At 31.6% G+C, this 72,089-nt stretch overlaps 1 protein-coding gene across 2 annotated transcripts; it reads left to right on the forward strand.

Moving 5' to 3' along the window:
* Positions 1-19,040: 19,040 nt before the first annotated feature.
* LOC132737260 (organic cation transporter protein-like) lies at positions 19,041-28,827 on the forward strand. Of its 2 annotated transcripts, XM_060724518.1 has the most exons (11): positions 19,042-19,358; positions 20,367-20,525; positions 20,874-20,961; positions 23,215-23,318; positions 23,704-23,858; positions 24,591-24,759; positions 25,171-25,389; positions 26,535-26,761; positions 27,282-27,454; positions 28,003-28,142; positions 28,335-28,827. In XM_060724518.1, the coding sequence occupies exons 1-11, from the start codon at positions 19,159-19,161 to the stop codon at positions 28,408-28,410; spliced, it is 1,710 nt and encodes a 569-aa protein (XP_060580501.1). In that variant the 5' UTR covers positions 19,042-19,158; the 3' UTR covers positions 28,411-28,827. The 2 variants fall into 2 exon arrangements, with proteins under 2 accessions (XP_060580502.1, XP_060580501.1); XM_060724519.1 differs by lacking the exon at positions 28,335-28,827 and having other exon boundaries at positions 19,041-19,358; positions 27,974-28,142.
* Positions 28,828-72,089: the final 43,262 nt, after the last annotated feature.

Here is a 72,089-nt window from a genome sequence, read left to right on the forward strand (position 1 = left end):
TACAATCCCAAATAAAATAGAGACTTTGAGAAGTTTTTGCAGGACTCTTCCCATTCGAAATTGTTATGACCACACAACTTTTAAGCCTTCTTAAGTTCACCTTAATTCGACTGCATTTTTCTGACGTTTAGAATTTATTGAATGAGATTTATTTTCATTTTTGCATTATATTGGAACGGTATTAGATCTGGAATATGACTTTGATAATGTCTCCTTACCAGTATGACAATGTCAAATAACCCAAAAAGTTTTATGACTTTTACATCTCAGATGAGTTTCCAATCTTCTTTGTAAAATGGTCTCCTGTTATTTTTTTTAATGAATTTGACAAAACTTATTTATGTCTGGAAAACCAATGTGTTGGGAGAAGTTGAACACTTAGATTGTTTATTAACAACCCAAGGCGAAAAAGAAGTTAGTAATAAATCTATGTACATTCATATGTTCACTAACTAGTTCCACGGCGGTTTGTTCATACATACATTCATTTAATACTTTACGGTGTGATCAAAAGTCAAATTGACGGGCGATCTAACTGTTAACTTATTTCTTATTAATCTAAATGCTGAAAACAAAAAAGATTGGACTACATGGAAGCTATTAAGAAATTCAATTACCAATTGAAATACAGATTCGATTAATTTGAGACTTGTGCTTGAATTTAAGGATGATAAAATAGTGCAAACATTCACTAATAACGACCGACGTTGTGATACCCAGCTGTACATTGTTACAAATTTATTTTTAAATATCTCATATTATTCTATGCTTCAAACTAGTGCGTATCTCCCTTCGTAATACTAATTTTTTTATAACTTGTTGAGCTAACGTGGTTCATTTTACGATAATTTAATAAAAGAGTATAATAATACAAATCTCCGCCAGAAATTCGACTCTATGCACGCTGAATCCAAGCGAATATTTGGTTTTGGTTAGGGCTTTTGGGCTTTTAAATGTTGTAGGAATAAAATACTCTAACTTGTAACAATAATCTTAATTCTGCAATGAATTACAGATCAAATTGGTGTTATTTAAAAAGTGTTGGCCAAAGAAAGGTTGTCTGGCTTTATTCGATCTTTTTTGTATTACAGTTAGAACAATTCGCGGCCCAGAAAGCACAATGCATCTCCTCCATGAAGAAAGATCTAACAGACATATTTGATTGCGATTATGTGCTTTCTCTTTTTAATTGTATAAAGACACCTTTAAACTTGTACAAAATTCAATATTCAAAAGAATCAGAAAAAATGATGTTAAAACGGTTGGCTCGAGAAAACGATACTTTTTACGATAATATATTTACAGAAAGAACAAATCGCCGTCCCAGGAAATGACCATGCCACGCGGAAATCTCACGAACATATTGATTGAATTACGGCTTTAAAGTTTGGAGGGTCTTTCCTTCACATTATAAAGCCTAAAGCCCTAACCCAATATATACGTCCGTGAGATTTCTGAGTGGCATGGTCGTTTTTGGACCGCGATTTGTTCTTTCTGTTTATAAATTTTATTCAAAGGCACCATTTTCTCGAGCCAACCGTTTTAAAACCATTTGTCTGATTCTTTTGAAAATGTTTAACCTAATCAACATGCCCGGAAGATTTCCGTTTGGCAAATTCGTTATATGGTCCTGCGATTTCTTTCTGTATATAAATTATACTAAAAAGCACCATTTTCTTAACAGTTTTATTCTAATGTCTATGGTGTAAGGTCTTCTTCAGCCACAAAACATTGTAACAGTTAAATAAAAAAATATGAACACAATTTACATAAATCATCGTATGTTGATTATTTATTTACTTATAGCGTGTTTTCTCTAAATTTAAAATACGTGTTATTTTGGTTCGAACCTTGTAAGTGACTTGGAACGTTAATAAACATTACCAATTGCCTGATCATGTAATATTACAACATGGTTCATTAAAAACCTTTGAATTTTTTTATGAACTTTATTTATTTCTTCGTAATATTGCTATGAATTATAAAACTACAATAGAACATTGCCCTTTGATTGCAGTTATATGACGCCGCGATAGGAAACATGATTTTGGCTTACCTCGGATGTTACAAACTTAAAGCAAAACGAGGGGTCAAAATCACCTCTACTGCTGGAGCGAAGAGATACACAAAATCTAGTAATTAGAACCCGTTTTACGATTACTCAGGGTTAAAACGGTGGCTGCAATTATGTTCCCTAAACAAGGCAACCCCTCAGCACAAGTTTTGGTTTTATTAACGTTTTGTGCATTAGTATCCTAATGATTATGACAATTAATTTATATAATAACATGAAATTTGTCGTACATGTTTTTATTGCAAAGCTTTTTGTTGCTGCGAAAAAAAAGACGAATACTGCAGATACCCAAATTCTTAGATGGATTTTTACGTACCAATCCTAACATTTATCATTGGCAATCTCTAAGGAGCCGATGGTTGTTCAATCTACCGTAATTGTATTAAAGTCAGAACTGAATTACCATTGATAAAACATTATTGCAAAACAAGCATGAATTTATGACTTCGCTGCTGTGTTAGAAGAGTTTTATTGTTAATTTGCTTATTTTCCCGCTGCGGGTTTTATAAAGTCGTCATCCAAGGCACTTTGCAGACCACTACCAGAAAGTATTATGCGTATTCCAGACTTTTATAGTTCGGTTGCGATGACTTAAAGTGCTTACTCCTCCAATAATTATTAACCATTCGTCATATTGGGGAACAGAAAAACCCAGTAAAGAAGGGTTAACACATGAATCTGATCTTTAAATTTCAAATCGAATATCCTTGCATACACATAGTTTTGAAAAGTATACTCCAAAAATTTCGCAGTATTCGAATCAAATGACGATAATTGATTCAGAAAACATTTATATAATTTAATTCCTACACTTTTTTCAAAAATCTTTTGCGGAAATTTTCACTAATTTGGGATACTATAAAAAATATTCATTTAATGAAATATTTATTTTATGTGGCATAATTGCAAAAATAGTTACCAGATAGTTAACTAACCTTTGAAGGACACGGAATGAAATACGCATGCTACCATGATAGATTATACACATTCAGGGACTGTGACAGATATATAAATCCGCATTTCAATTTAATTTTGACACCAGGAAGCTCACTGTTTCATTCATTAATATAGCAAATCATCATTCCTTTGAATACATGTACTACAATCATTTTGCGAAAAAAGTAAACCTCTTAATAATCTTTTTTTTATATTACTTTTTTAAAAAATATGTAACCTCAAAGAACATACAGATATGGCCCATATTCTGGAACAAATTCTATATATCAATAATTTATCTCACATGTTCTAATCAATAGTGCTGTTCACGATTAGGAGGGAATTCACAAGAAGTGCATGTTATAATTTTACTAATTGTATGATTCAATTAAATAACATAAAAATCCATCACTGTCTCTTAACATCAATGATATGATACATGTAGCATGTGAGGAAAATACCATTGTGTTTTCAAATGTTATGAATTTTATCTTTACATAGTATGATAACTTTTACCACGCTTTAATATCTTCAATGGTTTTGTCCACCGTTCAATTCATTACTTTTTAGGGAAAATTTTCAAAATATTTAGTGACCTAATAAACTTCTCCGAACAGTGTTCTCCCACCAATGCATTGAGTCGCGGAAAGGGGTGTGGTGGCGATATTGAATCTCCCAAATGCCTTCTTTTGGTATATGTTCATATTTTAAAATATTTGTCGCTAGTTTTTGGCATGTAAATTTGTCTAAATATCATGTATCATATTATTGACATCTTTATTTCTTTGTAAAACATTTTAAACATAAAAAACTCTAAAACTTAACTGAATCTTTGTCTTTAGGCTATTCTCATTAATTTCTACTATATAAAATTACATCTCACTGTATTGAACGAGAAATAAGTGTAACTTACAATCCCAATGTTTACAAATGTCAAAAAAAAACTTATCAAGGGTGAAACATTTTAATTCAGCTACGCCAAAAAAGCTATGTCTGTTTTATTCTAATGTCCATAGCCACAACACATTAATCATAATTATGTTTACAATATTGCTAGCTCATATTCAATTGAAATTTTGGTCAGTGACTTGATAAACATAAATCATGTGCTTTTCTTTGTAAATACAATTTATGCTATCCCCATTATTGAAAGCGTAAATCAAGGGTATAAACGCTTTTAATACATATACGCCATAAAAGCGATTTCACTAAATGTATCATCTGATTGGTAGGACAAACATTTGAAATCTTGATTTATCTTAATAAAACAGCAAGTTTTTTAAACAATATCGCCTAACAATTATTTATACAGTAATAACAGAAAAACTGAATCTGCGTTTATACGAAAACTTATTGTTATTATTTCAATTTTATTCTGAAAGCATTGACAGGCAGAATGTTGACAAAAATTGTTTCTGAATAACCGATACGTTATCTTAAATTGAACGGTCAACGTTACCATTTTCAGTCATAGAATATATAATTATTAAGTATTCCCTTAATAATGTTTTTACTGTTATATATATTTTAAATGAGATATTCCATGATACGTTTTAACAAAGTTTTGTATGTCTCCGAATATTTTTTCTATGTTTGATAATGACTTTATGCTCGACAATGACATTTTTTGCTTGTGGCTTATTTTAACCTTTATCATCAGCAGACATACTCAGTAAACATTCCCGGACCCGTTAAGTTTCCCATGTCAAAAAGTCCAATATATCGTTTATGCCCTAAAGTTAGCTTTTTATTAATGTTGATATATTTCAGTAAAGAAAAAATAATGCCATTGTCTCAGAAACTTTCTTTAATATAAGTCTTAAATTTAATTCATATAACATCGCGAATAGAAAATATAACGACAGCCTCCACTTTTCCTATTTTTGTAACTAATGTCCTTATTTGTGAATACTAAATGTGTTTCACATTATCAATGATATATTGATACGAGTTTTTTTTAATTATTATTAAGCGGAACCCGGCGTTATCATAAGAAATAGGCAATTTTATGATTAGTGATTATCTTACGCTCTTATTTCGTTTCAATGAAATATACAGAAATTTTGAAAATTCGAGAATCGGTGCTTATTTAAAACCAAATATTCTTGTTTAATCAAATATTCTCTCCTCCATAATTGTTAAAATATATACTTTCAAGATAAGTTCTAATGCAATTAAGAGAACATAAAAAAAATGTGAGTAAATGTTTCTTTTTCGCAATTTTAAGAACTAATGGTAGAAAACAAGTTAACGGGTGTTTTTTTTTTTTTTTTTGACATTGATATCGTTTGTGATAGATCTTCTATATTTCTCAGCCTTTTGGCGGCAGCCGATTCCTCTAATTAGCAGTCAGAGTAATGCGGGAGATTGATTGTGTGTTGCGTCGGAGGCTGGGCGTTATTGGAGGATATCTGGTCGTCTGCTTGACACTGTGTAGACATTTTAACAGGCCTTTGCTGGATGTACCTACTATTGTCCAGTTGTGTGGTCAGCAAAATATTAAAACTGTAAACGGATAAGTAATGGAAAATAAACAAGCAAACTATACTTATGCTGATTCCTTTCTAATCACAATAACATGTCCATTGCTATATTATGTCTATGCTTCATAACTGCCTATCATAACAAATGATTAAAATATATTAATATTGAATTGCTGAACGGAGTAGTGGGCAAAAAACATTATAATTGAATTAAATATAATTTAAGAAGAGTACTTTCCTCCCGGTTAATCGTTTATATTCAGATGTGTTTAATATAAATATTATTTTATATATATCATCAATAACTTTATATAGTTTTATATCTCTACCATTGTTGAATTCAAAATTCTGATATTAAAACTACAGCTAATACTGGGATTTCAAGAAATATAGGTGCCTATATTTGTTGTTTAGCTGCATATTGACCTCATATCTAATAACTATTGTCTGCACACAGTATGTTTTCTCCAAGACCGCGCGTCGCTCCCAGTCATAAGTAATAATTCGATTCTATAAACTATTTTGCCGTACTCTAATTGTGCAGCCATAAAGTCACCTATAAAGGATTAAGCTTTTCAATTATAACAAGTAAATTTTAGGTAATCTGAGCGGAGCACTTTATGACGATATTGAATCCTTGTTGCATCCTTGCTATACATGTTGTCTATATACTTTTACTAAATTGTACTAGATGAACGGAGATACCATAGTAATTATCATTACAATCATAAAGAAAGGTCCACGATTGTTTTTTAATCACATGCCTTAAGGGATCGGTCATTGCGTAGAAATTATTTCACCGATACTCACCGTGTTTGAACAGATATCTTTATTTATTGATTTCCCCACATCCCAATAATATTTTGCTAAATTAAATTGTTATAAATATTTTTTTAATTTCTCTTGAAATATTGAAGTTCGAACATGATACAATGCGATCATTAGTATCTAGATTATACAAATCAAATGGTCTTCGCTCATTTAATGCCCAAGGATGATTAGACTAAAGAAGACATATTGAAAGAACTTACATAATAATTCCTTTTGTAATATTTAACAGTATTTTAAACATTGTATTAAGATATGTGTTAAGAAATTAAACTAAGTTACCTTAAATTATGACACTATACATTTGACTTATAAAATATTGAAAACCACCATTTATAACATTCATTGCTCAATTTCACAATTATGTATTCAACGTACTTAAGGTAGGACAGATCTTATTTTGATAAGGAACAGCAAAAAAGGCTGGCATGTCACAAAATATATCTAACTTACTTGTTAGCTTATCGATTACATCAAACGATTCATATAGAACAAGCCAAAAATATCTCGAGAATTTAAATCCAATTTTCTTTGAAAATGCATTGCTATTCTATCGTGTATGTATTGGGCGAGTTCATAACACTTCATAGTGATCGGAAATTTTATGGGTCTTTGGACCACTGTAAAAGTCTATCCACATTTTTCCTTTTGTTTTGTCTATCTGTATATTCCTGGCACTCTTTGGTTCAGAAAGCGATAGCGCTTATTTTGATCGCGTTTAGACAACCTTCTCCTGTCATTTTGACCTTCATTAAAGGTGTTGAGGACGAACGTATTTTTTCTTCTCTTATTTTCATAAATCGGTTCCGTTTAATTTCTATGCAATTGAAAATGCTTAATTATTCAACTTGACAAAAAAGTTTTATCATCATATCATATGTTTGCTATCGTTTATAAGTAAATCAAGTCTTCCAAAAAATTGCTGCGTTTGCCTTCTACTAGCTCATATATTCAAACAGAATGAACTTTAGTTCTAAAAACAGATTCTTACTAACTTAAAGTCAGAAAATGAAGCAAGAATAGTTTTTTATCCGAATTTCACAATAATACAATTAATTTGCTGGCGAACACTACGATCTCGATATTTTTCCTCATTTATTGTATTATATTTATATAGGTCTTCCAATCTTTGGTTCCATCTTCATTTCAAAGTGTTTGACCAGAATGTTAAATGTCCCGAACATTAACACCTCCCGTCCGTGGGCGTAATATATTTTGTCAACTATACTCATAAAATCTCTATTGACCAAGACAATTCAATTAAACTGACGCCGCGATCATGCTACATCCTTTGAGAGCATTCGATCTCGGATCACCTCGATTCTTTTTATTTTTCTAACTTTAAAATACCCAATGTTTAAAGACTTTTTATTAGCTATCTAATTTTAATATATATTTTGTGTGAAATTTCTATATTTTATTGTTCGTTCTTTATCGTCTTTTAACGAATCATTTTGTACAAACAGGAAAAAATTTGTCAACACAAAGAGTGCAGGCTTCTTTGCTTTGTGATTAGGTTTTCTTTATGATTAAGCACGAATCAGGATTGGCTGTCTATTATTTGAACCAACCCTGTTGTTTCAAATTACATACAGTACGCCATTATGTAAACACGTAAACAAAAAACCTTAAAAATATAATGAATAAATTGTTTCAACAATTAGTTTTTCAATTATCGGTCTTGACATTTGTTTTATTAACAATCTTAACATTAGTTTTATACTTGTTATACACTTGGTTTTATAGTTACACGTTACATTCTAAAAAAATTTCATCAACGTCTGAGACAAGTGTTGGTTTTATTCACATTTTGTGCATTTATATATTATTTTATCTGAAATAATATGCCATCACAAGTTTGATAATCAAAATCTACTCCTTTTTGGAGATTTTAATTCACGTGTTGGTGAAAAAAAAGATTTTATCATATGTGACGAGTTTATTTTACACCAAAATGGAAATGATGATCTTATATATGACAGTAATTCTGTTTTGAACAAATTAAATGAGTGTAATGTTCCTTTAGAAAGGAAAACAGCTGATAAAACCGTAAATGAATATGGTAATATAATGATTGATTTTTGTGCTAGCAATAACCTTTTTATCATAAATGGAAGAGTTGGAACTGATTATTTAAATACATGTACCACATGTAAAGGATGTAGTACGGTAGACTATTTTGTGTGTACAGTAAAGCTTTTTGAAATTATTAAGAATATACATGTAGAGACTTTTTCTGATCTCTACTCAGATGTCCATAATCCAGTTGTCTTAACCTTTAGTCTTAGACAAAATGTGATTGATAAAACCAATACAGAATGTACAAAATCAAATGACAGCTTTGTCAAACTATGGGATACTAATGTAAATACAGATGACTTTAATAAAAATATAGATCAAAATAAAATACAAAACATAATTGATAATCTTAATTCAATAAATGACTCAAAAATGGTCACTCAGAAAAATATAGATGTAGTTGTACAGGACATTAACTCCCTATTTTTGAACACATGTAAACTCACATTTGGATCACAGAAAATTTATAAGAAAAAGAATAAAAAGGGGAATGTTTTCAAGCCTTGGTTTAACCAGGAATGTTTCAGGTGTAGGAACCAATACCATATTGCACGCAAATTGTATAATAGAAATAAAACAGAAAGAAATAAATCCATACTACGGAATGTAAGCAAGCAGTATAAATATAGAATAAATGCAACATATAAATCATTCAGAAATAACAAAATTGAACATTTAAGAAATATAAAGGGAAATAATCCAAAAGAATTTTGGAATACAATAAACAATATCAATAAAAAAGATAATCAACAACAAGAAAAAAATGGAAGATCTTTACCAATATTTTAAGAAATATAAATTGTCATGAAATTAATGAAGAAAATGATACCAGAGATGAAGAATTAAATAGGATAAATGAAATAAATGAAGATATAAATATCGCAATTACTGAAGAGGAAATACTTAAAACTGTAAAAACATTAAGGAATAACAAGAGCCCTGGGGTTGACAATGTTCTTTATGAGCATATTAAATGCAGCATAAATACTATGCTACCTGTTTATGTAAGGCTATTCAATTTGATTCTTGACAATGGTATAATACCTGAATGCTGGACTGAAGGTTATATCATACCAATATATAAAAATAAAGGAGATGTAAAATCACCAGAAAATTATAGACCTATTACCCTACTAAGCTGCTTTGGAAAACTATTTACTTCAATAATCAATAATCGCTTAAATAAATTCTCAGATGAAAATGACCTGATAGGAAACTGCCAAGCTGGATTCAGAAAAAATCACTCTACAACTGATAATTTGTTTATTCTAAACTGCCTTATAGATTTACTATCTGAACAGAAAAAGAAATTATTTTGTGTATTCATAGACTTTAAGCAAGCATTTGATACCGTGTGGAGGCAGGGACTTTGGCAAAAATTATTGAAATATAATATTAATGGAAAATGTTTTACTGTTATCAAGAATATGTATCATAATATCAAATCAAGAATCAAATCAAATAATGAATATTCAGATTTTTTCCCTGCATGAATGGAGTGAGGCAAGGAGAAAATCTCTCACCTTTATTGTTTGCAATTTATTTAAATGATCTTGAAAATTATCTCTGCAGTGAAAATGTAAAAGGTATTGAATGTAAAATAAGCCACAAAGAGTTTGGGATGTACTTTAAATTGTTTATTATTTTGTATGCTGATGACACTGTTCTACTGAGTGAAACTAGTGAAAATTTACAAGAAAATTTAAACATATTTGATAAATACTGTAAAGAATGGAAACTTCAAGTAAATACTCAAAAAACTAAAGTACTCATATTTGGCTCAAGAAGCAAAAAATATAACAACTATTTTAAATTCAATGAAACCATATTAGAAACAACAAATGAGTATAAATATCTAGGTCTCTATCTTTCACGGACTAAAAGTTTTAAAAAAACTAAACAACATATAGCTGATCAAGCAAATAAAGCTATGTTTTCATTACAAAAAAAGATTAGGTCTCTTAACTTGACCATTGATTTACAAGTCGACCTCTTCAATAAAGCTATTAAACCCATCTTGTTGTATGGCTGTGAGATATGGGGATTTTCAGGCAGTAAAGAACTTGAAAAAATACAACTAAATTCTTTAAAATGATACTCAATCTTAAAAAGACAACACCTTCATACATGATATATGGTGAATTAGGAGTAAAACCTCTTCAAATAGACATTAATAGTAGAATTATTAATTTTTGGTGTAAATTGACTGATATAACAAGCAACAAATTATCTAACAATATGTATTTAACTCTATATGGATTACATGATCAGGGTAAATTAAAATCAAAGTGGTTAATGCATATAAAAGACTTAGTTACAAAAAATGGATTTGGAAATATATGGCAGCAACAAATTCAAATGAATAGAAAATGGTTCCCTCTTGCCTTTAAACAAAAGATTAATGACCAGTACTTACAAGAATGGAATGATTTATTTACCAAATCAACATGCAGTATTAATTATAAATTATTTAAAAATGAATTTGGCACAAATAAGTATCTTAATTTTCTTCCTAATTATTTTTGTAAAATTATCACAAGTTTTAGGACAAGAAATCATAGGCTCCCAGTGGAAGTAGGAAGATGGACAGGAGTACCATATACAGAAAGAAAATGTACATTATGTAATTTAAATGAAGTAGGGGATGAATTTCATTACATTTTCAATTGCAAATTCTTATGTGAAGAAAAAATTTTTTATTAAACCATATTATTACAGGAATCCAAATATTTTAAAATTCTCCCAACTCTTAAACATTGAAAACAAACAGGAATTAATAAGATTAGGCAAATTTATGGACTGTATCATGAAATTGTTTAGAAATTAATTGATAAATTTGTATATGTGTATATATGTTCACCATGTTAAATATATTTGTAGATATATGCCTGTATGCTTGATCTTTAAACTATTTTTGACTGGTATGTACCATGTTTTTGTGTTTGTTATTTAATATATTTCATATTACATTACCTACTTCTTCTTATGATGCACATTATTATTTTTAAAATTTAATGTCAAAATGTCAATATATTGTTAAAAGCTCCCACCCACCCCCTTTTTTTTTGGGGGGGGGGTGGACATTTACAAGGCAAAGCAACCAAGCACTTATATCTTTTGATTAGGTTACACTTATTAATGCCTTTAGTGAGAATGAAATATCAATTATGTTCCAATAAAGATTAAAATATATCTATAAATAAATTAATTAAAAAAAAATAATAAAAAGCAATATATCAAATGCTCTTTTGATAATTTCGTTTCGCAAAAAAAAGAGCTCTGACATATAATGTATCCCTTTTATTATTTCCATTCATTATGCTTTTACAAAGTAATAAGTAAAAGCATGTGTCTACACATGGAAATAGATCTGTATATATATATATATGGTCACTAAAGGCAATACAAAGCAAATGTACTAAAACCAAATCAAAGATATTTTACCAGGATATATCTATATCCATGAACAGTGATGAAAAAAACAAAAAACTACTCTCTACAATAGGCCTACAACACTGCTTAAATCACAAAAGTAATTAAAAAAAAAACACTTACATTGCAGGTTCAAAAGGTCACGCACCCATGTAAATCCACAAACAGAATAATATCACTTCTGTTCAATATAAATAAGTCAGATATCAAACTGACAAACACTTAAACACCAACTGAATGACACACTCTTGCTTTTTTCCATCTTAATTAAATTCCAACATTGAAACTCATAGATTTTTGGCATTTTATATTGTTAAACATCCAACATAAATCAATAAAATAAATATTTTTTTCTTAACGACAACGGCACACTTCTATTGTTACTTCACGTGCCGTCCACACCTGTCCGAACCTAATGACCCGATTTAATCATGCGACAAATCTATTTATAGGCATTCTCAGTTACGTAATTACTAGGGTACTGTTGCACTGAATTAAAATGTAGGTAAAAAAAGGGCAAAAAAAACCAAAACATTATTTTTTCTATACTGCAGTATGTGTCTGAATTGTTTAATTTTCGTTAATAATTCTTATGAATGAACTGTATTAGAACTTTGTGTTGCTCTCTGCTATGCATGTGACTATTTGTATGTAAAATAATTGACATGTATTATCTCTTGTATTTGTATATATGCAAACAGAGAATATGTAAATAAAACTTGAAACTTGAAACTTGAACAGAAAAGTTCGACATGAATAATTGTACAGCTATTTTGTCTGCGAGTTCAAGTGATTCTGCTGATATTTCAATGGATTTTACGTACGTACAATCCTAAATTATCTATATAGTAGTCTCTAAGGAGCCATGGTTGTTCAATCTACGTAATGTACTTTAGAACATTAGAACATAATGTACACTGAAGGTTCACATATATTGTACAACAAGATGAATCAATGGCATACGTTTTTAATTTTGTTTTGCCTTTTCTGGTGCGATTGAAGTCACACATACTATTTAAAGTTCATATGGTGAACTAACAGCTAGATTGGTGGGTGAAGACCTCAGATGCACCTGACTGGATAAGAAAATTCGTCCGAAAGAGTTAAACTAAAGTAAAACCAGTTATCTATTTAATTTTTTAGTATCTACTTGATATATATCTTTATTGTTTTGATATGGATAAAAATACAACATGAAAACAAATACAAAGGTCAAACACTTTAGCATTAAGGGAGTTTAACTATAAATAATCGTATTGCTTCACCCGTTGCAAATAAGCCCTTCTGTTGGGTAAGATGCACTTCTTTACAGCAATCTTAAAAGCTCTTACCGTTTGTGAATGCTGCGAGGGACCCGCGTCATTATTTACATCGGCGATTTGTTCTTTCTGTAACTTATATGAAGTCTAATCTTTTTCGTAAATAGGCATCATTTTTCTTGAGCCAGCCGATAAAACATCATTTCACTGATTCCATTGCGGTAAATCCCTTGTGCTAATTTTGCGATTTATCTTTTCAGCAATATGAGTTTCAAAACTCTTACCATGGGTAACTGGATGCGATAGGCCCACTTTGCTTTGTCATTTGCTTCCGTAATTAAAGGTTAAGAGTTTTCGTAAATATGTACCTTTTTCTGGAGTGAACCGTTAAAAACACTGTTTGTTTGATTACGTTGCGGATAAGCCGATATGTATGTTTATTAAGAAGTTTTCTTTATAATATTGGGCCAACAGCTATAAAATGAAATAACATGAAAATGGACGAGACATGTTTAATTCTTGATGTTTGAACAGTTGGCTCAAGAAAAATGGTGTTTTGTAAATCAAAACTTAGATTTTATATTTAGAAAAAAAAAAAACAACCGCCGGCCTCCTTTGCAATACGGACCTCTTGTGACCATTTACATTGGTTAAGAGCCTTATACCTTATATTGTTATAAAGATATACCTCCAAAAAAAGGGCTAATCAGACAAATGGTTCTAATGGTTGGCCCCAAAAATTAGCCTTAGATGAATTTTGTTGTTACATATTAATATCACGTACCATTTGAATTGTTACAATACACAATACTAAGCTTGTAAAGAAGCACCCTACTTGTTGTCATAAAATTTAATGTGTAACATGGTATACTGTTTGGTTTATTAACCTAGAAACAACTATGAAACTATAAAATGGAAATTTTATTATACGTTTTATGAAACATAATTCAACAATTTGTATTTTTTATTTAAAAGTAGTCTACCTTTACTTTTTGACATATGATTTTAAGTTGTGAAAATATTTAATGACAAATTTAATCTTAGAGACATTTGAAATAAACAAGCAAATCTTGTCCTTCATTTCAATAGCGGCTGCTCTCATAGCTACCTTTGGTTTAAAGTTTTGTAATTTACTATTTACATCACTTACAAATTTAAAAAACTATTTTAATACAGCTACGTCGAAAAACAATAAAGTCTAGAAAATGTTCATTTTAATGTGCAAACTTAAAACTATTTTATTATTTTCCTTAATAAATGGCAACAATTATTTTATACAATATAGTCTGTCCCTCAATATAGGGTTTAGGTTTACATTATTGTTAATGTTCTTCAATAGACGTATATATCTCCGCTGTCCGATTGATCTTCAAGAAAATATTTTCACCTAGTAAGGAAATCTGAGGTCAGGAGAAAAATGATTATTATGAATTAAGGAACAATCTTAGAAATAACAGTATCAAGTTCGCAGTTTTTGTAATCAAAATGGAAATGATATCTTTCAAAAGTTTACATTCAGAATTTATGAAAACTTCAATCAAAAAATGTTAAAATGATAATTATTTTTACCTTTAACAATAAATCAGAAAGAAAAGAAAGTATTACAAAAAGCACCACTACGATTTACATTATTACTAAACCTCGCCGATAACCACTTATCATTTGCAAATGAAACGTTTTAAACGTAGTGAAAATACATTACAGAAAAACATTATTATTGGACGTCAAAAAGATGCAATTAGGCAGCATCTCAGTATGCATTTATACCTGGTCTCACTGTAAAATATCTTCATTTATAAGTAACGTAGATTAAAAATGAACTGGCTTGGCAGTTTCAGTGTAAAACCATCAATAGATGTTAAATAATGTAGGTGGCGCTATGCTTTGACTGCGTTGAAGTTAAAACAAATGGAAATTATAAATTGGATTTTGGAGTTTAGATTTTGCACGTTAAAGATGCTCAATTTTTTATTAGGAAATATTGATAATTGCTACAAATCACTTTGTAAAAATAAAATAAACATGTTTGACTTCAAACGAAGTAGGTTTGTTATGTTTAAAATTCTACACACTATAGGTGGTTACAATAGGAATAAATAATGTCCTAATGTCTACTTTATTTCTCTAGCTTAAAATATTACTGTAATAAATCTAATACGTTTTTAAGAATCGTACAACTGAGAATTGAAAATTATGACTAATTGGTAATCAACATGACAATCTTGAATATTACTCAGGGTATGATATATAAGCTAAAAAATAAAAAGAGAAAAGCATGTTTTGTGATTTTAAACCTTTGATATCATATAAATTTTTAAATCACATTACATGCAATATAATTCTCTATTTGTTTAATTGAATGATAATGATAACAATTTCAATTCTGTTAATATATGTTTTATTGAAGTCCACGTTTAATATTATTATGTATGTTAACCTTATATTAAAAAAAACTTATTCAAAATGTTAAACTAATTATTTTACATTTTTATATTTCTTATGAACAAATGAGAACGAGATTATACACGTTAAGTCATAGCTACACTGTTTCTATCTATCTATGCGAGTAGAAATGTTTACACCTGTTAAACATTTGAAACTATGTTCATAAGAAAACTAAAAAACTAAAGAGAAGAAAGCATGTTTTGTGATATAACACCTTTGAGGAACAGCGTGTCTGTTTGATGAAGAAAAATGTATCATAGAGGTTGTAAATCTATCAAAATACAACAAGTAAATATAAAACAGATACATTTTGTAGTAAAAACAATTAAACATTTGTCTTTTAGACTATGTACACCTCTCAAACACACTCTTAATTATTATAAACATATCAATTATAATGATTTGATGTGTTTAGAAACATAGACAAGTACAAAACATATTTTAAAAAAAATCAAATACAATTGAAACACGTACTGATGATATCAATACTGCAATGCTATGCACCAAAGTGGTAAAAACGACCTTCAGCTTTTCTAAAAGTAAAATGTTATTTTTAGATGATTCGTTTCATATAATAGTCAAATCAAAAGCATTAAGGTGGAAAATGAAATTTGCCGACAATACATAAACAATAAGGAAACCTCTAATCTACCGGTCCTTCGCATTATAAATAGATCTCAGCACACTGTCTTGAAGATGACTTAACAGTGGTAGGGTGGCATTGCACTTTTCCAAGATAAAACTACTGAAATACTAGGTTTGAAACACCATAGATTTATGTATCAAATAAAGAAAATAAAAGGTGAATTTAAGCCGCTCGAATGTGTTTTATTCTCATTTTTTTATTTTTTGACGCTGATTTTTGTTTGCATTGCTATGCCCAAAATTTTGTAAGCCATTGTGTGCGTGAAGTCCTTACTTATATTATTCTTTCCTGCCAGTTATACATATTTCTCATTCTTTACGCAATGCATCTTTAAGAGCATTATATCTCAGACAAATTGGCTGTTTTATTGTTTCTGAACACTCAGTTGCAGACATGTAGGGAATACACTGACAAACGATTAAAACATTTTCAGATAAATATGTCTGTACTAAGATATGAGATATATCCATTTCTATTTACTTTGCGTTAATTCTAAGGAGAGTTAAACAGTTGGGACAATAAGAAAATTTACAAACCCGGATTGTGCATGTCTTGATCAACAAGATCAACAAGGAAAACCGGCGTTCAATGAATGAACCCCCACACGACCCAGCAACAAGTACCAGTGGCAAGGAGCGCAGGAGGATCCCAAACAAAAAGAGGACAGGGCGCAAGGGAGGCACGGACTGGCTTACTGAATTTGAAGACGTGGAGTGTACCCGAAGAGGTGAAAGGAATTGTGTATATGTCATATTGAACTTATTCATTATTATTGGTAGAAATAAAATGATTCTGTGTACAGTGGGGCACTAATAGAAAAACTTGTTTTCCGCATCTGATTTTTTGACATTCTGTCAGCGCTTGAAAATCTTCTTAGATAATATAATTTAAATGTCAATGCCATAATGTCAAGCAATGGTTATTGCATAACTAATTATTATTTCAAAGAAAAACAAAAAAATGTGCAATTTTGTCATGGAAACATCACGTCTTAAGAAATCATACAATCAGTATAAAAAGAAGCACGTGAAATTCGTGTAACTCAATAAATTCAACATAATTAATATGAAAATATTATTCAAAACGCTTGCGCACTTTACTGAAAAGCAAGTACGCACACGTGCCCAGAGACGATCGGGTGCTAGCTATAGGTTGTGCTATTAACATTTTTAAGTGTAAAGAAACATCATGATCCTAAAACAAATATGCCACAATGAGGTAACTGTAATGTTCATTAAATAAAATGAACTGTGTAGTTTTATAATATATTTGATTAAAAGATTTGGATGATTATCCTGATATGTTGACTACTTATCGATTGAAAGCTTACACAATTGAGACAATGCCGTTTTTAATAAACTTCACGTGATAAACCCATCTCTTGATGTGTCCTGTCAAACCGCCGTGATCAAACAGTTCTTCTTCGATGCCGAATTGGACACACTAAAATTACCCACTCTTATCTCCTAACAAAAGACCATGCCCCTTACCAAGCATTTTCTTCTTGAATGCCATGATTTTTCACAGGCCCGTAGATTTTATTTGACACTAACTTAACCGACGATTAATATTGTCACACTTTTCAATCACGAGACTACTTTTTAAAGATTCTTTCCTATTTGGTACCTCAATTTAATTTTTGCTGACAGTTCTGACATTGTAAGGGCTGTTGAGAGATAAGCAAAGCAGAAATTAACAAATAACTTTGATTTCAAAAAGAATGAAAGGAAAAAAACATTACTCAATTCAATCAAATTACCATTCACAAAATATCGTCTCTATTTTGTTTGTTTCATTTTTACAGTCTGAAAAATACTCTTCTGCCCACATGCAAAACTGCTCTTGATGACATTCAGGCATATTTAGTATGCTACGAGCAATAACTGCCTAATGCAATATGAAAACTTGAAAAGCAATGACAGTCGGAAGAATAAGTAAACAACCAAGCGTTCGTAAGACAGCCTTCAAAAATTCCAGGTTTTCCTAATTCCTAGCCGCTTTTTGAATGTTTACACATCTGCAAACAATTATTTATTGCCTTTAAAGGTCCTCAAATAAGTTTTCTTTCTTACAAAAAGATGTATGACTAACAAATCCAAATGATATCCCTCTGAATCAACCTCACTTTTAATAATGGCGGCCGCTTATAGTCTAATAAAAATTTGCTGTAAGTAACAGAAATTGGTCGTATGGTGTGCCTTTTTCTTCTACTAGAATTGTTTGTTTTAATTTTAAAACAAGCGATAAGTCATGTTTTTTAATAAAAAAAATACATCATCGCCATTTAACATTGATTGCCGAACTTATTTTTTTAACTCAAGACTTGTATATATAAGAAATTCGACCAAAAATGAGCCTACCAGTCTGAAAAACAGACATTTCTTTAAATCTATTTTAAGCATCAAAAAAAAATTTGTTGTGTTAGACCTAATTTTATTTCATCTCGTGAACATTAATAAATAGTATTATCACTCGTGGCTACGCCACTCATGAGAATACTGTTTTTAAAGTTCACTCGATGAAATAAAAATAAATCATTTTACACACAGACAAACACAAAGCCTTTTTTTAATTTAAGATAATTGCGGAAGGAAAGAATCTCAAACGGACGGACGGACAACGCCTAATCTATATCCGTCTGTCTTCGACAGGGAATAATTAAATGTGGGTCTTTCAAATGCATATATAGTCAAGTTATACATATTTTATTTTCGTCACATCGTGTATCTGTGAAAGTGTGGAATTCAAATGCGTTTAAGGTTATCGTAGGTTAAAGAACTACTTTTATTTAACATCTAAATACAATACACGACAACTCAATCATGCATGGCATACATTTAATACTTGATAAATACTACTGCTTCGTTTTCGTAAACAACTGTAAGTTTATTGTGACGTTGTTTTATATCTGAAATAATAATGAGATAACCTCCGTATCTATATAGGTAAATTGTGAATGATACATATATTAAAACAATGGGTAACAAAGATGATGACACAAAAACGTTTAACACCAGTGAAAAAGCCCGTGATGAAACATTAGATGATGTTCTAGAGAAAATCGGCGGATTTGGTCTCTACCAGAAATGGATTTTCGTTTTGACGTGTTATCCTTACTTACTTGCTGGATTCTTCGAGCTTAATCCAGTGTTTATACTTGGAGTTCCAGAACATAGGTATGTGACCATTTAATTAAATGCCTTTCTATTAAATTAATGTTTCATTTGTACAATTAACAAAACTTGTGCTTTAATTGTGTGTTTGGAAGAAATATCTGTAAAAGCAGATGTTCGTTTTATGTAAGTTCATTATTTCATAATGTCCTAAGCTACTCCGTTCAATATTCCGTGTATGTTTTCTATATTCTTGAAAACCATCCGTTATATTACATTTGTTTTATAAGCAGTATATCTTATTTATATTTATAACTTATTTCATTCATGCAGTGTACGTTACAGTTATTCGAAATACCGTAAGTGACATTATGCTCATTTTGGTCTCAGTCAAAATACTAAACATTGTTTTAACTTATAAAAAGACTGTCACACCCTTTTAAGAAATTGAACGACACCGAAAAGTTCCGAACGATATTTATAAAAATGTCCATCGTTCACATATATATTGAAAATGTTTGGGTACTCAAGTATAAAATATAACATAATAATGACAATTTTTATAAAACTATTTTGACTTTTACAAATACACTCTATATTTACACTTGGATAAGCATAATGTCACTTAAACTGTATTTAACACAAATCACGATGTACAATATTTTATAAACTTTTTAATTGAAATATTATATTCTGTGCTGTGTGGAAATCATTATATATTGAGCACATTAATTTTAGGTAAACGAGTCGTTTTTTATTATGTGTGGATTCCTGTCCAATGGTTACGATTGATTCTGAGCTGCTGTTACTAATGATTTTCAAAAACGCTATTTTCCTACCGCCTGTGGGTCCACATGTTTTGGTATGCGCCGCTTAAAATAATGCACTTTGATCCGCGTATTCCTCCTATTCCAACAATAAAAAACGCATAACAATCTTGATGTCCGTAAAACACCAGCCAAAATATGTTCATATCGCGCTCTATTGTGGTCATTTTTTTCAAGAGTTGACGCATTTGAGATTGTTTAGGTATTTTGTGATAGTTTATGTAGATATTCATAATAAATTTAGATGTGCTATACCGGGATACGACAATGATACATACAAAGTTCAGGGAGATGAACATCAAAGCTTGATAGATTTATTCATACCTCCTTCAACAGACGCGGACACGGTGTATGATAAATGTGAGATGTTTCATTACAAAAATGAAAGTGCAGCAGAGGCATGGTAACCTAATTTGTTTCATTTTTACTTTATAACAAATTCAAAACAACAAGAAATATAATTCCAAACAGTAAGATGTATTGTTTATTGTTATGAATGATATGAATAAACGACTGAAATGAATTATGCCTTTTTATTTGTTACTGATATTTGTCAAGAATCATTTGTTATTTATAATATTTACATGTATTATCTCACTCAAACCTACAAAACAACTGTCTTAAAGATAGCTTATTTCTTTTGACGTTAGAACTAATCTACTATATTCCAATTGATTTAATAGCATTACGTTATTGGCATTATCACATGAATGAAGTATTACCTAAACAGCAGTATCACATGAATTAACAGGATGAATGAAACCAATGGCAGAACGAAAATCCCCTGCAACAGCTGGGTGTATGACAAAACAGTCTTTACAAGCACATTTGTATCCCAGGTGAAATTCTTTAGTCACATTCATTTCAAATTTTGAATGTAGTCTGACATAAAAATGTTATTGGTTTGAATTTTTTAGACAAATTATAAGACATTTCAGTCAGTAATTTAGAATTTACTAATTCATTATTAAGAATTGATAGTTAATGTTTTCACCAATCCTATATATATTTAGAATGATCTTCACTTGTCATGATCTAAAATAGAAATTATGTTTTCTTATCGAACGATATTTTCTTCATGAAAAAATAATGCAATCAAGCAATAGTTATATTTTATAATTTCATGCGTATCTTTAAAAAATACTTGTATTTAACTATAACTATATATCAATGTAATAACATATGAAAGTATGAAATTATTATGTCAGTGTATGTGAAATAATTAGCTCCCTTTGTTTTTTGTTTTGTCTTTCTTATGACTTAAATTTATACTTTTTTACTTATTACTACAACTTGTAACAATATGGAAAATAACTACCATTGATTATTGTGGTAAAGTAAATAATTTACTTTGCGAATATCATTAATATGTTAAGATATGAATAGTGTTATTAAAGATAAACTAAGATTAAAGGTTGATAGGTTAATTTAATATAGTGTTAAACACATCTATCTCTCTATTTACATACGCCGTGTTTGTAAATACTTATTAATTAAGCTACTGATAGATAAAGGTAGATAATTATACTAATCTAATCATAATCAGTATTATCTAATTGATAAAGGTCTAAAGACAACTCGCATGCTGATTATAAACTATATATCGTATAGGATCTAGCTGTTTACTTTAAAGGCTCATTATACCTAATTGTTATTATTATTTTTATTTTAATTATTATCATCATCATCATCATCATCATCACCATCTACATTTTTATTATTATTATTATTATCATTATTATTATTATTATTATTATTATTATTATTATTTTCATGTTCTTTTTGCAACCCGATCAAAACCAAAATATTCATTGGTAATAAAACTGAACCATCTGTTCTGGTTACATTCACAGTTTAAGTAATTAAGTATTTTGTATGAAAGTCAAAATACCACTTCGCTACCTTTATTACGAATAAAAATTATGGCTACTTTCTAGCAGTGATTAGTTTCAAAAATGCTTTAAATTAATTATTCATACGTAATTTAGCACAATCATGTTATTATCTTCTTAAGAATAATTTCTGAGTTAAATGTGCCTTTAACATGGGTATGAAAGAGCTGATGTTGCAGTGATATATTTACATGTAAAAGTATTTAATGTCAATGAAAAAAAGTATTTTAATTATGATAACATTTTATGAATATGTTTAGCGTTGATTAACATATGTTTGTATATACGTATATACATGTTGTATTTTCCATTCATTAGATCATGCAATAAACTTTTAAAATTGGAGTTCTAATTGAATTAGAATGAACTATTTAAAAGTTAACAATTTGTTTCTTACCATATGACTATAAAACATAAGCAGGAAAATTATTCCAGCCTTGAAGGAATAGGAATTGCGTAAGAACTATTCTATCAATACCTAGACAATGCCCGAAAAAATCATTGTTCTATCAATACATAAACAATGTCCAAATAAAACATTGTTCTATCAATACATAAACAATGCCGAATAAAACATTGTTCTATCAATACCTAAACAATGCCCGAATAAAACATTGTTCTATCAATACCTAAACAATGCCCGAATAAAACATTGTTCTATCAATGTCCGAATAAAACATAGTTCTATCAATATCCAGGATGGTTTGTTGTATGTATGTATGACGCAAACATTAGAGTCCATTATGCCCTAAAAATGCTTTGATTTTTATTTCTCAAAATCTTTTTATTTTTGGTATTCTTTTTATAGTTACCAACAAGTTGGCAAATTATCAACAGTCTTCTTCTTCTGTTGCTTTATGGCAATTAGTACATTTCTAGTGATTTAGCATTGAGTATGGTAGTCAAAATACTACTTTGTTTACATTTTGCTACTTTTATAACATATAATTTTACATATTGCGCTATTTTCTTCTGGTTACAAACATCTTACACGCTCTAAAACCATTATTTAAAGTTATATTAAAGTTATAAAACTCATGTTTGCCTTTAAATAAATGTAACATTGTTTTAATAATTCATTGTTAAGTTTTGTATATTATTTACCATAGCATTATTATTCGAAGAAGAAGGATATATCATTTTTTGTGTGTATTACATAGCTTGATACATTATATTTACATTTGTTCAATATCTGTGTAGGTAGATCTTGTATGTGACAAACAGATACTGACTGCCAATGCTGAAATGATTTTCTATGGAGGAATGTTATTTGGTTCCATTCTGAGTGGTTTACTAGCTGATAGGTATTAAAGAGAGGGATATTTCCCAAAATTGTATTATTAAAAACTTATTTTTTATACATTTGTTGTCATGCCCAAGAGGTGAAATATCTTTTGTGTCGGAAATCCGATACAATTCAAATCAAATATTGCTAAATCATTTTCCTCAGAACCATCAAATTGAATGTAATATCTGTTTTGCCTTGTGACTGCATTTTCAGTTTTATAAATATCAGTCGCTTCTACGTTTTGTAACAACGGACTCACCTTTTGACAGTTTTTTATTATAAAGAACATTGTTCATGTGTCTTAGTTCTAAGGCGAGTAACTCTTTTACCTTTTCGAAATTTATTTGTTTGTTAGATTAAATATCTTCGAATGTTTTTAAGCTTCGATGATTTAACTTCAGGTATGGACGCAAACCCGTGATGTGCATATCAGGAATTGTGATGATGGGATCTTCTATAGGTCTGGCATGGGTGAATGACTTTTGGTTGTTCTGTGTACTTCAGTTCATCATAGGGACGTCAATTCTAGCACTGTTCATGCCTGGATACGTTCTTTGTTAGTTTTTTGATAGTTTAATTTTGTATTCCGAAAATTGTTTGAGTGTGAGTAATTTTTACAAACTTGATTGAAATATTCGAAAATATTTCTCAGACTGTCGATACTGAATAATTCTTACCTCACTTCCATTCATGTCATACTAGGGCGGCGTTCTCGTGGCCTCCAAGAACATTTCAGAACGCCTAGGTGAGCGTCGTACAATCTCAAGAATCATCGCCGAAGCATTACCGCAAAATTGCAATTGAATCGCATAGGATGCCGACTGACGGCGCGCACTTATTGCGTGGTCAAAACAAACATCGTCTCTTGGTTCTCTGAACCGATTTTAATTAATCCATACATTCAAGATCAAATTATAAGACTATATCAAATATTTGATAAACTATAATAGCTGTCCGGTAAGCACAATAGATAGAACAATGGACGACTGTGAATAGGGAGATCTGAGTCAAATTCTCGAACGACACAGGTCAATTTCGTAGTGATTGATATCTATGGTCATTCGCAGTGTACCTTAGCACTGGCATGTACATAAGTATTTAGTAAATTGAAACTGGTAAACTGCTTGACAGTCTGCCGGTCGCTGAACTGTGCTCTGACTTACTGCCGTTATCCAGAGTGTCTGAGAAAATTACAAACACCAGTATGATAAACTTTTATGATTGTAACTTTGTTGTCATTTTGTTTCATGTGTAATCGATTGTATTATATTATATTATATTTATTTAGCGTTAGAGGTTACTAGTCCGACGAAGAGATTTTGGCCTGGAATTGTTTCAAACTATCCTTACTCTATTGGCCTCATTATTCTAACTGGTATTGCTTATGGATGTCGAGATTGGTTTTATATTCAGCTGTATACCTCGCTTCCAGGCATCATTCTAATAACCTACTGGTGGTATGTTAATATACAGTTTTGTTAAGCTGCATATACATTAAGGTCCTGAGAAATCTAGCTCAGCAATGTAAATGAATGAATATGTGCAGTAAGTAAATATCATCTTTTCAAACGCGGTTCGCGCTCTTGAAACTTGATTCTCGCTTCAAAGTGAGATTATGAAATATTGGAAAATATCGCGATATTTAAATATCTCGTTTGAATAATAGATAAACGATATTTGGAAACCTTTATACATTTTAGAGCATAAAATGCTATGCTTCATAGAACGTACAAAAATGCATAGTAACAATACTGACCGAACGGTATACATTTACATGTGCATGTACATCTCCTTTATTGTGTGTGTTTTGTATAAGTTTCGTTTTGAATAAGTAGATGTTCATCACTTCAAATTTTGTTTTGTTTCAGGCTGATACCAGAATCACCTAGATGGTTATTATCAAAAGGACGAGTAAAAGAAGCTGAGGATGTTATAAGATCAGTAGCTAAATGGAATAAAACCGAGATGCCAGCTGGAAATGTATTCGAAAAACTATCTGTGAAGAACGAAGTAACGAATGTCAGCTTCATCCATTTGTTTTCACGTGTCACAATGTGTAAAATAAGTCTGCTTGTGTTTTTTAACTGGTAAATCAGATTCAGTAATTTATATTATACCTAGCATTATAACGATTACGAGATAGGAAAAAAAACCTGAAAAATTGTTTAATAGTACATGTATATATACTTAACAAAAGTTCTAACCGATCACTTTTTAAATTTTGATTATTTTACAACGGGTCAATAGATCCTTATTAAATTTTGTAGTTGTGATTTTTGTGTCATTTTCTACCGATTTGTGGAATGAAAAATAATTTAATACGGTTCAATGCACTCACGCGGGAGGCAGGGGGCGGTTTACACATTTGGGCACGAAATTTTCATGCAGAGTGTGGTGAGTATTAAATTTTATATTGTATAAATCCTTGTTAACTTTATAAGTGAAAAAAACATAAAACATGGCACGAATGTTGATGTAAGATCGTGCCGTAGCAGTTGGAATGGTGAATGCTGGAGTCTCTATCAGACAGGTGAGTGGTTGTTCATAAAAATATTTTTTTAAAATATCGATAAAGTATTATTTAAATAGAAAAAGTTCATAATTTTATTGTTCTCAATGTGTTCATTCTCTTCGAAATAAAATAAAAGTCGGATCTATTGGTAAAATTCTTTTTCATATATAAGCGAACACTCAGGGTGATCGGTTAGAACTTTTGTTCAGTGTATAGCTCGGAACATGTTCTGAACTAGAAAATTCAAATCCGAAACAAAAACAAAAATATTGTAACTTTATTTATTGCAGATTTACTAATATAATTTCCAAGATGATCAATATAAATTATGCCTTTTTTCAGCCCCCCTCCCATTGCATTTCATATGGAAATAAAGTGATATCAAATGCTCGACCGGAAATGATCTTGGTACATTAGGCATTCATTTTGTGACAATATACGACATAAAGCCGGAAATATCAGATAGTTAAGATAGCTGTTGCGTCATGAGTAGTGGTTAACACGTTGAAATAGTAGTTTAATGAATGCTGATTGCGGCATGGTTACTAACCATCCCATCAGCTGCAAGCCACTGTTTCCTTGACACGCATTGCTGAATACTGGTTGGGTCCAGGAACGGATTTGAGAGTGTTTGTTTAAACTAATAGCCTTTATCACAAGCTAAAATAAAGTCTATATTTCTTTTATAAATTGAGATAATCTATGTTTCTTTTCCTCCAGGTTTGCTGTTTCTGTGGCATATTTTGGACTTGCGTTAAATTCATATAACTTAGGTTCGGATTTGTATTTGAACTTTGGTTTGTCTGGAAGTGTAGAGTTCCCAGCATATATCATATGCACCTATGTGGCAGAACGGTTTGGACGAAGGGTTCCTTTTAGTTTATTCATGGTAATTGGTGGCGCTGCGTGCATTTCAACAGTGTTCACAATTAGTTATGGCTCAGAAGGTAACTTTTAAAACGGACATTTACATGTACATATAAATATATAATGGTATGTAAACGTTCATAAATATATTGTCATTCGTCTTTAAGTTTTTCACATTCATAAGTATCATGGATAAGTAAGTAATTCTGCTGAGTGGTTAAAGTCCCTGTATGTTGTAATTAATGATGTAACATACAGTTAAGTGAAGTTTTATACATGTATATAATTTTTCTTTTAAAACAATTGCCAAACATCCAATGTAAAATGATTTATGTTTATACACATTATAATTAAACGTTAAAGTCAATGCATTCATTTTTATGAAAAAAAATGGCTTAGAGTTTATCGAAAATAAATTTCTAATTACCTCCCTTTATTTACACGGAATTATAAAATCGGTATTATCTTTACAAATAATGTTTTTTGAAACTTTATTTGAGAATCAGATTTATGATATAAAACCGTAAAAAATTAGCGTAACATGGTCTTTAGGACACCAATTTTTGAAACTACAAAACACTTGTATTTTATATTTGCAAGTTATAACGTTGGTGTTGGCTCTCGTCGGTAGATTCTGTAATACAGTAGCTTTCTCCATAGTCTACATACACAGTGCCGAGTTGTTTCCAACAGTAGTAAGAAATGCAGGAATAGGCGGTGGATCTGTATTTGCAAGAATTGGTTCTATGACAGCACCTTACATCGTTACATTGGTTTGTTAAAGTTTATTGTTCAGAATAAACTTCGAATCAAGCATTCTATTTTATAGATAACCTTTTTTATATAAAATTTAACTCCATTACAAATTTTAAAGGTATAACCTGATTATTTAACAATAATTTTGTTTTGTTATATTTTGCGAAACATTGCCAAACTATGACAAATTTGACCCTGAATTGCTGCGTTTCAATAATTACTTACCATTATGTCAGATTCCCTGACAAACCATAGATTCATCAATGTCACTGTCAACTCTGATATCAAAATAGTTCGTATTAGAAAGGACGATTCATTTTGTTCTCATATAAATGTTGAAACAATAATTTACATTCTTCTTTATTGCATAAATACATTTTACTCGTTTGCATTAACTTTATTGCCCTAAATGTCTTACTATGTATCTTTACTATCTAAAACTACTTAAAGGTTTGGGTTGCATTATTCGCCTTGCATAAAGGTCATGGCAGCGGGGCACAAATCGCCTTTGATACGAAAATGTTTTACCATTTAAGCTTGAAACCGCATTTCTCATCGAAAACAGGGTGGAACAATTGGTGCTGCCTTTCCTTTGATAGTTTTTGGAGCTGTGTCTTTGATTTCTGGATTTACGTCGTTATGGTTGCCGGAAACACTCGATAAGGAGCTACCCGAAACGATTGAAGATATCGAAAAATTAAGACGGTATGGTTCTGTTGGTATTGTGATTTTTAAATTGTCATGTTTTAAAAGTTTTTGGTTTTACACAATTGCAGTTTCAAATATAAAATATCCAATTATATAAACGGTATTGAAAAAAACTTTCAACGGATGCAATCTACTTTTGATATTTTTGAATAATTATCATTTGGGTCATAGTATATTTTTCTTTTATAGAACAAAAGGAACTCGTGTTGATGACATTGTTATTTCTTCAATAGAAACTGATTATGTAGAAAGTACACAATTTTAACCATACTCAGCCTCCTATCGTTCAGAATTCAGCGTGCATAGCAATTAAAAAAACATCAGACTGACAGAACACAGTGCATTCATATTTGACAAAAATATTGTCTTTGTGTTAAGGGATTCAAATTGTTCATGTAACAATTGTATTATAAAACATATTTCATTATAAGAGTTATATGTATAACGTACACAAATTCGACCCAACAGAAGGAAAAGCTGTAAAGTCTACAAGTATGATCCGATATTGATATTCGGAATGCCGATTCTGAAATAATGCAACATTGAATAATAGTTTAAATTCGCCGAGGAATATAATAAAAGGGTCGTTGTTAGAGTAACATTGTTTTGTTCGTGTTGTTGTTACTTTAACTATCTCGTGAGATATTGACAAAGTCAAATACAAGTTTCAGACAAGAAACTCCATATATAATAACTATATTAAGTGGGTACTGACACTGATTTACATGTTTATAAAGTGAACAAGAATATAAACAAGTTAATTAAATGTTTAGGGTTTTAAGACGAATATAAGGTCTGAATTAAAGTATAGTATAGTATTTTATTTGATTTTGTTTGTTGTTTTTATAACATCTTCTGCATTAACACTTTGTAAGTATTTCTAAGATTACTTTGGATAGAAAAGACATCTTAATTCTTCTCAGGCTTATTGTACTATAAAGTATAAAGATTGTAACTTAAATGCTATATGTACAAGCTAAACAGATGATGTTGATAACAAAATAGGTAAGCTTTTGCATGTAATTTTCTTTGTTTAAACCATTTGGATATAATTAATTAACTTTGTTAACATAAATCAGTATCATATAATTGAATGAAGCAGATGTATTTCCTTGAATTTGTCAAATATCTATTATAATGAATGTTACATATACACCAAACAGCTACACTGAACATCAAAATATACAGTCTACCAAATCATCTTATCATTTTAAAATATATTAAAACAAGGACTTAGTATTTGACAAATGTGCACTATACTCCTTTAATAAAAATAGCTCAAACATTTAGAGATTGTCTTTCTTTTAATCTATGTTTATTATTTTATATAATTTCTTGTTTGAGTAACTTTTGTTTAATCTCCATTTCATATTTCGGAAAGATCATTTGTATTATTAAAAGATATCAATTATAACTAGCCTATTCAATGAATAACCGCTCTGGCATGTCCAAGCAGCATAATTTTGCGATGGATTTATACGGATTTACATGCATGTTTTTAGTAAATTTAAAAAATTTATAATAAGACTTTGCATGTAAGATTTTATAACAAATAACCACTTAAGGTACCCTTATTTTACTTGTTATGTACACATAAAAAGTATCGTAACACTCGACTCATTTATATTTCAAGAAAACATCTGAATTGTCACCCTTAAATATGTTAGTAAAAATAAACGATTTGTCATTAGGCGAGCAAAATTCACGGTGTAATTTTAGAAAGCCGAGCACCCGTATAAGGCGTGCACCACGTTCATGTCAGAAATCCACTTTCAACATATTGTAGTAAATATTTCTCTCTCAAGATCCATTCGCTGTCTTTGCAAGTTATTAAGTATGAAAATTCATAGTCAACAGCAGAAAGACGGCATGGGATTGGCATCTATGAGTGATTACAGGCTACAAAATAAAGGAGGGATGTAACTTTCCCTAGAGTTACAAGATTCTATTTATGTCAAGCGACATTCTTAAAGAGAGATTTGCGGAATGTGTGACAGGACATTCAGAATCGATTAAAATCAGCACAATAATTTTCTAGACGACCTACATCAAGCGCTATTTGCTTCTTGCTTCGTTTATACACTGCTTATGAGCATGGAAAGACTGATGTCATAAAAAGTTGTCATTGAAATCTGGCGTTACTGCGAAATGTCCGTTGGTCGGACGAAAGTCAATATATACTGCTTATAGTTGAAAGCAGAAAATATGTATGGCGTCAAAGAAACACTGCCCCCTTTCCCAAATAAAGTCAATACTTTTTACTGATTGTTCGTTGGTCGTTTGGTGATGCATTTCGTATGACTGTTAATAAGACCTGAGGCACAATCGTAAAGGACAAGGGTATATCACAAACATCCTAGACAGCATTGTTGTGCCATAATTATTTTGATATGTAAGCTCTAAATAAGGTCACTATTAATTAATAAACGAAAATGATAGGCTCCGTAACGGATGACTTCCGTGGCCTGCAAGGAGGGGGTCAATATCACAACCTTTTGGAATGTGTTTGGTACAAAATATCCCTGAACTGCAAGGAGCACTTCACCTGCAAATGGACAAGCTCAAATTCAGTGGTTTATACAGTATGTAATTCGAGATGTTGTTTAGATCAGCGGTTGGTGTACCAGGTTGTTTTTTTTTTTTTTTTTTGGGGGGGGGGGGGTTACGTCTCATCGACACAGTATAGGTCATATCGCGACGTTCCAGCTTTACTGGTGGAGGAAGACCTCAGGTGCCCTTCCGTGCATTATTTTAGGCACGAACGGGCACCTGAGTAGAACCACCGACGTTCCGTAAGCTAGCTGGATAGCTTCCTCACATGAAAGAATCCAAAGTCCCTGTAGGGATTCGAACCCACAGAGGTGAGGGGCAAGTGGTTTGAAGTCAACGACCTTAACCACTCGGCCACGGACGGTGTATCAATAGAAGGTATATTTATGATAGATTTTTAGTAATTAAACAAATGTCGTTACTTGTTGTCACCCAGCTTCGTTTATGAGCTTATGAGCATGAAAAGACTGGTGTCATAAGACGTTGTCATTGAAATCTGGCGTCACTGCAAAATGTCCGTTGGTCGGACGAAAGTCAATATATACTGCTTATGGTTGAGAGCAGAAAATAGGTATGGCGTCAAAGGAACACTGCCCCCTTTCCCAAAGAAAGTCAATAACTTTAACTGATTGTTCGTTGGTCTTTTGGTGATGCATTTCGTATGACTGTTAATAAGACCCGAGGCAAAATCGTAAAGGACAAGGGTTTATCACAAACATCCTAGACAGAATTGTTGTGCCACATTTTGATATGTAAGCTCTAAAAAAGGTCACTATTAATAAACGAAAATGATAGACTCCGTAACGGATGACTTCCGTGGCCTGCAATCAGGAGGTCAATATCACAACCATTTGCAATGTATTTGGTACAAAATATCCCTGAAGTGCAAGGAGCACTTCACCTGCAAATGGACAAGCTAATTCAGTGGTTTATACAGTATGTAATTCGAGATGTTGTTTGGATCAGCGGTTGGTGTACCAGGTTGTTTTTTTTTGGGGGGGGGGTTACGTCACATCGACACAGTATAGGTCATATCGCGACGTTCCAGCTTTACTGGTGGAGGAAGACCTCAGGTGCCCTTCCGTGCATTATTTTAGGCACGAACGGGCACCTGAGTAGAACCACCGACGTTCCGTAAGCTAGCTGGATAGCTTCCTCACATGAAAGAATCCAAAGTCCCTGTAGGGATTCGAACCCACAGAGGTGAGGGGCAAGTGGTTTGAAGTCAACGACCTTAACCACTCGGCCACGGACGGTGTATCAAAAGAAGGTATATTTATGAAGGATTATAGGTAATTAAACAAATGTTGTTACTTGTTGTCACCCAGTAAAATGTGGGGTTTTTTTGTCTATTTTGTTTCTCTTTTTTTCATACTGCAAAATGCAAGTAAATTATCAGGGTTTTTTTCTTGCTAGTAATGAAAATCAATTGCTTCCTATTTGACAAATGCAGTTTCTTGGTAAAAAAGTAAACACGTAGTTTTATTTAAAATATTATATTGTTACTATGGTTTCTTTACATTTAACACTTGTGATTAATTATCTATTACACTTTTTTAAACCCTCTTTACCAAGGAGTTGCTGTTTGTTTTGTTAATCACATAAAAAACAGCTTTTTTTACTTAACACTATATCATTAATCATATTTATGAAATCACTGTTTATTCTACGGAAACTTATTGCGAAATAATAAGTTCGAAAATATTTAGACTTGTAATACAACAGACAATCGATCAATATACGATCAGTTGTATTAAACCGATGTGGTTTCAATATCAATTAAGCTAGTATTTTTCTTTGCCGACGTGGTTAATATCCAATAACGTCCAATGTTATTAGAAACAATAAAGGTTGTCAAGTTTCCTTTTTGTAATTACGAAACAACAATATGGAAGGCGCCGTATTTATACACGCTATTATCTCATACATCAAATCTGATCTCATCTAAATCAGGGCATTCTCCTACGCAATCAACATGCGACTTTCCAGTTCTCTTTCAGGCGCAATGTGTGATGTGAATATGTTAATAACAGAAGTTAATTAAATGACTTTAAGTTGAATAACGATTGATTTAAATAATCGAAGTCAATTTACAGTAGACGGTCCAAATATATGGAAAGTTTCGAAAGCTTACATTTAACCGAAACAAACGTTGATAACGCAAAAGTGTACCTTATCAATCGGTAATTATCGTCTTTTAAAAGAGAAACTTTAAATGCTAAGTTACGCAAGGAGTCTCCAATGCGATGTCGCCTTCTGCGCGATTAATTATCGTATGTAGAATATGTAACATGCGAGTATGAAGAAGAAAGTTATTGAGATGAAATATATTCCCTCTTTTTATCTAGCAAAGGTGAATGTTTTCGCTTGAAAGGCGATAATTATCCCGTAGTAACATAAAAGAACCGTAAGTCGTCGCTTTTACCTACATATTTGGCTCCAAACGGGGAAAGTGAAAAATATTTATTTCATATTTTGTCTAAAAATAAACCTTGTACCCTTTCTGTACCTTTTCAAACCTTGCATAGTCTGATTTCTTGAAGAAACTTGTCACAAATGCCCTCTAAATGAGGTAGGGGTACCGGTGACGAGTTAAAGGGTCCATCAATCATAACTCGTCAGTACCAGTAACATTAAATCGTCAGTATAATCCTTAACTCGTCAATGGCTGTATGTTTTAAAAGAAATCTCAAAATAAAACTTATAAACAGAAAGTAATTGAACAAAATGCTAGGTGCTACAAAATAGGACATCATGTGGTTCCCATACAGGGCTACCTTGTCGGCTTTCGATAGAAAGAAAGGGAAAATATTCCCGTATTTCGATTATGGCAGAGGAAATCATAATTGACAGATATTTAATGATCTTATAAAATGAGGCATAAGTAACAACTGTATAAGCCATTAGATGATTTTCGGCACTCCAGCTCTGTCATATCCTCAGGATCCATTTATACCAACTACGTTTTATTGGTAAGTTTATTATATCTTTATATAAGAGATGTTGAGGAACGTGGAATTAGTAAGTATCGTGTAACTTTGGGCAATGTGACGTTACAGTAGTTATACTCAGAACATTTTTATGATAAGGATAATCTAGGACATAATATACCAGGACAATCAACTTATCAATGTAACGGCCGTCAATCGGACGCCAGCATTAGACCGCTTATCAAGTTTCGTTATTCTATGTCCCAGGGAAAATAATGATTCGTATACTATAGTCCTGGATGACCTATATCTTGGTACCTGACAAATTAAGCTCTGAAAATTGTTACGAAATATCTAATTATACCCAATCATCTTGTCTACTTGAAGGCAATATTTTACCACAGGATTATCGTTTATTACATACTCTGTCATAATAATTATACCCCCATAAGATACATTTTCAGCTTATATTTTTTTCCTATACCGCTTTTATATACTCTTAATACTGAACCGCAGACTACTCCCAACTGTTATTAATAAATGAGAGAAAAACAATCATTCTTCAATCACTATAATCTGTTGACCTTTAAAGGATTAGAAATTTGATATTTCAAATTACATTACAGTAACTGTAATCAATTTCAACAAAATAATTCTCAGATAAACTCTTCAATATATACATTCCTTTTTGCCATCATATAAGGTAATATTAATGTCATTTTCACATGAAACAAATAATTGTCAATGTGTTTTAGCATCAAAATATTCAGTTAACATGTCTCTGTATTTGTCACTGTCATTTAAATGTTTACCATACAGGAGTTACGTTCGTATTTTATAATGTGCATAACCATTTCAAAAACCACTGACACTTCGAAAGATAAGATTCAATATTTCTGTCTTTTTCTAAATGCTTCGAAGTCCACAAGGAAGTATAACATTTATTCTTTCATTACTGGTTACAAATAAAGTTTTTTCCACTTACTTTTGCAAATTCATTAATGTTAGCGTGTCGTTTAAGAGCCCTCCATCATGAGTTTGATGCACAACATATACTTCACAGAACGATTGACCTTGTAATACTATGGAAGATACTTGTTAAGATATATCTTCACCAGTACTTTTTAATTGTTTTTTGTCCCAAGCTTTTTTCTGAATACTGGCAACCAACACAAATTTGTTACAGTTAGAAAAATGCTACAATAGCACTATAATACATGTATTTCCCGACGACTTAAATTTGAACCTGAGAAAAAGTTTTAAAAATAAAATTCTCAAATGGACTGCAGTATTCGAAATCTCCTTAAATATAGTATTAATGAACTTCAAAGACCTATAGTAATGTTTTTTTGAGATCTAGTGAGTGGCAATTTAAAAATATTGATAATTAAAATTCAACAGAACCGTTTAATTTGAAATACATGTGTGTATTCACCTTTTCAACATACCGTCTTCGTGTCCCGTCCATCTATTGTTCTAACAAGATTCTCGATGTGGACCAAAACGTTTTCTGGAATCCAGGTCAACTCGGCCCTATAACTCACTCGGCTACCGAGTCAGCCAGGTAACACTTTACCTTTTTCTGCCATGATAAAGTTAAATAACCTAGTAATTACTTTTTTTCTTCTCAAGTGACCGACTACTTCTCCAACAAGAAATCTGGAGGAGTGAAAGACGAATAACAATCCGACTCACTGTTCAAGATCAATCTTCGCAGAGAGTTTCTCCTCCTCCCTCTAAGCCAAAGGATTGAACCAGCGGCCTCTAAAGTACAAATCCGAGGCTCTCCCTATGCAGATTAGCGCACTGATTAAGGTGACACTTACTGATAATCGATCTAATAGTTCAGATATCTCTAAAGTTTATAAATTGATCACTTTGTCTCCAGATTTTTATACTTCACAACAGCAGGTGTCAAGTGCTGTGTGGCAGCTGTAAAAAGTTGCCCCGTACATCACTTCAGTGTTGTTATATTTTTCTGGATCATTGATGCCAGCACTATTAAGTGTTGAGAATTGAGTACCGCTCAAGCTGGTGCTAGCGGGCATGAGGGATGTTGGACTAATTCATTATCTCTCGTGTACAGACTCAATCAAACCGAGTCTGCAGTACTCTTGTTATTTTGTTGTGATAAATGCTTCCGAGGGATCACTTTGTTTTCAGATTTTTGTATAAAAATAAACTTTGTAATATGGTACTATATTGTAACATTTAAAAGGGGCAATGTTTTCCTTTATCAGCCATTGAAACGAGATAAGAATCGTTGGTGTTAACTCATACATTAACTTTGACGTAACTAGACATTGAGGACGGTCTAATGTTAAGTTACATAATTATGTAAATGATTCAATATTATTGATGATTGATTGACTGGTTTTCTGTTTTTAAGCCGATTTTAAGATATTTTTATCATAACTTAGCGACCGATCCATTTTTATCGGGTCTCCTTGATATCCAACCAGTAACTGATTCTATGCAAGTGACCGACCACTTGTAACACACGATGACTGAATCAGGCTAGGGAGATAAATAAACATTTGACTCAATGATCTGTTATCACGGAGTGACTAAATGAATGTTATCACGGAGAAATTCCTCGCCTTTGGAGATCCCTGGCTTTCTAATAACTGAACATAAAGCTGGTAATGGTTTTGCTTTCATAACGATTCTATATTGTAACAGTGTATATAAACATTAAATACATCAATGAAAAAATGCAATGTTTTCCTTTCTCAGCCATTGAAACTAGATAAGAATCGTCTGCGTTAAGTAATACATCACATTTGACGTAACTAGAAATGTTTTCAGACACTGATGGAAGACTATGAATTCTGATGAACATCCCTTGTGCATTAAAACACTACACGTAAATAATGGATGATGGACAAGATATATATAAGCAAGAGAATGGGGGAACGGCCTAATACAAAAGGTCATATTTATATAAATGATTCAATATTATAGATATACTGTACATAACACCACGTTATTATTAACTAATTACATGTTTCTATATCTGCTTTGGAATCAAATGTTGAGGATCAATGTGTTCATTTCTATATGGAGCTGTTGTTGAAGTGAAATGAAATGAGCCGCGCCATGACAAAACCAACATAGTGGGTTTGCAACCAGCATGGATCCAGACCAGCCTGCTCATCTGCGCATTTAATAAGGATCCATGCTGTTCGCTTACAAATCCTATTACAAGTAAAGAAACTGATAGCGATCAGCATGGATCCTGAGCAGACTGAGCGGATGCGCAGGCTGGGCTGGATCCGTGCTGGTCGCGAACGCACTACGTAGATTTTGTCATGACGCGGCTCAATTATTATTTTAATAGGGCAAGGAGTGAGAATCTGCGTCAGTCGCTTTTAATGAAACAAACATATTTCATACAAGTATTGTAAAAGTAGTGTTTTTGAAAATCCAAAAACTATAGGGCGGTAGATATATGTCTTTCTACACTTGATCAATAATAATTATATTTTTTTGATATCTATTAATACTTTTTTTCTGTATCTTTGAATACGTTTCCCAACCATTACTGAACTATTAAAGCTTAAACTTTTGCTCGTTAGTGCACATGTGTGTTTGAACAAAGAATAACATTGTACACATGTTTTGTTGACAGCATTTGAAAATTAAATATATTTATTGAGACAATACATCACAGGAAAGCATACAAATAAAACAAATAAATGTTTCAACCTGATTATAATGTGCTGCTTTACTTTCTATATTGTAGAACGCCGTTTATCCATTGCATACCTCTGACCTATATATCTAATTGATCCTTTACTCAATATATCATCCTAAATGGTGAGAGTTATTGGGAAATAAAATAACCATTTTCTCAGCTAGGAAAGAGAAACTGAATTCCTAGCTGATCTAGGAGATATTAACTACGACATTTTTATCATTAAAATCGCCGACTATACCCAAAGGCCAAACTATACATATAATTGTCTTGTTCTAGAAGGTTATTGTATCATAGATTCCCTACGGTTCGGTGATGAATCAATGTTGTCTATTTTGTTTAGAAAGACACTGCTTTGTTGAAAATATTATTCAGGATTTCATTACACGTTATTGAACATATTTAGAAAACGTAAATCAAATTCGAAACCTTAAATGAAAATAATTTATGACCATTTTGTAGAAACGGATTGGTTTAATACATGATTTCAAAGAATATTTTAATATACCAAATCACGTTTTATCATAGTAAACAGTTACATTGATGAGTTATAATAACATGACTGGTTGTGTTATAGAGAGATTAATACAGAGTTAAATTGATACTGAACATTTTTTTTTTTACAATATTCTTTCGAACTTACATGATAACCGCTGTGGATGTTACAAAATTCAAAATTTTACCAGTTCACGTTAAATGTTGACTTCTGCTACAGCCAATGCTAGGGGACTTGGACGGTAGCTTGCAATAACCACTTACATCCTTAAACAGGCTCAATCAAACTTAGTCTGCAACATTTTCAATAATGACGTGTTGGGCTCTATTTAAGATTATTTAATATCATCTCTGTTTTTTAACAGAGTTTTATTTTGATAGATAATAGAAAATAAAATGTCCAAATTAAGATGAGATAATAGATAAGCTACTTTTTATTTTAAATATTGACATTATTTGAAATTGGCAAAGTACAAAATTAAGTTACGCCCTGATTGTACATGGGACAATATAGTGGTAATATTTGTAGCCTGAAATTTCAGATGTACTAGTTTTTTTTCTAATAAACTATTATTATTTTTATACAGCACTGAAAAGTTTAAGATTTTTTAATGTTAATATGTTTTAACAATAGTTTCATCCAGTATCACAGATTTTGTAAGCTCTGCAATTTGAACGGTGATGCATATTGTGTTTTACATAACACTGGATTAATATTTCACTTCAAAATTAGTAAAATACAAAACAACAACACAACTAGCTTTGCATATGATTGTAATTTATTACGATATGAATTCAAGCATAAAATAAATCAAAGCACTGTTATATTATTAAACTGATCATAAACATACCAAACCAACCAAGTTTTAACAATTCACTGAAACTAGCCATGCTATTTTAATTCAAAGTTGTGTATATCACGAACTAATTTCGTTTATTTGATAAGGTACATTTCTTCCAGGGCATGTTTCTGCGTAATCAATAATTAATAGAGCAAGAGATATAGTTAAATGTGTAAATGGTAAGAAAATGTATTCCCTATCAAATGACAATAATCTATGATAATTTAAATTTTCTACATTTTGTTTTATAATTTAAAAACCCCGCTAATTTTATGTTCTATAGGCAAAAACAAGATTTAATCTTAAATAATAAATGTAACAAACGAAATATCTAAAATGAAAATTTTAAACTGACTTTGAACAAAACGATATAAATGAAATATCACTATATCTTGCATATCAGACTGGTGTTTCCGTTAGTTTTACCCATGCCGGAAATTTCATGTGGAATTGGGGTGCCAGATGTGCCGCGTGATATACAAATGCATTAAATGACGTTACTGCGTTAAAATGAAGTCATTTAGGCGTTATGTAGTACTATTATGTGCATTGGATGACGTCATTGCGTCGTTATGTGTAAAGTTGTAAATACCTAGGGTATTGTAAAATAAGTTTAAGATGAAATTGCATCCATGTAAAATTATCATATTACCGTAAACTATTTTAAATGTGATGTAATGTGGCAAAATATGCAAGAAAAGTATCTAATATGTGTTTGAGGTTCAGATTTGAAAATGCGTCTCTCAGGTACCAACCGATGAGTGCCGGCAAGCCTCGTAAACTCTCAGTGGGCGGGTTATCTTCGAGACGGACATTCCAATCCGAACCGTAACACATGACAAATAGAATTATTATTGTATACTGGCATTTTGTTAAATGACACTGAGCTATAGAACTCGACATATTTTTTTACTTTCTGTAGAAAAGGACAAAATACTGTAATGATGGAGCACATTAAAGTGAATTGTTCCATAATAATAGGTTTTAATTAAGATATCATAAAGTATCATACGTGGCAACAAACCACGTATGTTGTTTTTAATGTAAGATCTATGGCACTATATGACACATCTTCATTACTGACACAAGATCATTTTCCTTCATGTATTTAATACGGTCTTGTGCTCTATTCTTTTAAATAGTGAGTAACAAAACTGAGTCATGTACGTAGTCATGTAGGTTATTGCATATTTGAACCGCTAACTGTATTGTGTACAGTTATCTTGTTTCACATCTACAGGCCCTAAATCATTGAAGCTTTGTGTTGTTCTCTTGTATATGTTTTTTTTTGTGTTTCCATTTATTAAAATGTTTTCATTAGTTTATTTAAACTCTTACTTCTAATTATATTCGGCCCGCTGAGTCATTAAGATTCAGTATTTTACGATGTTAAATGGATTTTATGCCTTCAGTCTTAGATGAGTTGTGGTTTAAGTATTTTGCTCAAGTAAATGCACAGTGTTCAGTAAGCCAATTACCCTTTATCGTCTCCGTTTCGTAGATTTGTTGCACGAAGTATGTCATTCAAAGGTTGCTGTGTTTCCTCTGCTTATGAATCAATAGGGGGTTAACCTACATTGTGGGGTATAAAAAGTGCTACCTCGGAACTTTAACGCTCCTTCCTAGAATAGATAGTATAGACATTATGTTAAGTTTGTGTTTTCTTTTTCATACAGCATTGCAAACTCTGTAATTTTGTATTTAATGAACTATGTATATGATGTCCGAGAAAATAACTGACCCGGAACATTATATCTTTTTTGTGTCGCCTCTACGGAGTAGTGGCGACATATAGGGATCACTTCTCCGTCGTCTGTCTGTCCGTCTGTCCGTCTGTCTGTCCGTCCGTCCGTCCGGACTACTCCTCATAAACTACTCGTGCAATTTCATTCAAACTTTACAGGAATGATCAGTACCAAGTCTAGTTGTGCATATTGTCAGCATTTTCCGGTTCAATAATTTTTGTCAGAGTTATGGCCCTTTAATAATTTTTATTTTTAAAGTTTGTCCGGACTACTTCTCTTATATTATTAATGCAATTTCAATGAAACTTTACAGGATTGATCTGTAGCTCAAGTCCTTGCGCATATTGCACGGGTTTTCTGGTTGAATGATTTTTGGCCGAGTTATGGCCCTTTGATAAAAATGTGTTTTTTTCTGTGTGTTGCCAGATACACAAAAGCTTGTCCGGACTACTCCTCATAAAATACTGGTGCAATTTTATCCAAACTTTACAGGAATGACCAGTACCAAGTCTAGTTGTGCATTTTGTCAGCATTTTTAGGTTCAATGATTTTTGTCAGAGTTATGGCCCTTTAATAATTTTTATTTTTAAAGTTTGTCCGGACTACTTCTCTTATATTATTAATGCAATTTCAATGAAACTTTACAGGATTATTTTGTAGCTCAAGTCCTTGCGCATATTGCACGGGTTTTCCGGTTGAATGATTTTTAGCTGAGTTATGGCCCTTTGATAAAAAGGTGTTTTTTCTGTTAGTTGCCAGATACACAAAAGCTTGTCCGGACTACTCCACATAAACTACTGGTGCAATTTTATCCAAACTTTACAGGAATAATCAGTACCAAATCTAGTTGTGCACTGTCTATCTGTCTGTCCGTCTGTCACAACATGAAATTGGCCATCATGAGGCGACACATGTGATTACTGATCGCTCTTGTTTGATATCATGTCACTCCTCAAAGACTGGATACTCTGTATAGATTTATCGATGATAATTGTACTACAACTTTTAACCATCTAATTTCAAAAATACATGCATTGCCGAATACCTCATATTATATACAGTTTCTTTTTGGCGACGTAAACTGTTACATATAAAATTATCGAAACTGTTGTCATCGAAAGTGTGCCATTGTACAGCACTCGACTCATCTGGCACCCTCATGCTAGATGAAATTTCCGGCATGGGCAAAACTATCGGAAACGGCAGTCTGATATGCAAGAAATATTTTTTTCATATCGCCCTTTCAATGGAACCCCGCTGAGGTTTTTTGAAATAACAGGACTGGAAAATATCTTTTCAACGCGTTTTTTCCACAAATCGGGCTCAGAATTGCACTAACTATCGCTTTTCAATTTAATTTTGAGTATGTATCTCTTTTATGATTTGCAGATTTTACCATTTTAGTCGCTGCACTTGATCTATGTAAAATTTGAAATTTTATGTTAGACTTCAGTTGAGCTCCTTAATGTATATATTGTAAATGCTTACTTGTTATCATTTAATCTATTCATTTCCATTTCAGGTCACGTCTTGTGAAAGTCGATATTGAAATAAATCAGTAGATTATCGACTTCTTATGAACAACAACTATATTGCAACAGTAAAATACAATCACGAACTTGCTGAAGGTTATGTACAATACGTCAATATTACATTCCCGCACACTTCAACTTCTGAGCAAATTGTATGTCAGTGACGAGATTGAATTTTCAAAATATTTTCTGAATATTTTCTGAATATTTATACTTCAGTTATTTATCTTCATGCAATATCTCAACAATGAATTGATCTGTCGAAATACAGCCCGCTCGATTCAAACTGTCAAATTCATCAAATGTTTCTGCACACGAATGTACGTATTTATTTTGCATGAAATATCAAAATCAAGAATGAATCACTGTTATATGGTGGCATATTTCTGCCACCAGATAACCTGATAATTAACTAGTTACGTAACTAGTTTACCTCTTAATTAACTAACATCTTAATTAACTAGTAAGTTATCACGTTAACTAGTTACGTAACTAATTTTTTTTCAATAAATGAAAGATCAAAACGGGAAATAAATACATGTTAGTGCCTTTAACTGCAATCCTTTTATTATTTTACAAGCTTAATATTAACTGATTATCTAGTTACGTATTTACGTATGTAGTTAACCTCTTAACTAACTAGTAAATTAAGAGGTTAACTAGTTACGTATTTACGTAACTAGTTAACCTATTAACTTACTAGTTAATTAAGAAGTTAACTAGTTACGTCACAAGTTAACCTCTTAATTAACTAGTCAGTTAAGTGATTAACTAGATACGTATTTACGTAACTAGTTAACCTCTTAATTAACTAGTTTAAGAATATGTTAACTAGTTATGTATTCACGCAACCAGTTAACCTCTTAATTAACTAGTTAATCAAAAGGTTAACTAGTTACGTATTTACGCAACTAGTTAACCTCTTAATTAACTAGTTAATAAATAGGTTAACTAGTTACGTAACTAGTTCATCACTTAATATTAAGCTGGTAAAAAAATAAAAGGATGGCAGTTGTAGGTACCTACATGCATTTATTTCCCGTTATGATCTTTTATTTATTAAAAAATTAACTAGTTAAGTAACTAGTTAACTTGATAACTAACTAGTTATTTAAGAGGTTAACTAGTTACGTAACTAGTTAACCTCTTAATTAACTATTTAGTTATCAGATTATCTGGTGGCAGAAATATGCCACCAAACTGTAAAAATCATCACTCCGATTTTAATAAATACAGTATCAAAAAAGGGTGAATGTTTACATGAAATGTTTGATAGATCTGTTTTGAAAATATCATTAAAAAACAGTCGCACTTCCCGTTATACGTCGCATCATTGTTGCTAAATGCCTTAACCGCCGCTAAATGTCACAAAATCGTCTGCTGCTTAATGTCGCAATAGTAATGTTAAATGTCGCAGGATTTTCTCTTCGCAACACTTCCATTTAACATCCATGATATAATTAAGTTAGCCGGTAGTTTTTTTTATATAATTTTTTTTTACATTTATAAACATTGAGTAAATGTCTGTCTGTACATATGTAGTAACTTTTGGACATGAAGGTCTGCCTCAATTCATCTGCCGACTGAAGATAGACAAAATGCTTTTTAAAGCGGATAAACTAGCTGTTTATCTAGTTCTTCATGATATCAAATATGGCATTTATATGATGAACAGTTACTGCTAATATTTTGTTGAAGAATAATTTATTGTCAACATCCACATATAATTATTTCAAGTTTTTATTATCACACATGATACTTATATTTTTGGTATTCCATAGACCAAGAGACTAAATGTCCTTTTTGTTGCAATCAAAATCTAAAAAGCATTGATTTAAATAAAGTATGCAACGCTACAAGTAAGGTATGTCATATTATACTCATTTTTATTTTTAAGTACATGTAAATTGTTTTGCATACTTTTGCAAATTGATAGACTAGTGTCCATCCTTACCGCTCTGGGGATAGAATTCCGCCATAGACTTGGGATTCTTTTATATGAGGAAGCTATCTGGACAACAAGCTTAAGAAAAGTCGGTGGTCCTACTCAAGCTCCCGTTCGTGCATGGAGGGTAACAAGGGGTCTTCCTCCACCAATAAAGCTGGAAAATTGCTAAATGACATTACTGTGATGGTGTGACGTTCTAATGTCTAAAAACTAATAAGGACTTTGCATGTCTTAATTAGAAGTTTTTAAAAGTTATAAGGAGAAATAAAAGTCTTAGTTGTTCTTTTGTATGAAAAACTAATTAGAAGGTACAACATTCAAATTAGCTTCTTATTTATATATTTTGAGTATTTTGAAGCTTCTCCTAATTAAGATTTTATTTCAAAACTCCTAATAATATATTCATTTTTCCTAATTAGGCTTCTAAAGGTTCTTATTAAAAGTAAGGAAGGTTTTATTAGGATTATTTCTACTAATTGTAAAGTAAAATTATTTCCTAAGTTTAAAGTGGGAGTAAAAAATGTAATATAAGTTTTATATCACCTATTTAGGAGAATTGTCATAATTAGCCTTTTAAAGCTGTTATTTAAAAGTTAAAAATCCTTTTAAAAATCGTAAACAAGAGTCAAAATTATAAATAAGGCTTTAATTTCTCCTTATTACTAGAATATTAAAATTTGCATTACTTTCAAAAACGTATTCATTCTATTTTGAGAGTTTCGACCATGCGACCACATACATGCATCGAGGACATGTTGTAAGGACAGTGACCGTGCGACCACATACACGCATCACAGGATTCCCCTTCTCTTACGAGAGAGGGACAAAGAGTTGTCCGCCCTTTGAATAAAGGGCAGACTAGAAATACCATGCCATTTCTTTATCGTTAATGATAAAGTGGCTAGTTTTCTGACAGATATGTCTTGAATAGGTTTATATACAACACTAGTACTGCAAACCAAGTGGGTTATTAGTTTACGTCCTTTTAAGTCCGCTATGAAATTTTAAAAAGATCGTATGTAATTTCTTGGAAAATTTTGAGTTTAAAGTTTTTTCTACATTTCATTCTATGTATATAAAAGAATTATTTTGATTTTGCAAACCATCAACGGTTTATTTGCATTAAAAATGGGAGATAATTTCACACTTTGTTTGCAAATATTAACCTGGGGGCATTTCATTTCTATATTCGACTTATTCTACTTGTAAGTAAAGACAGGTTTAGTCTGCTTATGTACATGTATCTGTACTGGTATACAGTATCAGTTCGGTTTCAGCATTGTTGTAAACAGTGGACGTATTTACACAATTGTTTTTGATCTAAGTTCATTCTAAGTTTAAACATTTCTTTTATACAGTTTTCAACCAATCTTATATCTATGTAAGTGTAGCATAATTATGCTTTTAAATTTTCATTAAATATTTTTCTCAAGGTGGAAAAGTTTATCAATGCGAAACGTAATTTCAAATCAGACGGAGTCAATCAATTCAGTGCCATTTCACATTTATTTTACCTGAAAATGTAACGAATAACCCTACGTATATGGACTAAACAGTGAGTGACATAACAGATTACTTACATAAACAGGAACATTTGTCGCAGTGAATCTTGTTTTGTCCTCTTACTGGCATTTTCGATGCACATTTCGCATTAACATTTTTTGTCATAAAAAATACAAATAATAGTTTAAAGCCTGAATTAAGGTACATTACGAATAAAGAGAAAGAGAGTAAACTTGAAAATAATTCTGCTTTTTGCTTTTTTTACTATGTGGAAACGTGTATACCTATGCTTAACGAAGTGAGTCATTTAAAGTGTCGTGATTTACGCTGTTTTGGAAGATGAAGAGTATGTTTTTGTTCTTTTAATTTAGTGAGTCATTAAAGTTTTGTTTGGTTAATGTAACATGTAGGGCATATAGAGTCTTTTTTTCGAAACATATTTCCTATGATAATACTATCAAATACATCTTACAATGTGGTCTGTTTAACTACCAGTTAAAGATCCTGTATGTTTTGTGATTGATATTGTTAATGTGTGAATACCACACTTGCAAAAATTTATATATGTATATAATTATGCAAATAAAACAATTTTCAATTATCGTAGATTATATAAAATGTGTACTGCAAATATTTGTGCACATTATATTTAATCAATAAATTATATGCATTTTTTACTTATTGGAAAATTTGACTTAAAATTTATAGAAAATAAGTTTTTAATTACCTCCCTTTATTTACATGAAATGTTGAATTTGTCAATATCCTTATAAATAAAGCTTATTGGAACTTACAATACTGACAAATCTTACTTTGAGCATCATATTTATGAAATAAAACCATGAAAAAAATGTGTTACAGGATCTTTAAATATCTGCATAATATGATCAAATAAAGAGTTTGATAAATGATTAACAGCATTGTCCATTGAGTCACAAAGGTCTTGTGTTTTCACTTTGCTCAATGCGATTTGTGAACACAGTGAGTACTTTTATAGGCACATTTATGGAACGCCATAGCTGCCTCATGTTTTTACATTTCTTTTTATCTTGCCCAGAAAGCGTCTTATTATGTCAAATATAAGCGTTGTAATGCCATTGTAATTGGTCGACTTGTCTAATCATTGCCTTATTATGCGTAACAGTAGTCTTATCTCTTTAAAATGTGATGTTGACTTGTGTTAACATTGTTTGATTTTTTCAAACAATAGTGTTATCATGTCCAAATGTCGTTTTGGCGTGTTTCAAATGTGTCATATTATGTCAACTTGTCGGGCTATTTGGTCAAATTGTGGAGCTGTTTTATCAAAAGACTGTCTGATCATTTGAAACAGTAGTGTTCTCTTGTCGTTATTTGGTGTTGACTTATGAAAGCTTTGTTATGAAAGCAAAGCTTTATTTTATCAAACTGCCATGTTATTTTGTCAAAATACGGTGTTTAAATGCCTTAACATTGTCTTATTGTGTCAAACATCTGTGTTAATTTGCCAACGTACACTACTGAGTTGTCTTTTTATATCAAATATTTGAATTATCTTGCCGAAATGGAGTGTTGACTGGGCTAAATCATGCCTTATTATGATAAACTGTATGCTATTTTATCAAAAAAGCGGTTTTGACTGGTTAAAACTCAGTCTTATAAAGTAAAAAACAATTGGTATCTTGTCGGAATGTGGTAAAGACGTGTCTAAACTCTTTCTTATAATGTAAAACAGAAGTGTTATATTGTCGAAATTTGATGTTTTCTTGTATAACACAGAAATAGTCTTATTGTTTCTGATAATTGTGTAAATTTGTTCAAATTTAGTTATGTCTTGAGAAAGCGCTGTCTAATTTTGCGAAACTGGCTCGTTATCTTTTTTGCTCTATCTTTTCACGCTCCGCGCAGATTCTGGTCACGTGATACTAAATTTTGACAACATCGCATCTGGACAGGATAACACGATTATCTGACATAATGAGACGGTATTTAGACATGTTAACGTCATAAACTGGCAAGTTAACGCCACTGTACTACATAATAATACTGTGTTTCAACAAGTAAACACCACATTTGAAAAGGAAAAAATGATACTTCGCCATAAAAGGACGATGTTTATTAAAAATAACACCGAACCTTGACAAAATAAAATGACACTTTGTCAAAAAGACAGTAATTTTAGACAAGTCATCACCACGTTTCGACAAGATGACATGACTATTTGACATAATAAGACAAATATAGACAAGTTGAATCTGCATTTGGACAAAATAGCATGAAAGTTCGGCAAATTAAATAGCCTTTTAACAGTTCATAACCATAATTTGTAAAGATACCACCATTATTTCACATAATAAGACGGTGTTTAGGCCGGTTAACATAAAGTTTGGATAAAATAGCATGGCGATCTGAGAAAATTAGGCAGTGTTTAGACATGTCAATACCATCTTTCGACAAGTCAACAATACTGTGTGACACAATACAATAACGTTTACACAATCAAACATAATTTATTGGCAAGTCAGCACTAGTATTTCACATAATAAGTATACAATTGTATTTTTAGACAGGATAACAACAGTTTTAGACAAGAAAGCATGATATTTTGGCATAATAAGACAGAATAACACCACCTCATACTAAGCAACATAACAGTTTGACAAAACAGGACAGCGCTCAGGCAGGTCAATATAATGGTTGAACAAGAATGCACTACTAGCCGACATAATAAGACATGAGTTTGACAAGTTGACACCAAGTTCCGACAAGATAACACTACTGTTTCACATAATAAGACAATTTCTAGACAAATTACCACCACAGTTGGACAAGACAGCATGCAATTTTGAACACAATGACATGGCAGTCTGACAAAATGTGACGGTGTTTAGACAAGTCAATACAACATTTGGACAAGACAAAACGACAGTATAACATAATACAACAGTGTCATAACATACCAGGATCACATTTGGACAAGATGACACCAACATCCGACAAGATAACACTTCTGTTTCACATGATAAGACAATTTCAAGACAATTCAACACCACATTTAATCAAGTCTGTGTTCAGACATATTGAAATCTTAATTCGAAAAGATGGCGTGCATGTTAGACATATTAAGACTTCCATTCGGCATGTTAACACCGGATTTGCACATGATAACATGACTTTTTGAAATAATAAGACAGTGTTTAGACAAGTCAGCACTACGTTTTGACAAGAGAAAATGAATATTTGACCTAATAAGACTTCGTTAAGACATGTTCTCATAAAACGTTGGCAAGCCAACACTTCTATTATACATAATAAGACGCTTTTAGTGGAAAATAAAACGAAATGTAGCAACAAGAGGCAGCTATGGCGTTCCATACACATTGATCCGTAGAACTGAGCAAGTTTTTAACCTTCTGCAGAAAAGCACGTAATGAATGTTGTAATGGTGGGTCATATTAAAGTGAATGGGTCCATAATGGTAGGTATTTTTACCACAAATACTGTAGTATCGTACGTGACAATAAACAACGAAAGAATTATGTACGTATGTTGTTTTTATGTGTGAGATGCATGCCACTAGATCACACATCTTCATTACTGACACAAAACATTTTACTTATTTGTTTTGCAAATAATTGTTAATACGGTTTTATGCCTTATGCTTTTTGTATAAGTGAGTCATAAAGTCAAGTAGTTTTTGTAAGTTTGCTCCGCTAAAGGCATTGTGGACAGTTATCTTGTTTCACATCTGCAGGCGGTGAATCATTGAAAGTTTGTGTTGTTCTCATTTATATGTACATGTATTTCAGTCCATTTCACTTCCATTTAATGTTTGCATTAAGTTCATTGATACTCTTACTTTTAATTATATTCCACGCGTGAGTCATTAAGATTCAGTATTTTACGATGTTAAATGGATTTTACGCCTATAGTCTTAAAGACTTTTGCTTGTGCACAATATGTCAATTACCTTTTGTCTTCGCCGTTTCGTAGATGTTGTCTTCGCCGTTTCGTAGATGTTGTGCACAAAGTGTGGCATTAAAACTTGACGTGCTTCCTCTGTTTAATATAAAAAAAAGAAGACAAGCGTTTGTTTTTATTGAACTGATTATATATTAATACTCTGTTTAATATACTAATACATAACACACAGTTAGTCATTTTAATTTCATGTTTTGCCTTTGATGAATAAATTGCACATGGCGAATCATTTTTTATTTTTTGGCAAACAGTTAGTCACAAAGTTTTGTATAGATACTATACTGAATCAATTGCATGCTTAGAATCAATTATGTTTAATGTTTTACTCAAATATACAATGTGATGGTTTGTAGGTTAAACGTTTCAAATTAATGCCTTTGAAAGCAAAGAGAGAACAACTGGATTTGACTAGATACCGATACAGCTCAACGTTACCATTTGCAGTCATAGTACACTGTATCTGTATATCAAGGATAAAGATATCATTGTTATAGAATAAAGTACGGTTTGAGTTCAGATGCGCGGGAATATGATCACGAAGGCTGATAGGACTGAGTGCTTAATGACAAAGCATTTGAACGCCGAACCGTGCCTTATTATACTTTAATGCAAGAAAAATCAATATCTATTTCCATACTAAGATAATAAAAAAGAAAGTTGATAAAAATATGTTCCACTACATTGGGAGAAGAAGTACTGTTCTTGACGACATTTGGTTAATTGGCGTCATATCGGACGTCATACGACGTATAGGTGCACTTGATTGCACTGTGTTTGATAAGGAGTAGTGGGAGCTACTGGTTATCGGCGTGAGACCAAGCCTTACCTCAGGGTACCACACCCCAGGACTATGTACATAGTTTATATTATCAGTAATATATTTTTGATATAATTGTTTGATTTTGTACTGACATGTATTTTGAATGGGTTTAAGTATATTTTGGTAGTATAGCGGGTCCTGGGGATGGTACCCTGGGGGTAGGACTTCGTCCCACGCCGGTAACCTTTAGTGTGAGCCGTATTACAATTAAGCACACATATCCTATATAATGTTTTGTCCTGTAATGTAACCACAGATGATAAAAGCAACCATGAACGTTTTAACTTAGTATGTAGTCTTAGATGTCTTGCAATGTTAAGTGATTGGCACAAACATATTTTTCCGGTGCATAAACCTTTACATCAGCAGACACAGAGCAGACCAGTCATTCATCAAAGTCAATATCTTTTATGCCCGTAGGTTGTTAATTGTATAATGTTTTTGTATTTCAACAGTGACATTGTCTCAGAAAATTGCTCTAGTGTAAGTCTTATATTTAATTCATAGAATATCACGGTTAGAAAATGTAAAGACAGACTCCGTTCATTCCTAGTTATATAACGAATGTCAAGGAACAATAAAATATGAAAACAATAAAATATGAGCGGAAAAGAGACAAATACACTATGGTATTAAGATGGTTAACTTAATCGTGAAAATATCATATCTTTTTAGGCAGCCACATTAGACTACAAACAGGCAAGTACTATATGTACTACAAGGAATACAGTTATTAATTTTACTACATGAAATACTTTTACATTAGAATACAAACAGTCAAGTACTATATTCACTACAAGGAATACAGTTATTAATTTTACTACATGAAAGAAGGGGACTTCCATTGCTACTTGTATATTATATTTAAGATAAGGCTGACAATTCATACGATGGGTATTATTGTTACAAAACATAAATGACATTGAAAGAATGTTTGGAATGAAGCAATGGTGGTCAATGTCATTTGAATTCGTACAAATTGAAACATTTCTCGCATGTTACGAGTAGTAAATATCTGCCTCTGAAACAAATCATATTTCATGTTTTATAACCCATTTGACGTTTCACTGGACCAAACAGGTTTGTTTATAAGTTTTATATCACAATTATTATTATTATTATTATCATTATTATTACTATTATTATTATTATGATTATTATTAGAACATGTACATAACATTGAACATAAATATGCACATATAAGCTCGTACAAAGAGTCATATATACAGTTCACATAAATACAAATGTCAAAAAACAAAGAGCCTCTTGTATAATATAAAAAAATCAACAAGGAAGAATAATTTATAATATGTATAAATATTCATATCCCCAACGAAAGTTAACAACACTAATGCACAAAACAGTTCATACAAAACCAAAAAGGTGCATTATATTAACTAGAATAAACTTAAGGAACAGAACAATTTTGCATTAATTATACCCATTCAGGCAACATATATTTGGTTCAAAACTCGAATAAATATCTTTACACTTTTTTTTTTCTTTTTTTAAACATTAAATATCTTAATACACACAGAAATTACTGATGTTGTAAACATAAGGAGATCAGGCTACTTTGTTTTATGATTAGACACGGATCAGAATTTCCGAAACATATGTTTTTATTTCATCTCTTTGATTCCTGATCATTATCAGAATTAACACCAAAATCTGTGAAAGCAATCAAAGGTTTATCATTTTGTAGAGAAACCAGAGAACACCTTAAAAAAACAAAGCCGAAGTAAAAATTTCAAAAATATTCATAGCATTTTCGACATAGTTCAGGGTATTGACATTATGCAACTTGCTATTACATAATTAGATTTTCAAATTGATAGGGATTGCATAGCTTGATAGTTGAATGACAGTCTATAAGGATGTTGAGCAATAGATAAATGTGATGACATTATATTATATAAGGAGTTAAAATTTTGTATAATATTTTCGGCATAGTTTAGCTAATTTACCATTACAACTTATGATTACATAATGAGAGTTTTAATTCGATAAGCAAAGCATACCTTGATAGTTATGTGGCAGTTTTTAAGAGTGTTGGACCATATTAAAATGTGCTAGCATATTTCTTTCTTTTTATATTCAAGCAGATCATAAGACATTGGGCTAAATATCCGTACCTTGGCTACACAACCAAATTGTATCCGCATCTGAAATAATTGTTCAAACCAATCTTTTATAAAGTATTGACAGAATGAATTTAAGCAAGAAATGACATTCTCAGTCATGAAAACAGAGCAAACAAAATAGAGGAATGGAACAAAACTGTTGAGAAAAACAAAGTTTGAATCTGAAAATTTATAATACAATTTTAGTAGTAGCTATGTTTGACATTGCTTGAAGTCTTACAAAAAAATGTTAACCATCTTTGATGCTAATGAGGAGTTATTTTAATTTAGGTACAAGTTTTTGTCTTAGATAATAAAGGAAATATCTACATAAGTAAGTCAATTCCATTGTGGTACAAATTATTTATCCGATTTGATACTATAAACAAAAACATACATGTTATATCACATGGCCTATATTTTTTATCAGAAATATATGAAACATATTAAGCTTTTTTTATTAAGTTTAAACAATTTATTAATGGTATAATATTACACGGTAATATGGTGACATAGAGAACTTTCTAGTATGCTTAAAAATCTGGATCGGAAGCATTAATTACAACAAAATTACATGACAATTGCAGACTAGTTGTCAAATTTACACCTTACCTTTATTGAAATATAATTTGTGATTGCATTCCCCTCTTTTTATCTTTTTGATGTTTTATATGTTTCAAAAATACTTTATGTGTCTTTGAGAAGGCTTGCTTTTAACCATGCATTATGTAATTTATGTTTGCATTGTTTTGTTATTTCGAAATGATCACATTCTCAATTATTGCAAATCATAGTTATTTATTGCCCGCATTTAGAATCAATTGCACAAAATGTACAACTTTATCTGTCTAGACAAAGAGAGGAAAATAACGTATTAGAAAAGTGCATGTCACAAATTACTGACTTATGTTTCTTATTTACATCAAACATTTATACAGAATTGCAAAATATATCGAGATAGGTTTTGGATAACTTTGTTTGTTTAGAAAAATGTGGTTGTATAAATCTGCTAAGTTTCATGTTGATATTTTGCGCTATACAAAATAAGATAGAGACTTTGAGAAGTTTTTGTAGGACTCTTTCCATTCGAAATTATTATAACCAAACAACTTCAATGCCTTCTTAAGTTCACCTTAATTCGACGGCAGTTTTCTGACGTTAAGAATTTATTTTTATTTTTGACATTATATTGGACGATATTTGATCCGAAATATGACTATTGTAAACGTTCCGTACGAGTATGACAGATTTCCAAATAACCAAAAGTTTTATGACTTATACATTCTCAATGATCGCTAATCTGTTAAAATGGCTCGCGTATAAATTTTTTATGAATTTGACAAACCTTTGAAGTCTGAAAAACAATGTTGGAGAAGGTTGAACATAGATTGTTTTACACCCAAGGCGAAATAAAAAGAAGTATTAAATCTTATTTTACATATCATATGTCCTAAGTACTAGTTGTGTACTAGACCACGGGGTTTCATACATACATTCATTTAATACGACGGTTGATCAAAAAGTAAAATGACGGCGGCTCTACTGTTAACATATTTTTATTAAGAATCTGAAAAAAGGTTGATCCCTCGGAAGCATTAAGAACATTAAACTTACTTTGAAATTACAGATTATTGAATTGAGTCTGTGCATGAAGAAAATGAAAAAGTGAAACATGCATGAAGAAAATGAAAAAGTGAAACATCCCATCTTGAGGTGCGTACACGTATTTAAAGCAAAATGATGTTAAAACGATTGGCTGGAGAAAACGATGCTTTTTTCGATAATTTATTTACAGAAAGAACAAATCGCCATCCCAGGAAACGACCTTGCCACGCGGAAATCTCACGGACATATTGATTGAATTACGGATTTCAAGTTTGGAGGGTCTTTCCTACACATTATAAAGCCCAAAACCCTAACCCAATCAATACGTCCGTGACATTTCCGCGTGGCATGGCCGTTATTGGACCGCGATTTGTTCTTTCTGTATATAAATTATCTTCAAAAGCATCATTTTCTGGAGCAACTGTTTTAAACCAATTTGTCTGATTCTTTTGAAAATGCCTAACTTTATCAACATGTCCGGGAGATTTTCGCTTGGCATGTTCGTTATATGGTCCGGCGATTTCTTTCTGTATATAAATTATACTAATAAGCACCATTTTCTTAACAGTTTTATTCTAATGTCTATGGTGTAAGGGCTTCTTCAGCCACAACATATTAATCATAATTTTGTTTACAATATTACTAGCAACATATTAATTATTGGCTTGATAAACCTAAATCATGTGCTCTTCTGTAAATATAATTTATGCTATCACATGATTGAATAGCGTAAATGATTTACGCACAGCGAGATGATTATATGTAATCGTAAGCTCTTAAAATATTCGTAAAATATTTCAGAAACATTGTAACAGTTAAGTAAAAAAAATATGAACAAATCTACATACATCATCGTATGTTGATTATTTATTTACTTATAGCGTGTTTTCTCTAAATTTAAAATACGTGTTATTTTGGTTCGAACCTTGTTAGTGACTTGAACGTTAATAAACATTACCAATTGCCTGATTATGTAATATTACAACATGGTTCATTAAAAACCTTTGAAACTTTTTTTATAAACTTTGATTTATTTCTTCGTAATATTGCTATACATTATCAACTACTATAGAACATTGCCCTTTGATTGGAACTATATGACGCCGAAATAGGAAAGATGATTTTGGCTAACCTCGGATGTTACAAACTTAAAGCAAAACCAGGGGTCAAAACCACCCCACCTGCTGGAGCGAAGAGATACACAGACTCCACTTATTCGAACCCATTTACGATTACTCAGCGTTAAAACGGTGGCTGCAATTCTGATACCTAAACATTTTAAAGCAACCTCTCAGCACAAATCTTGGTTTTATTAATGTTGAGTGCATTTATATATATTGTATCTTAATATTTGAAATGATTTATTACAACAGAAAAAATCGACATGATTTATTGCAAGGCTTTTTGTCTGCGAATACAAGAGATACTGCAGATATTTCAGTGGATTTTACGTACAATCCGACATTATTGTCCAGTTGTGGGGATCGGAAAAATGTAAAACGGATAGTAATGTAAGATAAACAAACAGAAATATACCAATACTGAGTCCTTGCTCAGCATGATAACATGTTTATTGCTATATCATTTGTGTGCTTCCGGGTGCTATTCCACTCAACGAATTCAAAAACCCAAAAGATCTATTAATGAATGAATGTTGAATCAGTGCATAATATGAAACATAAAAAATGCGTGGTTATTTGTCATTCTTCTAATTGTTAATATATATTAATATTCTTTCTTTACAGATATCATTATAATGATATATAAATACTGTTCAAGATAACGCAAGCTATTTGTTATAGGTGCATATGGACTTATCTTATAATTATATAAAAAAACAGTATGAGCGCGATGTAATAGTCATTAGTCACTAAAACTATTTTTTCTACTCATCGTCCGCTATATTCTATACAATAACATAGAAAATAAAATGGCGACAATTTATATTAAGTCATGAACAGCCTTGTACATCCTGCTATATGTTCGTCTAGGCTCCTAAATGTCTTGAACGGAAAGCATAGTAATTTATTACTATCATACTAAAGAAATGTTTTACGACTAATGTATATCACATATTGAAAACATTTGTACCGAATCACATATAAACTTAACGAAGAAGGAACACTTATCATCGGAACAATGTCCCCTTCAATTCAAATCTGTGTCTCCTTATTGAACCAAGAAGATGCAGTACATGTAAGAGGACGTACTGGAGTTAACTTATTTCACCTTGTAATTTCTAACATATATTTACATTATTTTGATATTGTGAAAAAATAGCTTTCTAAATTATGGCTTAACTTTATTATTTATTGGCCGCATTTATCATTCATTGCTCAAAATATCCAACTTTATATATCCAGACTAACAGAGGAACATTATTTATGAGAAAATTGCATGTCACAAATTACTAACTTATTGTTCTTATTTACATCAAACATTCATATAGAAAAGCAAATATCTCGAGATTAAATCAATTTTTTGAAAATGATTGTATTCTATCTTAGTATGTTTGTGATCGGAAATTTATGGGTCTTTGACACTGTACAAGGTCTATCCACATTTTCTTTGTTTTTGTACTATTCCAGCACTCTTTGTTTCAGAAATGGATAGTTTTCTGACGTTTAGACTTTTCCATATCATTTTTGAACTTTTATTAAACGGTGTGCGAGACGAAGTATGGTTTTCGTTTGTTTTATATGGAATGACATGGAACGGCACTTGCGTGTTATTTTGAAGGTTCCATGATAACTACCATACCAAATCATCTGCGGGTGTTTCAAAATTCAAAATTGTACCAGTTCATGTTAAATGTTGAATTCTGCTTAAAACGGTGCTAGGGGTGTGGACGGTAGTTTGCACTTGACAGTACTATCCATGAATAGGCTCAATCAAACCGAGTCTGCAACATTTTCAATTTTGCCGTGTTGGGCTTTCTTTAGGGATTCTTATTTTCTTTCTGTTATAAATGGTCCGTAATATTACAATTGAATGGCTAATTATTTCCAACTGACAAAAGTTTTATCACATACATGTGTTCTGCTATCGTTTATTAGTAAATCAGTCTTCCCAAAAATGCTTTTGCTTCTATAAACTCATAATTAAAACTATCAACAAAGCAGAAAGAGTTTGAGTCTAAACTGACTTACAAACAAGGGATAAAATGAAGCAATAACCGAAGTTTCTTGTTTTTTAAATTATCACATATATTAAGTTGTGAGCACGATCGGTTTAGTATTGCTATATTTTGAGGTCCTTCAGAATAATTGATTCCATTACTTTCAAGTGTTGAAAATTGAGTACCGCTCAAACCGGTGCTAGCGGGCGTAGGGATGTTGCACTTTTTAATTATCCCTTATGGACAGACCAAATTAAACTGAGCCTGCTATGTTCATAACTTTTTGATATTGTCAATGCTTTCGAGGGAACACTTTTCTTCTATTTTTTTTTTCAATTAAATAACAATGTAGTTATCAAAACTTTTTATTAGCAATCTTATTTTAATCATAGGAACTCTGGAACAGGACCGCATATTGCGGCGCATAAATCCGAATCCTTACCGGCTTTACATATAGTTTGTCCGACCTTTGAATATCTTTTCATATTATGCGAGCGGGTGGTCTTTAATGATCTAATCTCAATTTAATATAATCTGCTAATTTAAATATCAGTCAAATTTACGGTATATTGAAAAAAGAAAAGGAGTGACATCCGCCATTTGCCGCAACGTTCGGCGTAAGTTATCCCCCTTGATATGCTTGATTTTTGTTTTAATTTTTCTAGTAATGAATACGTGATGAGTTCCTAAAATATTTATCTATGGATCATATTTTTCTTGTCTTTGGCATGTAAATTTGTGTAAATATTTATCATGACACCTTTATTCTTGTAAACATTTAAACAAAACAAAAACTACGAATATTGTCTTAGAATTTCATAATATCTGCTCTTTTAATCAATGGTAAATCTCATTATGAACCAGAAATAATTGTAACTTACAATCCCAATGATCACAAATGCCAAAAAACTTATCAATGGTATAAACGTTTTAATACAGCTACGCCAAAAGAAAAGCGAGTTCACTAAATGTACTCATCTGAATGGTAGGATTCATTTTGTTTTGATTCAGCTTAATAAAAAGCAACAAGCTTTTTTTACAAAATATCGCCTAACAATTATTTATACAGTTATAATAGAAAAATGGTATAAGGTTATGCATTTATACGAGTATTTAGTGTATTATTCAATCCATTTTATTCTGAAAACATTTACAGGACTAAATGTGACTTAAAATTGTTTCCGAAGAACCGATACGTCATCTTTAACTGAACGGTCAACGTTACCATTTGCAGTCATAGTATATAAATTATTAAGTACTTCCTCAATAATGTTTTTACTATAATTATAACAACATTTTAATGAGGTTTCCATGAACATTTTAACCTAGTATGTAGTCTTCAATGTCTTGCAATGTTAAGCGATTAGCACAAACTTTATTTCTGGTGCATTAACCTTTACATCAGTAGACAAAGAGCAGACCAGTCATTTATCAAAGTCAATATCTTTTATGCCTGAAGGTTGCATTTATATAATATTGATATATTTCAGTAAAGAAAAAATACTGCCATTGTCACAGAAACTTTCTTTAGTGTAAGTCTAATATTTAATTCATATACCATAACGATTAGAAAATGTAAAGACAGACTCCTTTTTTCCTAGTTTTATAACTCAATGTGTTTGACATTATCAATAATAGATGTAAACACCCAAATAAACGCGGAAGGGGACAAATACACTAAGATCTTGATTTTCTTAAGCAAATGCTGCCATTTACAGCTTTCTATGCAGCCAAGTTATAATTCATACACGTATATGCACCACATGAAATGCAGTTATATATGCATATATGAACAATGTATGAATTATTATCTTGAATTGTAGAAAAGGACGTTAAATCTGTAAAATAAAACACCTTTCCGAGCTTTTTTATCCTGAACTCGGAGTTAACATTAAAATAAGTAATTGAAAAGCATTTTACGCTCTCTATTCGTTCAATGAAAACGGAAAATTGAAAACTTTCAAGACTCTTCTTTTTGAAAATTGTAAAACAAATTTTCAAGAATTTTACTTAAGAAAAATATAAATGTTAGCATATGTTTCTTTTAAGGAAAAATATAAGAACTCCTAATGGTAGAAAACAAGTTTAATGAATGTGTTTGACTGTTGCTCAATATTATCACATAGATCTTCTATATTCCTCAGCATTTTGGCGGCAGCCGATTCCTCTAATTGGCAGTCAGAGTAATGCGGGAGATTGATTGTGTGTTGCGTCGGAGGCTGGGCGTTATTGGTGGGAATTTGATCGTCTGCTTGACGCTGTGTAGATATTTTAACAGGCCATTGCTGGTCCTTACAAGTACATGTACCTACTATTGTCCAGTTGTGGCGTCAGCAAAATATAAAAACTGAAAAACGGATAAGTAATGGAAAACGAACAAACAGAAATATACCTATACTGATTCCTTTCTTAGCACGATAACATGTCTATTGCTATATAATTTGTGTGCTTCGGAACGCTATCCAACACAACAAATTCAAAAACACAAAAGATTTATTAATTAATAAATGATGAATTAATGAATAACATTTTATAGATTTTACCGATAATTATAAAATTGTGTGGTTATTTGTCATTTTTCCAAGTGTTAATATATTAATATTCTTTATATATATCATCATAACGTTATAAAATTTTATACCTTTATTGTTATTAAAATATCTGATTGTAATCTACAGCTAATACTGTTCAATATAAATTTTATATATACATTTCCGCCATAAATATATTTTGTTAACATTATTGATTTTTTTCAATTTTCTCTATAAATGATTGAACAAAAACAAAGCAGTTGGTCTCCTCATTAAGCTAAGAAAACATACTGAAGCTAACTTATTTTACCTTGTAATATTTAACATATATTTACATTGTTTTGATATTGTGTAAAAATAACTTTCTAAATTATTGCATAACTTTATTATTTATTGCCCGCATTTATCATTCATTGCTCAAAATGTCCAAGTTTATGTATCCAGACTAAGAGAGGAACATTATTTATGAGAAAATTGCATGTCACAAATTACTAACTTATTGTTCTTATTTACATCAAACATTCATATAGAAAAGCAAATATCTCGAGATTAGATCAAAATGATTGTATTCTATCTTAGTCTGTTTGTGATCGGAAATTTATGGGTCTTTGACACTGCACAAGGTTTATCCACCATTTCTTTGTTTTTGTACTATTCCGACACTCTTTGTCGCAGTTATGGGTACTTTTCTGACGTTTAGACTTGTCTCTTTCATTTTTGACCTTTTATTTAACGGTGTTCGAGACGAAGTATGATTTGTTTTGTTTTTATAAATGGTCTGTCATATTACAATTGAATGACTTATTATTTCCAACTGACAAAAGTTTTATCACATACATGTGTTCTGCTGTCGTTTATTAGTAAATCAGTCTTCCCAAAAATGCTTTTGCCCTTATAAGCTCATAATCAAAACTATCAACAGTGCAGAAAGAGTTTGAGTCTAACTGATTTGCAAACAAGGCAGAAAATGAAGTAAGTTTTTATCTCGAATAATCACATATATTAAGTTGTGAACACGATCGGTTAAGTGTTGTTATATTTTGTGGTCCTTTGGAATGATTCCATTTCTTTCAAGTGTTGAAAATTGAGTACCGCTAAAACTGGTGCTAGCGGGCGTAGGGATGTTGCACTTTTCATTATCCCTTATGGATAGACCAAATTAAACCGAGCCTGCAATGTTCATGCATTTATGATGTTATCAATGCCTTCGAGGGATCACCCTTCGTCTATTTTTGTTTATTAAATTACAATGTTTTTATAAAGACTTTTCATTAGCTATATAAATTTAATATATATTTTGTGTGAAATTTCTATATTTTATTTCGCGCTCTTTATCTTCTTTTAAGGAATCATGTTTTCATTATCCCTTATGAGTAGACCAAATTAAACCGAGCCTGCAATGTTCATGCATTTATGATGTTATCAATGCCTTCGAGGGATCACCCTTCGTCTATTTTTGTTTATTAAATTACAATGTTTTTATAAAGACTTTTCATTAGCTATATAAATTTAATATATATTTTGTGTGAAATTTCTATATTTTATTTCGCGCTCTTTATCTTCTTTTAAGGAATCATGTTGTAGAAACAGGAACAAATTGTGTTCGTCAACACAAAGAGTGCAGACTTCTTTGCTTTGTGATTAGATTTTCTTTATGAAAATCAGCACAAATCAGGATTTACTGACTATTATTTGAACCAACACTGTTGTTTCAGATAGCATTCAGTATGCCATTATGTAAACACGTTTCTAACAAAAACCTTAAAATATCAAAAAGAAGTGTTTCATATACTACACGGAACAATTAATTTTTCAATTATCGGTATTGGCATTTGTTTCAATAACAATCATAACATTTGTTCCATTACCGATTTTAAAATTTGTTCCATTAACGTCCAGTAACGATTTTGACGATTGAATATACCTTTCTCATGAACTATGAATTATTTTATTGTAAAATTGTTCTACATTATCATCTTATTCAATAACGTTGACCTATGACTGAAAGACTGAATATAGCGCTATACACTTGGTTTTATAGTTACACGTTACATTCTAAAACAATATCATAAACGTCTGAGACAAGTTTTGGTTTTATTCACCTTTTGTGCATTTATATATTATCTTATCTGAAATGATATGCCATCACAGAAAAGTTCGACATGAATAATTGTACAGCTTTTTTGTCTGCGAATTCAAGCGACTCTGCTGATATTTCAGTGGATTTTACGTACGTATAATCCTACATTATCTATATAGTAGTCTCTAAGGAGCCATGGTTGTTCAATCTACGTTATGTACTTTAGAACATTAGAACATAATATACACTGAAGGTTCACATATATTGTACAACAAGGTGAATCAATAGCATGCGTTTTTATTTTTGTTTTGCCTTTTCTGGTGGGATTGAAGTCACACATACTCTTTAAAGTTCATATGGTAAACTTGCAGCTTGACTGGTGGGTGAAGACCTCAAAAGCATCTAACTGGATTAGGAAATTCGTCCGAGGAGTTAAACTAAGGTAAAAACAGTGATCTACTAAATTTTTAAGTATCTTCGTGATGTTTACATTTATTGTATTGATCTGGATAAAAAACAATATGAAAACAAGTACAAAGGTCAAACATTTTAGAATTAGGGGAGTTTACCATAAAAGAGTCGTATTGCTTCACCCGTTGCAAATAAGCCCTTCTGTTAGGTAACACTTGACATTTGTTCCATTATCGATAAAGACATTTGTTTCATTAACGATCTTGACAATTGACTGAATATACTTTTTTCATGAACTATGATTTATTTTATTTTAAATTTTTTCTACATCATTATCTAATTCAATAACGTTGACCTATGACTGAAAGACTGAACATAGCGCTAGACACTTGGTTTTATAGTAACACGTTACATTCTAAAGAAAATATAATAAACGTCTGAGACAAGTTTTGGTTTTATTCACCTTTTGTGCATTTATATATTATCTTATCTGAAATGATGTATTATCCCAGAAAAGTTCGACATGAATTATTGTACAGCTTTTTTGTCTGCGAATTCAAGCGACCCTGCTGATATTTCAGTGGATTTTACGTACAATCCTACATTATCTATATACTAGTCTCTGAGGAGCCATGGTTGTTCAATCTACGTAATGTACTTTCATCAGAACATAATGTACACTGAAGGTTCACATATATTGTACAACAAGGTGAATCAATAGCATGCGTTTTTAATTTTGTTTTGCCTTTTCTGGTGGGATTGAAGTCACACATACTTTTGAAAGTTCATATGGTAATTTTGCAGCTTGATTGGTGGATGAAGACCTCAGATGCACCTAAGTGGATTGAAAGAGTTAAACTAAGGTAAAAACAGTGAACTATTCAACATTCAAGTATCTTCCTGATATATACATTGATTTTATTGAATTGGATTAAAATACGAGGGTTGTCCCAAAAGTCCGTGACAAATTTTATAGACAATTCATTTTTAACGCCAAAAGAAAATAATTCACACATATAACCGTTAAGTTTCTTATTTAACATTACAACAAATAATTTACAAAACAAATTACTCTAGTTACATAGAAATTTTCAGTATTAACAAAATTGGTTTGAGTTACCGGCGCACCTCAAATAATTTGCATTTTGTTATGAATTATATGGGTTTATAACATATTAAAATATCAAATTCGTACCTGTTTTATTTAGCTTTTAAGCAATATTGTCACAGATTATTGGGACAACCCACGTACAATATGAAAACAAATACAAATGGCAAATACTTTAGAATTATATGAGTTTACCATAAAAATCGTATTGCTTCGCCCGTTGCAAAAAAAGACCTTTTGTTAGGAAAGATGCACTTCTTTACAGCAATCTAAGCTCTTACCATTTGTGAATGTTGCGAGGGACCCGCGTCATTATTTACAACGGCGATTTGTTCTTTCTGTTACTAATATGAAGTCTAATCATTTTCGTAAATATGCACATTTTTGAGCCAGCCGATAAAACATCATTTGACTGATTCCATTGCGGTAAAACCCTTGTGCTAGTTTTACGGTTTATCTTTTCAGCAATATGAAATTCAAAACTCTCACTATGGGTAAATGGATGCGATAGGCCCACTTTGCTTTGTCATTTGCTTCCGTAAATAAAGTATAAGAGTTTTCGTAAATAGGTGTCATTTTCTGGAGTAAACCGTTAAAAACACTATTTGATTACGTTGCGGATTAGCCGATATGTATGTTTATTAAGAAGTTTTCTTTATAATATTTGGCCAACAACCCTAAGGCAATGAAAATGGACGAGACATGTTGAATTCTTGGTGTTTGAACAGTTGGCTCCAGAAAATGGTGTTTTGTATAACAAAACTTAGACTTTATATACAGAAAAAACGCCGACCCATGCCATGCTGACCTCTTGTGACCATTTACCTTGGTTTAGAGCCTTTCACCTTTATCATTGGTCCCAAAAATGACCATGCCGTGCGGGCCTCTTGCGGCCATTTACCTGGTCAAGAGCCTTATACCTTATATTGTTGTAAAGATAAACAAAGATAAAACAAGGGCTTATCCACAACGTAATCAGACAAATTGTATTCTAATGGTTTGCCCCAAAAATAATTCTCTGATGAATTTTGTTGTTACATATTAATATCACGTTCTATTTGAATTGGTACAATACACAATACTAAGCTTGTAAAGGAGCACCCTATTTGTTGTCATACAATTTAATGTGTAACATGGTATGCTGTTTGGTTTATCAACCTAGAAACAGCAATGAAGCTATAAAATGGAAATTTTATCATACGTTTTATGAAACATAATTCAACAATTATATTTTTAATTTTATATAAGTCCACTTTGACTTTTGACATATGATTTTAAGATGTGAAAATATCTAACGATAAATTTAATCTTGGAGACATTTGAAAAAAACATGCAAATCTTGTCCTTCAATTCAATAGCGGCTGCTCTCATAGCTACCTTTCGTTTAGGGTTTTGTAATTTACTATTTACATCACTAAAAATTTAAATCAAAAACTATTTTAATACAGCAACGTTGAAAAAAAAATTTTCACAGAAAGTCTAGAAAATGTTTATCTAAATGTGCAAACTTATGACTTTTTATTATATTCCTTAATAAAAGGCAACAATTATTTTATACAATATAGTCTGCAATATAGTTTTAGTTTTACATTATTATTAATGTTCTGCAATAGACGTATACATCTCTGCTGTTCGATTGATCTACAAGAAAATATGTTCACCTAGTGAGGAAATCTGAGGTCAGAAGAAAATTGATTATTATGAATTAAGGAACAATCTTAGAAATAACAGTATCAAGTTCGCAGTTTTCGAAATCAAATCGGAAATAATAACTCTTCAAAAGTTTATATTCAGAATTTATCAAAACTTAGTTTTCTTTTGGAAAATGATGATGAATTAAGCGGTAATCATTGTTTTCTTTTTTCGAAACCATACCAATAGGCGAAATTCGAAAATTCTGAAAAGGTGGTTGTGTATATGGCCCACCTATCCTACCTATCTCGATCACTTTAACGAATTTTTCCCTACTACGTCTGTTTTTTTAGAGCAGACTTGAGATTTCTTGATATTAAAGGTACTCTTGGGTCATAGAAATAAAGAGGAAACTCTCGGGTAAAGCCCAATAAAATCTCTTCAGCTAAAACACGATCAGGATAAAATGATAATTCAATGGTTAATATATCAACATTAATAATGACTTTGCCAACTTATATATATTATTTAGAGTAAGGCTTAGGCTCGAACTTTTCACGAAAGGAATAACACTTCAAACGTGGGTGTTAATTACCGCAGTTTGAACAGACATGCCTTAGTTTACAACGTTGGCCGAATTGGCAACGGTTCAGGCACACCGCAGGCTAAAATGTGTTACTTGTGGCTTGCGGCTTTATATCCGCTTGATTGACAGGCAATGTCATAATTATTATCCAAAGATCTTTATTTAGCTTTCCCCAAGACTGAGGAAAACACTCTTGTCTTAAGCGAAACTGCTCGTCATAAATGAACCATGCCGAGTCATTCCTACGCGATGCTGCTTGGCGAATGTTTGCCATATAAGTAAGTAGTTCTGAGCAGGCCTGTGGTTTTTGTATCAAGTATATATCCATAAAAATCAAAAATGCATCAGACCATATTTTTTTATCTTTTAAGTTGAAACTTTTGGACGAGTTTTTATGACGCCCTCTTCTGACAAAATTAATTGGGACCCTTGACAAGCATTTAGCTAAGCTGAAGATTTCAGCAAAAGCGACAAATTGATATATTTCCCTACCAAATTTTTTCCTTCATATTCATAGGAATATGGGAGCTGATTCCATCGTGAATTGTACTCATAAACAACCGTTGATTATAGTCAACACGTGGTACCTCTTGGATAGGGTTCGAACCCGGTGTTGAACTAATATTTCTGCCCGAATTTTGAAAATGACTGTCAATTAAACGCGTTTAGAACTGAACCACCATGATCAGGTAAAAACTGGTCAATATTTCCTTGGAAGTCCTGAGAGTCAGTCTGGACCTTTGCCGACACCCTTCCGGCCACGTTTCGTACTGCTTCCGGTATATGTTGGGGGATACCCTGCTGAAGGCAACTGTTCTCGGGACACTCCGATATTCCCCGATAAGGCTCTACTCCCCTGGCTAGAGCGGCCTGCACTTCTCACCTCTCACCGGCGGTCTGTCCCGACGGAAAGGCGCGTCAACGTGGTCTATTCTGGCACATCTGTGGCGCAATCGTCCTTCCTTAGGCATTCCTCCGAAATGTTTTGAATAATATATTGAACAAGGATTTAAATACAATATAGATCTATTATAATCTCTCCAAAAAACAAATGATCGTTCTACGCAAAAACCTAACTCTAAAATCTAATTGCCACGTGCAATTTCGTCAAGACTATTTTATCATTGATGTTTCTTCCAAAATTGTCCAAGGGTGAATGAGGCCGATTAAGATAAACTTATGGTGATATCCTTAAGTATGACGTCACTCGCGCTTTCAGCTCACCTATTTATATTGAAACATATGCGAATACCAGCCTAATACGGAACAGAACATCTAGTCTGAGATGAGATGATAGTATGATTTATTTCTTAAAAATAACACACATTTATTTCTTGAAAAGAACATTAATGCCTTCATGTTTAAAAAAACTTAAGTTTTACCATTTATTTTATGACATTAGTATGTATTGTGAGATATATGGTGCAATTATAGTCATACTGCATTATTTGTTAAAGTTATGTCTGTCGTAAAGTATTGATACTATATTTCCCTTGTTTAAAATATTACTGTAATAAATCTAATAAGTTTTAAGAATCGTACAACTGAGAGTTGAAAATTATGACTAATTGGTAATCAACATGACAATCTTGAATGCTACTCAGGGGGTATAACATAATAGCATTTCATTGTGAGCATTTACTCAATATAACTACATAAATGTATTAAGAGAGAGAGAGAGAGAGAGAGAGAGAGAGAGAGAGAGAGAGAGAGAGAGGGGAAAGAGAGCGAGGTTTCGTTTATATTGACTGTATATATTTTTTAATCAAATAACATGCACTATTATTATCTATTTGCTTATTTGAATGATAATTATAAAACGTTCAATTCTGATATCTGTTTTATTGAAGCCTACTTATAATATTAATATTATGTTAACCTATAAAAAACTTATTCAAAATATTATAATAATTATTTTACATTTTTATATTTCTGATGAACAAATGAGAATGGGAATATACACGTTACTTCATACCTATACTGTTTTTATCTGTCTATGCGAGTAGAAATGTTTGCACCTGTTAAACATTCGAAACATTCGAAACTATGTTCATTAGACAGCTAAAATATAAAGAGAGGAAAGCATGTTTTGTGATATTACACTTTTGAGGTACAGCGTGTCTGTTTGATGAAGACAAATGTATCATAGAGGTTGTAAATATATAAACATATGAGGCTTTCAGTTTTATCATTTCAAGCATGTTGTAGAAGTTAATGTCATGATTATGCATTACAGAATTCAGAGTTGGATACATTTGAAACATAAAAAAAAATCATTTCAAATTTCACTACATTTACTTTCCATGAAAAAACACAAATTTGAATTAAAACATCGGTAACATTTTGCTGAACAGTTACTGTAACAATAAAAACGCTTAAAGTTTTAGAGGCAAAAGATAATAATGAAATCTACTCAGAGTTATATTGAAAAATAAAATTTATGCTTGATGTTTGGCCCGATTTGAGAAAAAAGCTTTTCAACATTCTTCATTTATTGGTCATTAAATAATAATAATAATAAATAACAAATAAAGCAAAAAAAATCCCACATATCAAATGTGATAAGAAGGAAGAGACAATATGTCAATATGTTGTGATGAAGAACGTCTTCAAGATAATGTGGCATGGATGCATCTAAAAAACCTCTCATCTCAATGCAATACAAGCCCAGCTGATAAATATTTTAACAGTTGGAGAAATATGGGTAAAATTACCATTTTGTGTTTCAAATTTGACGCTTTCTTCTATTCTAAAAAAATATAGAGCAGCATAAATTATAAATCCTGTATAGATGTCTTGCTACGCAAAACAAATAGGCAATATTCCACCGTTGCCTCAAAATTCTTTATAAATTATTTTGTGATCTACTAATGCTTTGTTATACGGTCAGTATGTCTAAAATCTAAAATCATCATCAACAAACTCCGGACTGTTCATCAAATGGCGTCTTGTCTTATAACCAAAAACAACCCCTCCATTTAAACACATTAAAACGTTGTATTGAATCCCATTGATTTCCTATTGAAATCGGTACAGTAGGAACAACTCCGTATACTTAAGGAACAAGTACATAAGAATGTAGCACAAACTAACTTAAACGTCTTCAAATTTAAAATTATAAATTATATTCCCTATGTAGCAATATGATGTTTTGACTGCAGCTCTTTCGCTTTGAATATTCTGACTTTTTAAGTAGATGGCGGTCTATTAGTCTATTAAATTCACGTTTGAAAAAGATTTAATGGTTTGTTTATTTGAAATTAGTTTTCTAGTCTATTTAGATTTTGTTTAATTGTTCAAATCTCATTATAGTCGTTTTCTTTAACGAAAAGGGGTTTTTTTTTTTCTTTTTTTTCTTAATTGGTTTTATAACTTGATATAAAGCGCATTTTAACATGTACTTATATATCAGAAAGGCACTTAATAAATTTGGTGTAATGATAGATTTTGCTTTTTTTTGACCGTTTTTACCAGTTATAAGAAAAATACGTGTTTGTAAAACTTTAGGAGCGATTTTTGTACCACTCACACAAAAAAATATGTAAATTGTCGTCACGTAGTAATAAGCCATAAGTGATATATAGGTTAGCATTCAAATAAAATCTCAAAGACATTAGTAATCATATCAACTGTTACAGTTTCGTTATTTTCTCATCATAAATAAATATCAATAAATCATGTGGAGTAACCCACGGCTGAACGTATCCGAAATTCATATAAGCTTTCTGTTTTAAATAAGTCATTATAAAAGTGCAGTCTTAAAACCATAGCTTCAATGTAATTGGAGATGAAGAAAAACAGCATTTCTCAAATTGTCCGGTAGCATGTAATGCACGTTAGTGTGTTCCAAATTAAGATTAAGTTCAGGACGTATTTGAATTTGGAATCAGGATGAACATATGACTCTGATTTCTTTATTTTACAAACAATTTTAATGTTTTCTTTATTTGAATAAGCCAAATTTCACTTTCTTATAGACTTTTCAATTCTGATTTGCCTTAAAAGATGATCAGAAGGTGTCAATATTATGAAATAATGCAAGGAGGGAAACACATTAAGGTCTTCCACGGTAAAGCAAAAAGTCGCCAGAAAGCCTTTTAAAGTGTTGATGTGACGTAAAAATGGGCTATATTTGAAAATCTTTGACAGAAAGTTTTGTTGTTGATTTTTTGCACAAATCGGATTATTGTATATCTAAGTTACAGAAGTTAAAAATAGTACTGACAATGCGTTTGTTTTCAAATATTCCCAGAAATAAATAAAAAGATCTTGAGCTTTTATATGTAAGGCTTTTTCAGATGGGACTGAACCAACATTGTTTATCACCTTTCGCGTAGCGGAAAGGGGATTATAGGAATGGCCTCTGTCTGTCGGTTCGTCCGTCCGTAACACTTTCGTGTCCGCTCCAAAACCTTTTAACCCCTGAAAATTTTTTGAAATAACTTTGCACAAGTGATCACCATAATGAGACATATGCAGAGCGCAATAATTGGGTTGCTACCCAAAGGTCAACATTACACTTTAAGGTCAAATGTTAAAAAATTTCATTTAATTATAAAAAGTCTACATTTCGTGTCCGCTCCATAACTTCTTTAACGCTGAAAAGTTTTGAAATAACTTGGCACAGCGGATCACCATTATGACACGACGTGCAGTGCGCAATAATTGGGTTGCTACCCAAAAGGTCAAGGTCACACTTTAAGGTCAAATGTTAAAAAGTCCACATTTCGTGTCCGCTCCAACATTTTAACCGCTGAATTTTTTAAAAAATATCTTGGCATAATTGATAACCAGTATAAGAACATGTGCAGAACGCAAAAGCTGGGTTGCTTCACCAAAGGTCAAGGTCAAATGTTTAAAAATAATTTTGTGTCCCCTCCAGAACTTTTAAACCTATGAAATTTTGTTTAAATAGCTTGGCACAATTGATTGCCATTATGATATGCAGATTTGAATTGCTACCCCAAAGGTCAGGGTCACACTTACAGTTCATATGTTAGAAAGTCAACATTTCGTGTCTGTCTCTAACTTTTAAACCTCAGAAATGTTTTTAAGATAACTTGATTATAATGATCAACATTATGACACCAAAAGCAGAGCACAATAATCAAGTCACAACCCTTAAGGTCAGGGTCATACTCAACGGTCCAATTTAAAAAATCTATTTTCATGTCCGCTCTATAACTTATTGACAATTCAAAGGTTTTAAAAATATTTAGCACAAATGATTCCCACCACGACACAATCTACAGACCTCAACATCCAGGTTGCTGCGACCAAGTTCAAGGTTATATGTTCTCCATAACTTTTTGACTTTATGCACGATTTTAAATAACTTGGCACAAAATAATCACCATCGTGAGACTATGTGCTTATGATATGCATGACACAGCATCAAGGTCATAATTGGTAAAAGCGTCAAGAAGTACACATTCATATTCCTTATGAAGCCCCGGAGTAAACTTTTTCTTTACACAGTGTAAATATAGGAAAACATGAAAATATTCTTCTCCATAACTGCAGGACCTAGTATAGAATACTATTAAATTTGCTTTAATTACGACCTTGTGGTCAAATTCATTCCTTTATGCCAGGGCCACTTCATTTAAAATATAGGAAAAGCTAAAAAAACTTTTCCCAAACCGATGCCTATAGCTAATTATTTCTGTTGAAGCCTTGTATAGACCAGTACATAATTAAATCCAACGAAAATTTAACCCACGCCTAGGGACAAACTTATTTCATATGGAGACACATAGGAAAACTTTTTGAAATCATACTTTTTTTCCAAAAACCAAATGCCCAGATCTTAGATTTTGGGTTAAAAGCATTGTCAAAAAAGACCAAATCTTGACAATCTGGTCAAAGTGACCTTACCCCAGGAGTCGTTTTACTTTGTGTTATAAAAAAGGCTTCTTCTCCATAAATAAAACGCTTTGATATTTAAGTGTGAAGCATTCATTCTATGACCATATCAATTTATGTCACGATATAATACACAACTTACTAAGCTTGATTAAGTCATGATCCTTTGATTATAATTACCTTTCCGAAGGGACAATGATTTACATAGTTCTAACTTATATATAAAATCCATTATAAAATCATCCAACCCCATTGTTTAGAGCCTGTGAAATAATATCTAGAAAGACTTTTACCATGTTTCTTCAAACATGATAGGGCCGGGCCTGGGTTATACGCCAATTTCAACACTTCTTTTTGAATTTCATGGATAAATAACCAGAAAGTAATGACAAATTTCTACTAAGCTACGGTACTAACTTTTTTTGACAGACAAATGACCGTAAAACTCAATGTCCGAGATCAATTGTTGTCTGTAGAACAAGAGACGCCTTGACTTCACATCCGACACTCTCCGTAAAGTGCTAAGTTTGCAAGGCATCAAAAAAATGATCATGAGTCTGGATTAAAACAAGAGCCGGTTGAACCGGGTTATGCTCCCCGACTAGGTTTTGGACACACGCCCGGCGACTATATGCTGCCCGAAATTTTTCGGGGAGCATAAAAAGGCCCTGCCTAGATGTCGATTTTTATATAAAAAACTTCTTTATGTCAGAAATCACCATGCAAGACCATTTGGTTGGAAAAATTGGTCTTGTGTTTCTTCTTTATTGGTTCCTTTTTCATGGCCCACTGGTATATGGTGACCTATTGAAATTTTTAGAACCTCGTGACCTTCTTTCTTGTTTTTGAAAGCTAAAGAAATT

Source organism: Ruditapes philippinarum, unplaced genomic scaffold (genome assembly GCF_026571515.1).
Source record: "Ruditapes philippinarum isolate M1 unplaced genomic scaffold, ASM2657151v2 ctg4958_1_1_1_1, whole genome shotgun sequence".
Lineage (NCBI taxonomy): Eukaryota > Metazoa > Mollusca > Bivalvia > Venerida > Veneridae > Ruditapes > Ruditapes philippinarum.

Coding starts and splice junctions, on each gene's coding strand:
- LOC132737260 (XM_060724518.1), top strand. CDS start 19,159: ATGGGTAACAAAGATGATGACACAAAAACGTTTAACACCAGTGAAAAA. Junction 20,962..23,214: donor CAAGCACATTTGTATCCCAG/GTGAAATTCTTT, acceptor ATATCTGTGTAG/GTAGATCTTGTATGTGACAA. Junction 26,762..27,281: donor AATTAGTTATGGCTCAGAAG/GTAACTTTTAAA, acceptor TATATTTGCAAG/TTATAACGTTGGTGTTGGCT.